This window comes from Cibotium barometz, chromosome 33 (assembly GCF_041138505.1).
Source record: "Cibotium barometz isolate CiBa-2024 chromosome 33, ASM4113850v1, whole genome shotgun sequence".
NCBI lineage: Eukaryota > Viridiplantae > Streptophyta > Polypodiopsida > Cyatheales > Cibotiaceae > Cibotium > Cibotium barometz.
The window spans coordinates 23,334,340-23,406,428 of NC_141078.1; the positions used below are offsets into that span (position 1 = coordinate 23,334,340).

The following is a 72,089-nucleotide window of genomic DNA, read 5'->3' on the forward strand; positions in this document are numbered from 1 at the left end:
CCTAGGAAATTTAACAATTAAGTAAAATACAAAAAGAGATGCCGACCCAACCATTATTATGGGTATTTTTCAAGGGGACATATTGCTAAAACTGACCCTAAAGATATCTTCTTCTACCCATTGCATCCCATTGTGCTCAACCTACGTAGTTGGTGTAGGGTGTTGCAAAATTTAGACATCTTGGACAACAGTGTTGAAAAACTTGACCTGTATCTACCAGATGATATCCCAACTACACTAGCTAACTACGAGGTTGTAGCAAGAAGTTATTAATGGATAATTAGTCATGGATGACTAGAAGTTTATAACATACACCAACATTTAAATATCAGTGAATCTATCCTCTATCATCCTTATATGGCATTCTTAATCTTTATCGTTATATACATAAACATCTAGAAGCCATGGGTGATGACTATAGAAATCTATAACTTTGATAAAGTGCATTTGGAAATTTCAAATGAAATCACCACAGCTCAAGTACAGCTTTATCCAAAACGAGAACACAATCTCATGACCCTCGAGCAATGGGATTTGTTAGGTCAACCAACACTCACGGCACATCCTGAAAGGATTACCTTTAACACAAGAATTGACCATGCCATGTCTGGGGTACTTTGAACATACAATGTATATTGACACTAACCCCCTCACTTGCAAGTTTTTTGTGGTTGAGTATGTGTTGGAAGTAGATTTGATCTTGGGGCATAAATGGACTGTTGCTGCCCAAGCACCACTGTTCTTTGCTAGAGCGATAGAGTCATCATGATAGTCAACGACAAGAAGTTGACAGTACCATACTGCGAGGAAGAGGATCCAACTTTAATGGATATCTATGATGCTGAACGTAAAAGGATACAAGCCTCTTCCACAAAAGCCCCTTTACACAATGATCTACCATCTACATCAACAACCAACTCCGATAAAGCCTCTACTCCATCAACCCCATCCTCACCTACGAAGTTCGATGCCAAAACCTCGCAATCAACAGCTATTCTTGAAGAATTTCCTAGAACCCAACCATCTAGCTCTAACAAGGAACTCAAAGAAAAGGCCCTGGCTCCTATGCATCTTCATCGCTCGACAAACCTCACCAAAGGAGACAACAACATGCTCAAAGGCCTCGTCATTGAAAACCACTCCACAAGAGACTCTAACCTCATCATCAACAATGCCAATGAGTCTCAAACCTACAGCCTCAGTACCAACCAAAGTCAAGGAGGGCCCCAAACCTTCCACATCACCCCAAAAGAAAACTCCACCACGACAACCATAATCAAGATATCTTAATAGTATCAAGATGTGGGTGGAAAAGCAGCTACTTGTAGCTCAAGGCAACTATGAAGGTGCCAATTAAATTTGGGTGCCAATCAAATTTGGAAAAGTAGCTACTTGTAGCTACTTGTAGCTCAAGGCTACTATGAAGGTGCCAATCAAATTTGGGTGCCTCGACATTCACAATGCAACACTCGAAAGCAAAGGAAGAACAAGAGTACTCCACAACACCGTCCCACAAAAGCCTATGTTACGAGTTCCTCAAAGAACTCCACCAGTGCAACAAGTGTGGGTACCAAAAACATTGCTGCAAGCACAAGGGTACTACCAAAGAAATACCAAAGCTTTGGTCCCCAAGCACATCGCAAAGTCCCCTAAGCTCGCACAAAGAAGGAAGCCTCAACACCCAGCACATCGGCAACCAAATTACAGTGTTCATCAAAGATGGGTGCCTATGCATGTACTTCAACAACACGGATACTATGATGGTAAGTCCATCATATGGTTGCCAAAATTGAACAATGTGAAGAAAAAAAACCTCACCACCGACTTCAACCCCAACAACTTCACCTATAGTTCGATAAGAATGGAGACCCAAGAAACAGCACAAGCAAATCCCTCAACCACTCTTGTGCATCCACCAACACAAGAGCTTGTCTGTTCAAGCAAACAATCAGTAGTCTTACCTACTGCCTCGACATCCTTTCAGCAACAACTTCAAGATCAAATACGGAGACTTAAGAGCACATCAAGAACAAAATAACAATGCTCTTGTCACCCCTTTGGAAATGATAAATGATCCATCCTAAGCAAGTGCAAACACAATTGTAAAGTCATAGTCCATGTTAGTCTCTACAACTTCACGTCATGACTTTCACATCTGCAGTTTCACGTCTGCTATTTCACGGCGGCAAGAAGAAGACAGGATCAAGTCCTACTCAACAACATTTGACAAGAATCCTGCCACCACACAAAGGGACATCATCACAAGCCAATTGTTTCAAATGATGAATGTCGCTTCAATGAATCAAATGAGGAACTTAGAATCATCATCTCGTTCTGATGATTAAGTCTACGTTTTTTCGAATCGTTTTGTCTCTCTTCTCTTCCATTATTAACATCTCTTAGTGTCCCTACTAACAAAAATCACATGTAACTTTTGTGATTAAGTCTACGTTTTTTCGAATCGTTTTGTCTCTCTTCTCTTCCATTATTAACATCTCTTAGTGTCCCTACTAACAAAAATCACATGTAACTTTTGTGAAGATTGCCAAAAACAAAATGAGCTATTAAAAAAAACGACTCACATAAATATAAAAATGCAATCATTTGCAATAACCCTCCACCCCGTTAGGAATTCCCAATACACCACTAACCTCTTCATTCAATAACTAGCTTTTCTTATTACTTTCAGAGGAACATAGACCATTGAACATCATTCAACATCAAAGCCATTAACAAAGCTTGTTCATTCTCCCCACACAAAGATCTTTAACGCGATCATCAGGAGGACTGTCATCATCAGGAAGGGGAGAATGTTAATCTAATTCTAGGATTAACAAGAGCTACCGCCATTATCTTACATCAAGGAGTCACGATAGATACACCAAAGGGTCATACATTCAAGATATCAAGCAATAGTGTCCAAAGCTATCACTTGGACGGCACCCGTAATGGTGTGATGGAGTATTTATGGCAATTCCCGCTTCAAGAGCGTGTGGTAGCAAGTCAGGATGATGAAGTCCTAAGTGATGTACTTCATGGATATATTATGAGAGTAGTCATTGTAATAGCATTAGGCCTCTTATGAGCCTAAAGTGCCCGGCTGGCCATAGTTTAAGTGAGTGTGAACACTTATGGCCATGTATATAAGTGAATTTCCCTCAACATGATACTCTCCCATTGTGCAATTGAGTCTTGCTCTTGCTAATCTCTCTCCCATTGTGCAATTGAGTCTTACTCTTGCTAATCTCTCTCCCTAATGCATGCTAGTGAGTGTGTGAGTGAAGTGAGCTGAGAGGAGGGACGAGGACCTGTAGTGCAACGCGACGGTGTGACAACGCTCACGGTGGAATTGCTTCTCAAGGAGTTGTAGAGATTGGAGACCTCGAGGGTTACAAGTTTGCCATTGGAAAGATCCTCTCACGACAGTCGTGGTTCACTAGGTAAGCTCTTTTTGGATGTGTTTCAAAGAGGGTTAGGGGGTGAGCCTTAAACACATGCCAGTAAAAGGAAGGACGATGCCCTTGGAATTCCATGATGCAAAGCAGCATGACTCACATCTGTGCTACAACTTTCCATTTTTTGTCCCAACAGCTTTTGCCCCGACAATAGCAACGACGACAGCAAATGCTAACATGGATACGTGCGTGGCATCGTATTCCAAATCCAACAATTGTGGCGAGTGTCCGATTCTTAAAGCTGATTGTGGTGCTTATTGACCAACCTAAATAAAGATATGATGGCTTTGAGGGAGATTAGTTACTATTTGACATGAACCGCGGCCCCAATGAGTGTGGCATGATGTTGTAATACCACCACGTCAGGTGTCTACCAGCTTACATGCGTGTTACGCATGAAGACATGGTAGACACCAGGTTTTGGACTTCACATTCTACATTTAGAAGAACCCTAAAAAAGCTTCAGTCCTGCCAGAACTTTTATCGTCATGAGTTCGATGATCAGGTCTTTCAACCTCGGTGACAAGTTTTGAGGATAGAACCTACATCAGGTAGGGGGGATGTTAATCCCATCTTGGATTAACAAGTATGCTCCTCCATTTGAGGATATTAATAAGTGTCATGCAAAGGCACTATAAAGGTTGTAACATTATGAGACACTGGCCACTCAAGGCCTTAGTTAGTAAGTTTTGGGCGCCCAAGTGTGAATAAGGGCCAGTTGTATATAAGTCATTTTCTCATAAATAAATGGGCACAATCCCCCTTTGTGCTATGAGAGCTCTTGCCTTGTCTTGAGAGAGAGTGTGAGAGTGTACTCTAATACATGTGCCTTCTCTATGCTTGTATGCTTGTGTGGAGGAGTGAGAGAGAGCGATGGCCTTGTATGGTGATGCATGTGACTCTACGGTGATAGCGAGGAGGTGGAGCTTGGAAGATTGGAGCTTCTCGAAGTGAGCTTGGAGACCTCAAGGGACATGAGCTCAAAGCATTGGTAAGTTCCCTATGACGGTCGTGATCTATTGCTTCTTCCAATGATGAATGCTTAGAGTTCCTTCTTGGGAGGTGTGGTAGCCCATAACATAAACCAATTCTTTTTGGGCTTGATTTAGACTTGATATTGATGTAAAATTGGATGAAGGAGACCTAAACAACATCCTAGAATGCCATGAAAAGACCTTGTACTAGCCTAGGAAGAGTACTTAGCATAGAAAACTATAAAATGGACTCACAAGCATCAAGGAAAAACTTGTAGATTTCTCATGAAGAACGGGGGGGGGGGGGGGTGAGGGGGGGTTATTTATACTAGAAAATGGTGGATGGGAGCTTCCACATGCTACTAGTCCTCTTGAGTTAATGGCATGTCATACCTATCATGTAACCTATGCACACCATAGAAATCATGGCTAAAATAAACGTTAGACTAACATGCATGCACTTTATCTAAAGTGAACCAATATAACGTGCACGACTCTAGTTTTGCATAAACCATTTACTATGGCATCAACAAAATACCATATATAGATAAAGTAAACCTTAGATTAACATGCATGCGCTTTATCTAAAGCGAACTAATAAAACGTGCATAACTCTAGTTTTGCATAACCATTTACCATAAACCATCAACAAAATACCATAGGTAGGTAAACCACCACCTACTAACCCAATCCACCTTGTTTTTGCCTAAACCATGATTTTTCAAAGCTTAGAAGAATTACCCTTAGCCCAACTAATTAAATTAATGTGTGCACGTACATAGTGGTGCATATTATTTTTTTATAACCAAGGGATATCCTTGCAATTAAATAATCTAATATTATAATTAATCACTAGCACTTTATTAATTTTTTTATTTCTTATTTTTAATTAATATTTATCATTTTTTCTTATTGATATAAATTAATTTATAAGGGTGCACACACATGTGCACCTAGGGACCTCTTTTTATTTCCACACATAGACCTTAAAATTTATTTGAAAAAGGCTTCAATATTTTTATTTACACATATTTTTCCAAAATAATGAACACATATTTTTCCATAGTCAATTAAAATTTACTACTTAATAAGAGGGATCTTACAATATAAACATAATTTTCCCAAAATAATGAACATATATATTTTTCAATTAAAATTTGTTGCTTACTAAGAAAGAGGGATATTACAATATAAATATTATTATATGTAGTTTTTTTATAAATGACTATTTTAAAAAGGAGTATTGTGAAATTATATGTAGTTTTCTTTTGAAATGACTATTTGTGTGTGTGTGTGTGTGTGTGTGTGTGTGTGTGTGTGTGTGTGTGTGAAATTATTTTTCTTAAGTGGTGTGTGTAAGTAAAGTGGAAATTTTTGATTATGGGTGCATGAGTTCACACTAGCTCCATAGGTCCAATCATGGGTGAAAGGCTAGACCCATGGGATTGGGCAAGGCTAAGCTAAAGCCTATGGATCTGGTCAAAGTAGAAAAAGGATTAAACACTACAAAGTGGGTGGTCATGTGGACCCGAGTTATGAATACTCTCCAAACAAAACAAACATATGTCATTAAAACAAGAAAAATTTGCAAACGAATAGTTTAGTTGGCAAGGATAACAAGGATAGAAGAATTGTCTTCATAATCAAGGAGTCAGGACATGGTGTTGAGCCTTAGGGAGTTGCTTGATGTGACCTAGCTATGAGAATTATGAGGAAAAGACACCTTGAGGAATCATTCGCCTTTGTTGGACGATTGTTCTAGTCAAATGGAGAGGAATTGATGAAATAGCCAAGCATATCATTAGTGTGATTTTGCTACCATAAATAGAGGGGTAAGAGTCTCACATTACCTTCTTATGGTTAAAGCCTAGTCCTTGGGTTTAGGATTTATGTTTGATAGTAAAGACTATGGACTTCATGGTGGGGCCTCATCCTACGGGGCGGATTGTCCAAAACATAGTGGTTTACTTGCCAAAGTTGTTGATTCTTACTTGATGCATTTTGTTTGAGTATAAAATACTATCTTTCAAATTGTTTGTGATATGATGCCATGTGTGAAACAATGATTGCCTATGAAGGTTCCTCATAATTTTTATATTTGACATGGTGGTTATCATCCACCAAGTACTTCACACAAAGGAGGTCCTCTGAGGAGGTGAACAAATGTGGGTGTGTGCGTGTGTCTTGTGGATGAGGCATGTATCAAGGTCTTCAAATGAGGCATATGTCAAGGAGCATGTATTAAACAACATGTAATACCAACTAACAAGCACAAAAATTAGCTTGGCATGAAATAAAACTAAAATATTATTATACATAACATGAAATTATCTTAATCCTAATACTAAACACAACTATAAAACCAAACTTAATAGAAAATCAAAACAAAGCATTTAAAGACACTAAGTAACCATAACAAAGCCCTAAAACATAACATACAACATACCTCCATGGCTCTCTTCTCCTTTGAATTTGTATATAAAGATCAATGAAAGAAAAGATAAATTTTTTATTCTAAATAAATGGCACCAAAAAATCAACACACCCTTCATTCTCCCTCCCACTTGGTATCTATATTAAAATCATCGTAGCATTGAGAAGATCTAGTGCCATAAATGTGGAAATGGAGGGAAAGGAAGAGTTTGAGAAAGAAAAATAGTTGGGATATAAAAGTTGAAGGCTACATGTAGAGATTCAAGTCTCTCTATACAAAGGAGGGAAAGCGATAAACTTTGGGGAAAAGCCTCCCAAACACTAGATAAGCATATAAAAGCATGGACAACTCAAAAACCTCTTTTTCTAAATAATGATATTCAAAATAAGTTTTGAAATTTTATAAACGTCATAATACTTAATATAATAGCCAAAATGCACAAAGCACTCTAAGAGCATAGATCTAGGTGTGGCTAAAAAGAAATTCAAAAATATGATTTCTATAGGGAGATATCTCTTTTTTATTTTAATTATTCAAAAACCTCAAATACGCTTAATTTAATGGAATTTGAAATTTAAAAGTCATGTAGGTAGTTAAGAGTGTCACATATTTTAAGCTACATGATTTTAGCTCAAATAAAAAAGTACTTTTTGAGATTTTAAAATTTTAAGAACATGTGGCCCAATCTTGGATAGTGACACTATAGAATAAAATACTAGGTGAATCTATTATAAAACTAGTAAAAGGAGATCTCCTTGATTCTGAAAGAGGAGAGAGAGTGATAATATTGTAACATTTTGTTTATATTTTTCCTTAATTCATGGAAGAGAGAGAAGGCCCTTAAAAGGTTCTTTTTGAGTCCAAAATTTTTCCTAATGGTTGTACTTTTCCCAAGAAACATCAGGATCCTCCTTCTTTCTTGATTTTCTAGATTTTCTTACTTATCCATAAAATCTTGCTCATCTCAAAATTATGATCGTTCGGATCTCCCTACATATCAAGATTAGCCTACTTATTTAGAAAATATGATCATCTAGATTTCCCTGTAATTCTAGAGCATCCCGCTTGTCTAGATTGTCTTGCATATTAGAGCATTCTGCTCATCTAGATTTTTCTACTCTACAACGTCAATCACATAAGTGTTGTTAGGTCATCACAGTCATCAGCATCAAGTCGCTACTACTACTAGGAGTTCCACATGGCTTGGTTGTGCCTTTCCTTATAGTTAAGATCTATTTGGACACTCCACTTGTGTTTGTGTCAAGGTTTTCTTGTTCACATGAGAGTCGAAGCTCTCATATGATTACATCATGAGTCCATAGAACTCAATGTGTAGAGAAACCCTGGAGTTCTTCCCCTCTCCTGAGCTGCTCCGAAGAGCTTGTCCAGCATCTCATAAGCTTCCTTAGAAGTCGGGAGATCTGTACATGATTTATGAAGTTATCAGACAACCCTATGGGTATCAATCCAAAGGCTTTTTGACTTTGAGCCTCCAAGCTTTTAGTGCAGCTAGCCAACATCTATGCTTAGGCTAATGGTGTTATGGTAGCTTCTCACCCTGCACAGTAGTCGGGTTTGTGGAATAGCAATCGAATACCAAAGAGATGTCATGCAGGCGGAGGAACTATTGCATGGGGCTTACAAGTAGTGAAGATGTATTAGTAGGTATGGTAATAGAGAGGTGGCGAGCTCCAGTGAGTTGGCATGCTGATAGAGAGACCGAGCTCTGATACCATTTTGGTATTTTAGGGATAGGGTTAGGATTCATCTACTGTGGGTGGCTAAAATAGTGGAGCAGCCATTATTGTGAGTGAAAGAGAGTACAAGATAATGATTGCACAAAACTCAAGTACTATATTGATGTGATTTTGATGATAGAGAGACCGAGCTCTGATACCATTTTGGTATTTTAGGGATAGGGTTAGGATTCATCTACTGTGGGTGGCTAAAATAGTGGAGCAGCCATTATTGTGAGTGAAAGAGAGTACAAGATAATGATTGCACAAAACTCAAGTACTATATTGATGTGATTTTGATGATATGAAAGTAGGAGGAGTGAGTACATTTCTATAGCCCATGGAGCTTATCTTTTGACTAAGTCACACTCACACACATGGCACTATTGTTGATATCATTGCTTACATCAAACCACAGAAAATATTTAGATATTATGTGCCCCTCTAAGAGGTGGTTTACACATAAATTGCATGAAGGAACCTAAGGGTTTGGAGTCATTAGCATGGAGTACACGGAGTACAAACATGTCCCATTCATCCTAGGAAGTACACACATGTCCCACTCATTAGCATGGAGTACACACATGTGCCAATCATCCTAGGGGGTAGCACCTAAACATGGAAAGCCTGCCATGAATCAGCCAACATGAAAGCTTGGGTAAAACCTCCAAGAAGACAAGATGTATATATCAAAATGATATCAAAAGTTAAGATGATAAAAGGTATAATAGCCTAAACCAAATATGCCCACCCCAAATCTATGCTCAAGGGACCCAAGGTCCATGTGCCTAGGCCAATACCCATACATGTGCATGTGCATACATAATCGCTTCGTTACAAATCATCCCCTCCTATAATGATTTCATCCTCAAACTCGAAGGGTCGTTGTGCACAAAAGACACATATAAAGGCTATATACAAAAGCCAAAAATCACATCCAAAAATTGAATGTCAGTGTCAACATCAAGGCATATGACCCCTCCTGGATCAAGTGGAAGGATATGTAGTACATGAATCTAATGATACATCCTCCATCGAAAGCCAAGCCAAGGAGTTGACCCCCAAGGTCAAATGGAAAGGATAACAGGCTCCCGTTGACTAAACTCCAAAATAATGGCCCTCGAACCACCTAGATCAAATGGTAAATATGGAAGACCAATGTCGATGTGATGATGCTAGCTTCAAATCCTTCTGTGTCAAAGGGGAGACCAACAACTAGCCCATCCTCACAATCGTAATACGAGTCCGGTAGAGTGAAGACTTCCACACGATAACTTAGCCATAATGTCAAAATATCCTAGCACAAACCATCGTGCAAGCCAAGACTAGGATGTGCCATAGATGCATCTAAATGTTGAGCCACATAATCAAAAACCAAATACTACAAATCACAAACAATGCACCCAAAAGTAACTGTATAGCGACTTCGCAAAACATAGGATCGCGTCGATAATCACAGGAACCAAATGCACATAGCTCATAGTCAGCATCATGCAAAGTCAAATGAAAATTGATGCTTACACAACTTAAAACATTCTAGGCAAGGCCCTCTATATCCATGTGTGTATATGCATGACCTGAACTAGGAATCACCTCCTCATGTGAAAATCCCTTTGTGTGTGCATGATCCTCCAAGATAAGAGTACGATCAATATAATCATCATAAATAACATCGTTCACTGAGGGTTGACAACGTATCCATATATGAGAGAGAAATGGATTCATCATACATAAAATCCCTAATCCTAGAATCCCCAAGGTCACTGAAGTAGTCCTCTCACAGGTAGGACCTGTTTCCATCAATAATAAATCTAAGAAAATATCTAAATCAAATGTGAAACTCTCTAAATCCATATGAATAATCATGTCTCCTATGAGATCTCACCTCAGTAAACTCAATACTACCCTTATGTGCTATACCTAACTACTCAAACACATAGACTATACCCAAACAAATACTGCCACGTGCACTATGAAGGCTAGGAGTAGTGGTATCGTGAACATCTCCACATGCAAAAGCCCTAGAAGAATAGCTTGTCCTATCTAGCATAAGGAACTTAGTCTTATGCCCATAAGTATCCTGAGAATCCACATGTGAAGTATCACTAAACTCATGTGCTATTCTAGATATATCACTAGTTGAATGCACACCATCCTCTAAAATTCTCCCACAATCAACTTATGTATTGTCATAATCCGTAGGAAGGAAAATAGGTGTAAAAGTATCAATGCTCGATGTACTCACTACCATCTGTGCCCGCGAGATCATGCGCACATGATCCAAATCATACACATCACTATCATCAACATGTACATATGTGGCAATAGCATTATGTGCACGTGTATCATCATGTGCATGTGTACCAATATCATCATAAGTGTGTGTGTGTGGTACATCATCATGTCTATGAGTATTCATGAGATACATCATCATAGGTATGTGGGTGTGATACATCATCATCATCATCTGAATTTGTGTCGGTGTAGTACATGTCCTCAAGGACATAATCATAACAGCTCAAGAGTGTAAGACATTCATGTAAGATAACAAAGAAAGAATCATCCCATACCGAACCATCTGTCTCTGACGGAAGTCAAACAATGATACAATAAAATCCCCATGTGCGAGACATGTGGAACATCTGACACAAACATCCACCTCATCAACCAAATGTCTTGAGTGACTAGGCATCAATCCCTCGAGCTCAAAAAACCATGTGGCATGAATAGACTGCCTCATCATAACATGAAATTGATGAATGAGGATGTGAAGGCCTAAACCTCGAAGTGCCAAAAAAGTATATGTGAATTCGACAAAAGAAATATGATCCGTGACACGAAATGGTAGCTCACGATAACAAGTGTAAAGCCATGAAGATAATGCATGAGCATCCCTCCTAAGATCAGAATCTGAGATGGTAACATGGTGATGTTGAGAATGAAGATGATGGGGTGTAGAATGTTGATCAAATGAGGGGTAAAAATAGTAGAAAAACCTCATAACTGTGCATGAACATTCTCCACAAGGTACCCCCAAATGTGAAAACTCCTCAAAACACCAAAAAAATGTGAAAACATGCTCACAAAGTACTAACATCGTGTGAACAATCCCTAAATAAAGCACCAATACGCATGAGCAATGCCAAATGAAATGCTCGCATATGTATGCTTAAGGTATGTAAACAAATCCAATGACCCGCACGTCTAGTGCGTGAACACCTCAAGGCATAACATGTGAAAAGCCCAAAATAACACGATTGTTAACTGCAAACTGTGCTTGCACAATGCTGCACTTCAAATTGCGTAGTGAAAGTAAGAAATCTATGGAGAATTCTCCCATCCTCCAGAAGCTCAAATTGAGCTACCCTGTAGGCCCTTATACCCTTTAGCTTTGGCATAAGCTTCTGTCTCTCCAAGAATTTGTCAATGGTAGTTTAGAGTTTGAAATGCTTTCAGTGTTTGAAAGGATTCTTATACCAAAATGATCACTGATCACATTAATTAGCATAGATCATTATTGTAAACTCTTTCTTGGTCAAGAAGTTATCATGATCACTTTAAACCACCAAGTGTCGTAGCAATCTTGCATTACTTTCAATAAGATTCAATAATCTTGTTTACTTGCATCAAATTAAGCAAGAATACCACATTTGTGTTTATCTTGTATCAAACTTTGTAATATTTATAAGAAAACCAAGGCTTATGAATAGATTTAATGAAATGAAGAATTAATCAATTAGATTTAGCAAGAAAATTCTAATAAAAGCACTCTAAAAATGGTTGAAAACTTTAATTCAAATCCATGGAGGAATTAGAGTTTTTGAAATCTATGTTTAGTATATACTCAAAAATGATTATCATTAATTTCATTGCTAATCCACTCAAAGCATAATCAAAATTTTAAAAAAATGTATAAAAGCACTACTTCAAAAATATCTTAAGCACTAATCGCTCTCTAATTAAAACATCAAGATCTAAGCCAAGAGCTGTGATACCAATGCAAAGAAGGGACCTAGGGGTTTACACTTATTAGAATGGAGTACACACATGACCCACTCATCCTAGTAGGGAGTAGCACCTAAACATGAAAATACTGCCATGAATCAACCATGAAGGCTTGCGCATAAGCTCTAAGAAGACAAGATGTCTACAGTAGCAAAATGATATCAAAAGATAAGGTGATAAAAGGTATAATAGCTTGGACCAAGGTGACTTATATAGTGCCTGGCCATTTCACACTATCTAACAATATGTGTGTGCCCCAAATCTATGCTCAAGGGACCTAAGGTCCATGTGCCTAGGCACATACCCATACATGTGCACGTGCATGTATAACCGCTTCATTACACAAACCCTTACTAAGAGGTTGTTCACATACCAACAAAATTTGTGCTGGGATTTAAGGCTTGCTTTCAACAATGTTACACATTTATGAGTGCATGGATATAGTGCACATGTATCACCATCTATGCCACATCCATTGTACATCATACATGTACACACATTGCACATGTAATTGGGTACATTGTACATCCTTTGGTATTATTTTAGTACACAAGGATTTAACTTAAGAAAGAGGGACATTAGCCACCTCTCATTGGTTGTAAATATGTGGGAATCTCTTATGCTTGATGTCTAGCAAAGGAGATAGCCTCCCTTTGCTATATAATAACATGGTGGGGAGAGGAGGTCCGGTTCCCCTCTAGCCCTAGTTATGGAATCCACTCTTGTGAGCTCCTGTGTGAGTCTTGAGTGTGTGTATAGTTTAGGTTGTTTGAAGCTTTGTTGGTTTGAGCTCCTCTTGTGTGCGGAGGCATTTGGGTTGCTTATAACATTGCTTGGTTGCTTCTTCTTCTTTTCAATGCTTTCTAGAAGGCATGCTAGATTGAGAGTTCTTATGTGTGTGAGAGGTGTGTGATTGAGCTTTTAGCTAGTGATATCTTGCTTCCTCCCTTCCTCTTCCATCTCTTCAATATCCATCAAGTCCGAAACCCTAATCTACATAGCATCTTTGCGTTTTCTTTCTCTATCTCATTCGTCCATCCTAATTTTCACTATAGCTTCACAATTGATATGGTTGCACCACGAAGAAGACCAAAAGATGAGATTAAGGAGATCTCACTGTACACAACAACAAGAGGGACGATGATGGTGCTTGGGTGAGAGAGGCATTTCGCAAGGGTGCTTGGGTTTTCCTGCAGCCTGCTGCTATTGGTCCACACCGAGTTTGACGACGAGATGTGATGGAGCTTCATTGAAAGAGTCATTTAGAGGGATTCAAAAAATCGAGCAATGGAGACTTGGTGACCATTGTACGACATGTGTACATGGCACAAGACATACATCTTTGTGAACAAACTCGATTCCCATGCAACTGTAAGTATCATAGGAAAGGAAGGAGGCATGTGATATTAATAGTCGTGTGCTATTTGTCTATGCCTAATGCAATATGGTGTTAGCTAGCACCATGCATCACACCAATCTACAACCATAGGAAGTAGTTTCATTTAGCTTCCTTGTATTTGGACTAATGTCCAGACGAGCTATGCTGCCAAGGGTGTGAGATGGTGGCACATAAGTGCCAAAGTACACATATTAACATTCCTCATTTCTTATATACACAGAAAGAGAGTCCATAAGCATTAATATTTTAGAAAGGTGTAAGATGCGTAGTACAAGAAGTAATATAATGAATTATTGATCATCTAGGCTATGGCCATACCAAACAATTCAAAGAGCTTCTAAACTCCATTTAAGCATAAAGCCAAGCAAGACCATCTACTCAAGACTAATTCATCTTCCATTCTAGGCACTTTCTCTCTCAGAAGATTACACAAGAGTGTCCATCAGACAAAGCTTCTACTCTCACACTTGTATGGTGACACCAAGATGACTTTATTTATGAGTAAGTCATCACCAAGTTTGGATTTCCCCTAGCAATCATGAGTGATTGAGGGACTCATTTCTTAAATGATGTGGTAGAGTTTCTCTTAGAAGAATTTATGGTTGTCCACATCATAAGTCTTCCTCTTATTATCCACAGACAAAGGGGCAAGCTAGGAGCATAAATAACGACTTATGCACAATGCTCTCAAAAATAGTTGAAGCTTCCAAGATAGACTAGGAACAAAAGCTTTCATCAACACTATGAGGTAAAGGTTGTCATCTCTATCATCCTGATATGAAGCAAATACTTGTGAGTACAAATGTCGTATTTGTGGAAGATATAGTTCATCCCTTTCTTTGGCATAAAAAATAGCAAAATGTATGTTCGTCGTCGCAGGACATATTCGACACTCTCCTTCCATTGTTCAATGCAGGACACATTGATGTGGAGCATTTGGGTACTCCAAGGAATGCTAAAAATCAGCCCACACAGGTTAAAAGTCAGCATGTTTTTCAACCCACAGATTAGCCTATTAATGAGGCAAATGTGGATAATACAGATGATAAGGAAAGAAGGGAAATTGAGGAGTCAAAAAGTATCTCAAAATGGCTGGTGTAAACACTATGTGCGATAGAGAAAATTGGCCACTCTTTTGCCTAGCAAAACACGTTGTGTGGCGGCTAGATGATGGCCTCTACTACACCACCAGTAGGCACACAAGAAGAAGACATAGTGGGATCAAAACTGGGGGACACCCAAATCTTAGCTCCAAGGGCACCAACCAACTCTGATGTTGTCCCCAGCCCTCCAATTGACTCAAGGTGACACATCAACACCCTCCCAGCCTCCCTATCTACCCCAATTTCCTCCTCCAGCTGTCCTCCCAGGTTATCCCTCACCTCCAAAAGCTCTAAGCTTCCACCTAAGAGCCTCTTCTGATGACCACAGCTGACATCAAGCTGACCAAAATAACTCCCCTTGACACAGACCTACTCAGATTCTACCTCCAAATGGCTTCACTTGTCCCCAATCAAAAACATGTCCTCAAGGCTCCTCTGCATTCCTCTAATGTCAGTTGTCTTCTCTGTCACAACCCCAAGACCTCCTTGGACACTCTGTTGACCCTCTTCTGACTGAAAAAGTCCAAGCTGAGAGAAATAGAGTAAACTCATTAGATACCTCAACTGAAGCACAAACTCTCACTCACATGTCCTCTGACCCTACTTGGCACTCAAGCTGCTTCAAACTTAAGGAGATATCACACTTAAGACTCACAGTTAACTATAGAAGGCTCACATCTGGGTGACCTCTCAAAACTGACCAATCTGACTCATCTAATGCAGACTCTCTCCTTTGTGTTAGTTGATGACTTTCTTAAGCTCTCAAAACATTCAAACCCAATTAGGACCCATCACAACAAACCCTTAGCTGATAGCAAGTGACATCTTGTTGCCTACAGAAAACACCTTCTTTTAGACCATAGACCAATCTGTCTAGTCACTGCTAACTGAAGACAGTCAGCTAAGGCTCACAAATACTCCTCCCAAACTCAAATAGGCTAGGGCAAGACCTCTACATCATTAGTTGATCATACTGATGTTCAGCTAACACAGAATCAACTTTGTACCTTCTCAATAGATGTGACTGAAAATTAACTCAAAAACAGCTTCCCAATCATCAGACTGACATCCTCATGGGTTCAACCTCCATAAACTCAATGAAACAACACACATATCACAACTAAAACATATCATGGGTTCAACCTCCATAAACTCAATGAAACAACACACGTATCACAACTAAAACATCAAAACAAAGATCTCCCAAACCATCCACATTTGACACCAACCAAACTCTCTCAAATTTCTTTAGATAGACAAAAAACTCATCAATGTCTCAACAACCCTGAGACATGGGGACAACCATAAGAAGAATACATCAAAAAAAAACTCAAGGATCTCCCTCAGTTAAATCTCAACGCGATAACACTTCCAAGCTTCCACTTCAGCTACAATTGGAGATGACTAGACTGAACCAAGTCTCTAACACAAGTGGCTACACAGAGAACCCAAGGACACACCTCTAGACCAATTCAGCCACCCTCTGCTCTGATCCACCCAAATCCTCCCACTTTGCACTGTCTTCTCCTCTGCTAACTTAAACAAAACTACATGTACTCCAGCCTGCAACTATTGACAAAACTACATGTACTCCAGCCTGCAACTATTGACAAAACTGCAAAAGGCCATTCAACTACACAGAGAACCCAAGGACACACCTCTAGACCAATTCAGCCACCCTCTGCTCTGATCCACCCAAATCCTCCCACTTTGCACTGTCTTCTCCTCTGCTAACTTAAACAAAACTACATGTACTCCAGCTTGCAACTATTGACAAAACTGCAGAAGGCCATTCAACCGAAATCTGGGTTTTTCTCTCTCTCCTATGGTAACACAAACCCCTGCTCCTTAGAGAGTCCTTTCAAATAAACTCAATTCTCCTTCTTGAACCCCTTCGTCACCCTCGTTTCTTCTGGATAAATGCGGCGCCCGTATCCTACACATTGGCCCATGCAGTTTTTGTTTTCATTAGCACACCTACGCCTTATTCATTTAGCCTCGTGATACTATTTTTGCCATTGTGGATTCACCACACACCATCATGTGTACATTATTTATTTCTATATATCACATTGGGATGGGGCTAGGGATTCACCTCACAATGTGGAAGTTCTAATCACACATCTCATGTTAACATAGTCATGCTCTTATTTCCAATTTATGTAATGAAGAGGAACTTGTCTCCTTTGATGAATCAAAGGAATCAAAACAATGGATGAGTGCTATGCAATTTGAATATGATGCTTTACTTAAAAAAGATACTTGGGAGTTGTTTGATTTGCCTCATGGGGCAAGAAGGCCAGTGGCACAAAATGAGTTTACAAGCTTAAACCTAAAGTAATGGTAGTGTTGAAATGCAAAACAAGGCTTGTTGCAAAGGATTATGCATAGAAAAAAAGCATTGACTATGGTGAGACCCTTGCATCCACGTGTCATATGACTACCATGCAAAGTATCATTGCATTAGCAACACATAAAGGTTGGAATGTACGTCAATTAGACATCAAAATTGCTTTTTTGAATGGATATTTTCATGAGGAGGTCTATGTATCTCAACCTCATGGTTTTGTTTAGAAAGGTTAAGAATAAAAAATATGCAAATTGAAAAAAGTTTTGTATGGTCTTAAGCAGGCTCCCAGAGCATGGTATGAGAAGATACATGCATACTTGGTTGCATAAGGTTTTTGCAACAGTACTACCTACTATATTAAGAGGAGTAAAAATGAATTTTTTGTCATTGTGTTATACATTGATGACATGTTACTCATAGGCCCTAATGATGTGATCATATTTCAGCTTTTATAGGGCTGATTTACAGAGGTCTTTTAAAATGTCATCGTGTTATACATTGATGACATGTTGCTCATAGGCCCTAATGATGTGATCATATTTCAGCTTTTATAGGGCTGATTTACAGAGGTCTTTTAAAATGTTAAATCTTGGCTTGTTGCACTAGTATTTGGGCATTGAGTTTCAGCAGCATAATAATGGCATTGTTATGTTGTAGACACAATCTCGGGGGGGTCACTTAGCAAAATTGCCTATATCACGTGCGTTCATGGCCTATTTTATAAATCCCTATGTAACCTACACTGGCCATTTTTTTTAACCCTTTCTGTAACTTTTGATAAAATATATAATTCCCTTTCTGTCAATAAAATTTTTTTTATAGAATAATTTTAAAATCCCTTGTGTAAGAGATATGTAATTCATTTTAAGTCACTCTAGAAGTATTGGGGGGTTTTGAAAGTGACAAATGCAACTGTTTTGAACTATGAAAGTTGCTACATTGTAAGCTCTTCATTTGTGATATTTTGAACAAGCTACTAAGAGTATAAGTCATAGCTCTAATGTCCACGAATGAGAGTACAACCCACAGTATCTAGCTCCATGATACCAAATTGCATAGCAAGAGAGTAGCTCTATGCATATCAATAGATCAACTAACCATGAGTTGTTTAGAACCACAAGTCAAATCCCATGACCTGTCTTGCATAAACTCTCAATGCATATTCTCAATCAACTAGCTCAATCTAGAGCTCTCCCAGTGGATCCAAAAGTATCCACCAAGTACTTTCCCAATGTCCAAAACAAAAGCTCAAGCAAGCTCTAGGCAAAACAAATGCTAAGAGTAAACAATGCATAAGCATAAACTACTATTACTCTTATGCATTGTTTATGCTTGGCAAACAATGCCAAGCATAAACAATGCATAAGCTCAAGACAAAAACTTTTGACTATAGCTCCAATTGAAGTCTCAAAACTCCAAAAGATTACTCAATCCATGGAGCATACCATAACATACATGACCAACACGATCCTCAAAGCATTTGAATCCAAAATGTTACATACAGATGACCAAAGAAGTATCACTCCTAATCAATAAGCACAGCTTGCCAAACATTTAGGAGTCATCAAGGGCCATAAGCATTTACAATACATAGCCCCAATGTCCACTACTCAATGAGACCATGCAAGTCCCATATAAGATGCAACCAAAAATACATTCACAATGCTCCAACACTCAGCATCAACACCTGCTCAAACACTAAGTATCAACACTGCTCAAACACTGGTCCAAGACAACAATGACTTGAGATTTCCAAGCTGAGATTATACCAATCTCCCACTCCAACATCAACCATTTACTACTAACAAATCACAGTGATTACAGAGCACATTGCGTCAACATGCATCAAACATAAATTGTGGACAACAAATTGGTTGAGAAACCATGATGTTCATGACCTGTAAATGTCTGAAAATTATCAAATGTACACTTTCATTCCAACTTCTCAAGACCAACACTAATGGCCACATCAAAATGACCCCAGCCCATGTCCAAATGCAGCCCAAAAGTGGCTTGAATGGCAACCACAAGCTAGAGATGAAATGACCCAGCTGTTGCCTTCGTAAAATGTGTCAGAAAGTGTGGGGCTGATTTGCTGCTCATTGCTGGCTGCAATGTCCCACATCAAGGCATGAAAATCCTTGGCCAGAGAGTGTGGGGCTGATTTGTTGCTCATTGCTGGCTGCAATGTCCCACATCAAGGCATGAAAATCCTTGGCCACTAAAAAGCCCTTGTGCAAACTCAAAGCCTCTGATCAAGTATAGGGAGAGATCTCGAGACAAACAACTCATAAGCTTTCGAGATGCAAACAAAAGTGACTCCGTTAGCCTCATGCTAAATCCATTGAAACAACCACAATACTTTCTTAAATATTATCTGAAACATCCACTTGCAGCATGGTTATAACAAAATTACCATGTCGATACATCTTGCTCAAATCCTTGCTCAAATCATACATATGGGACCTATACATCTCATACACTCTAGAATTATTTTTGCAAAAAATAAGATAGAATCTTGTGGACACATCTAGCAAAACTAATACATCTAATAGCTATACATTTTGTATAATCTGTACCGATTTTTATAGATGTACAAAAAGATAAATACACATTGTCGATGGTCACCTTCTCAAAATCTGAAGATTTCATTCTCCAATTCAAATTCCTGCATGAGACAAAGAAGATGTTGAGTCAATGAGATTTTCATATTTTGAATTATTTTTCAAACTCATACAAAGTATGTCTCATCAAACAAAGAAAAAAAAAACAGATGCATCCTTTCTGCGTACCTAGTGATCCCTCACAAAATCATTAAAGACCTTCCAATCATTCTCATCAAGTTCATACTTGTTGCTGCCACAATCATATGTAAGGTTTGCGAGAGCGATGACGCTATCAATGCTTATCATATCAAGATCGGTTAGGTCATACGTAAAGCACCTAGTTCCTTTTGCTTTTTGATACCAACCAAGTTGAACCTCCACCCCTGATGGCCTATCTGAAAGGCTAAATCCTCGCTTATATTCCACACATGCACCACTAACCATTCTTCTCATCTTTTGAACTCGTCCCAGATACCATACACTTTTGGCTTTCTTCTTGCCTCCTGAAGAGCTTGGCTTACATGACCTTGTGATCTTCCCTTGTACTATTTGTTCATGAAAGAACACAGCACAATCTGAACCAATGCCAAATAAATTCTCGTTTGTCTCCATATACTTTTTTTCTTCTTTGGCATAGTACACACCTTGTCGGACCCTGGTAAGTCTATCCTTTGACAAAGTTGGATTGCCATTGAGCTGGCTGACCAATGTAGACTTGAAGAGAAACTTATTGTCTTCAACTTCAACAACCGGGTTCACCTCTTCTTTCTCATCCAAAATGGAATCTACTACATGCCTTATTTCACTTGTAGAAGCATCCTCATCTGAATCTAATGCATGGCCCAGCTCAGTAGGATATTCCTCATCTGTATCAGAGTCTTGTAGATTTGAATTTGCATATGTGTCAAACACTCTAATGGACCAAGGCTGCACCCACCATTTCTTGTCCTCTTTACCTTTTGGTCTCATGTGTAAGCGTTCACATAATTCTTGGGCACTTTGCAATCCTTTTTGCAAGGTAGCAATGACCTTCTCATCAGTTGAAACACAATCATAGTCACCTAAATTGGCTTCTTGCAAGTCCTCGTTAAGATTTAACTCTCTCCATATATGTTCCTGCTTCTTGTGAGCTCTTATGAATGCCACACCATCCTCCTTGCATTCAAAATGGGCAAGCCTATTCAAAATGCCTATGCTGTGAAGCATGTCCATCAAGTCATAAGTACGCTCTTGCCCAACCATACTTCCGACTTTGCTGAAGAAGATTTCAGCCGCATCTGTGCCGGTGAGATATAGAGGGCACTTCAAGCTTGGGTGAAAGTCTCTGAAATACTTTATTAGCAACACCACAAAATGGCAAGAGATTTGCACATCCAAGAATGTCTCCTTGCTAATGAAGTTTGCTTATAGTGTATATGTTGGATGTTGTAATATCCAAGATCTCCAAATCTGAAAGAAAAAAGTCACTTTGGCTGCTAAATGAACTCTCCCTGCCAAGCTCAAGTGTGGAGACAAGAAAATGTCAATATAGTCTCCACAAATTTCAAGGTAGGCTTGTGTCCCTACCATACTCCGCTCTTTTCTGTGCTGCCCATTGTTTGCCAACTCTCCCAAACACCATTGCACTTGTCTGCTACATATCCTTTGAGCTGCTGCCCAATTTTGACGATCATCTCGCCTCATATCGCCTTCCCTGAGCATATGCTTGTCAACAACAAAGGAATCATATACAATGGTAACATGGTTCAAGGTAACCCATACATCACCAAGAGCCAACTGACGCTTTGGTTTATCAAGAACATTGACGAGCTTCTTTCCATTGTGTACAAAGTCCTGATCATGCATACCTAAAACATCTCCGTTTGACAATTTGGCGGAAAGAGGCCATCCATCCCATCCAATCTTGAATCTAGTAGCATGTTTATCAACATAATCAGCCAGCATCAACATTCTTCGGCGACTATCTCCATCTGAGGCGTGTCCAATAATCGGACCTACTTTAGACTTGAGCTTCTCATCCCATAAGCTCAAAATCTCAGCCCATTGTCTTCGAACAAAACATGCATCAAATCGATTACAAGTGCAATGAGCAACCAAAACTAAGCGTGGAAGTGCTTCATGAAGTGGGTTTGCCACAAAAACTCTTGCATAACCACCAATCACATGATTCTCAAATGCTTTAACAATTATGTCATAGCCTGTTTTTCCCGCTCCAACTTTGATTAAGCTTGACGTTCCACACTCATGGCTCTCCACCTTGTATCCATCAAATCCAACAAGCGTGTCATCTTTTGGGTTCCACCTACAATATTAAGATTGAAAACATAAAATATGTAAGAGCCACTACGATTCAACATGTCTCATCAGAACTACTTTTGCATTATACTATGTTTACCTTATCCGTTTCTTTATGGCGGTCTCATCCTCCACCAAGATGAAAGGAATTTGTGATTTGATTCCATGTTTTTCTTTCTCGTTTTGATATATTTCAGCAATGGCATCAAAGATATAGCCATGTATGCCCGGTAAAAATTGTGTGGCAAGTCTTTGGCCTCTTTTTGTCGTTGAGAGTGAAGGGCCATTGAGGTTGGCAGCAAGAAAATCATGCAACCTTGGTCCACCCCACATCCTTGCAACCTCAAACAAAGCCTTAGTATTTGCACTATATCTCTTGCCTGCCTTTGGCCTCGACATGTTTGTAGCCACATCCTGTAAGAAGTCCCATAGAGCAGGTTTTCCACCAAACTTACCTAGTCTATGGGCTTCTACTATATTGTTACAAAACCTCTTTACATCCTTGCGGTTTAGGGACTCCATGCTTGCTTCCCTTAAAGTTCGTAGTCGCACCGAAAGGACAGCAATATGAGCCTTTGCTGACCATAGTTTGAGGGTGAGATCTCTTGCATGCTTCTTAGCAATGAAAGTTGTTTGCCGAAGCTCTTGTTTAGTGAGAAAGTCTAATCTTCTTCCGCAATCCGTTGCTCTAGTGCCTCTCTTCTTCTCCGCCGTCTTCTCCCTATATAATCTCATCCTAAAATCATGAAGCTTAGGTATACCCTTGCAATTGTTGCATGAGAAAGCTTCAAATGGCTGCCCATTATTGGAAACACGTGGACAACTAATATGACGAAAGCAACCATCTATGTGAAAGGTTGAAGTTCCATCATTTAGGATAGCCTTTGTGAAAGGCTCTGCAAACCAAAGCTTCCCACCACACTGATCATCTAGCAAAGGTTTCACACTAATATTCTTGTTGTTCACTTTGATTTCGTGAATCCATAAACCCCAACATAAAAAATTCAAACCTATTGAAAATTTCCCACTTTCTTCATTGTTATAGAGTGAAGGAGAATCACCATGAGCTGATCTTTCGAACTTTGTAGAAACCACAAACTTGCTGAGAGATGTTTGCATTGGATCATGCTCCTTCCCCTTTCGAGGACGTCCACGTAAGCCACTTAGAACTGGCTTGGATGTTTGCAACTCCTCCTTCATGACTGCCTTTGTGTGCAAGATTGACTTTGAGTGCTCTGTGAGAATGGTACACAGATCTGACCTTGGAGGACACAAACGCAGCCATGTGTCATCATACTTACACCTCACGCGAACAAAGCTTTTGTCTTTAAAATCATGTAGTGTGGCTGCAACGACTTCAAAGTCCCAACCTACATGCAAATACAACACATAACAAAGTCAAACAAGTTACAAAATCGACTTTCCAAAACCATTCTATCTTTCAAACATTTAAGTAACTTTATGAAGGTTGAACAATACCTTCATTGGTCTCCATCAAAAAGCGTAGAGTCTCTATTGAAGCCTCTATTTCTTTCCTATCATCTTGTTCTTCATCAGCCTGCACACGTTGCATCGACTCCTTTCCAAGCCCCCGAAATGCCATATAATTTTTTTCATGTCTTTTGCTCTCCAAGATGTGGGTTCTCATAAAGTTAGCAAGACAATTATATGCAGCATACTTCCCTTCTATTGAACCTACGCCATACAAAGAGTTGCACTCATGACACCATATTCGAACTAGAGCTTTCCCATTGACATCTTCACTATGTAATTCAAACCTATCATCCCTTTCAACCTTCATCTGTTTCAGCTTTAGTTTTGTTCTAATACATTCTTGTTCCCATTGCTCAAGAACACTTGCACTTAACAATTTGCTTGTAAGCTTGGAAGTGGAGCCACTCAAAGTGTCACCTTTCTTGTTATCAATCTGATTTGAGCATTGTCGCTTACTTGGAGAAGGAAGTTCATGCATGCTATTGGCACTCCTCTTAATGCGTACTTGAACCTTATTGTTGAGTGTCCATCGCTCTTCTTGTCGTTTCTTTATAATATAATTTTCCTCTATGAAGACGAAGGATCCAATCACAAGCTCATCGCCCTCTATCTGCTCACGAACCAAAGCAAAGGTGGGCTCGTCTTTATCATTCTTTAGCCTCACAAGGCCTAAATCATCCTCATTATCATCATTGATCACTTGAATCTTATAAAAAGATCCCATCTAGCCTGCGACACAAAGTATGTTTTTAAGCTATGATTGTGGCATGCAACATCAACCTCACATAAAAAATAGATTGTGGCATGCAATATCAACAAAGTATATCCACAATACATTTTCAAAAAATAGAAAACATGAGCAGGGTTTTGATCTAAAGGTTGATGGCCCTGGAGCACATCTGTTAGAGAAGAATGACTGTAAGATGCTGAGCGTGGAGGAACCGTTAGAAGCAGCCAGCAGCTCTGATGTGCGTCTATGTGCGTGCTTCGCCCCGGTCCCCTTCAACTGGTATCAGAGCTGCGGTTGTTCCGTGTGTGCGCTTGCAGGTGTGCGGAACCATCATCCTCATCGCGAGAGAGATTAGCTTCCGGCCATGGAAGCTTGAGAAGCTCTGTGTTGAGCTTGTGGAGAGCCTTGAGAGAGTGTAAATCTGTAGTAGATCTTGGAGTTTATCTTTCTGCCTTCCCTGTGGAGTAGAAGCAGGCGCTCTGTGTATAGAGCTGCTGCTTACAGATCTGTGAGTAGATCAGTTGATTCAGGAGAAAATCAAGAGTTTTCTCTCTCTCCTGTGTGTGGATCTTCGTGCTGTGCAATTCACAAGTGTACAGGTTTTACAGATCTGGTGGTGTGCTTCCTGGCATCGTAGGGCTGGTACAGGTGTGCGTCTTACTGTTGTGCTCTGTGGAGCGTAGGTTTGGGTTGTGCAGGACTCCATGTGTGTATGCGAGTACAGGACAGCAGTGTCCTGTTGAGAGGCTCTTTACTTGGCTGTGTGGCCAAGGTGTTGTCCACAAATCAGGTACTGTGTGGGCAAATCGCGAGCAGCATCTATGCCAGGCAGCAACAAATTGACCAGCCACAATAAGGTCAGTGTTGGCAGATGCGGTGAGTAGTGTGTCCCTATTGTGCTGCCACGAAGTCCAAGCATCAGTTGCCGTCAACACAGGAAAGCTGCCAAGTGTTGGAAGATTGATGCGCAGGGTCTCAATAGGCGATCAGCAGGGCAGAAGCATAGGGACTTGTGTTGCCGTGTGTGGGTCTGATTCGCCACCCTGCATAAGCGTAAAAAATTCATCTGTCCTGTGTGTGTACAGGGTAGAGTCGCGAGGTGTGTTGAAAGCAGGCAAAAGATGTTGCAGGGCCTGAGGCGATTGGACCGGTTTGATATCTTCAGCCTTGGCAAGACACGTAGGGAGGTCAGTGCAGTATTGGGCAAGAGCCATGTGGGCATTGTTGTTGGCAGGCAGGCAGAGCACTGTTAGGTGCAGTTTTTTGGCTGTGACAAAGTATGGGCAGGTCAACAGTTGCTGAATAGGCTGGGCAGAGCCAGCAACCTAGGACCTTTGTGTGTGTATGGCGAGATTCGGGCAATAGCTTCTTTGCAACGTGTGCAGGTGTGACCGGGATCTGTAACTAGTGAAAGGTGCTTGCACTTTGTATGCTGTGAGCTTCGACATCTTGTACAAAAGGTGTGAATCAAGCCAGTGACCATAAGGTCTTGTGTATAAGGTAGGTCATTTGCAAAATATGATGCTGGTTTTGCATCATTGAATGCCCTCTTGATAGAGGTGTTTGATCCTCATCTGATGCCCTTGTTTGGATACTTGCTTGGATGCCCGGTTTATGCTCATTGTAGAGGTACTTGATCCTCTTGTACGCCCTTGTCAGATAATCGTATGCCCAGTGTATGCCAGTTGTTGAAGCCTCATATAGCTCTTGTTTCGTGAGCTACGTTTACGAGTTGCTCGAAAAGGTCTCTGGGTACCGAGTGTGCCTCGGTGTGGACATCCACATGTGCTTGTGAGATGTCATCGATGCCCGTGCTTGGATGCCAGTTTTGAGACCTTGTACCGATTCATTTATGCTCCTCGTGTACGTCGAGTGTGAGCGGCAGTTGATGCCTCATGTATGCACTTTGGAGCTGATTTGAGTCCATAAGTTTACGCCCGTTTGAAGCATTGTGTGTGCTTGTGTGAGCACTTGTATGCTTCTTGGAGATGCCATATTGATTAGCTGGATGCTCAGTTAATCTTTGGTTAGTGGTTGAGAGATTCCGGTCGAGAGTTCTCCCGGATTCTACCACTTGTATGCATGTTGGTGTGGATGATGGTTTGAGAGGTGTGCGATCCTCTTGTTGATATCCACACTTGGATGCCCGTTTTGGATGCGTGTTGTACGCCCAGTGGATGACATGATAGGTTTGTTGATGCACTTTTGTATCCTCATTTGAGGCAGGTTTGTGACGTGGTTAGCTCGTGCTTGAGCTTGGTCACTGTGTGAGCATTGGTCGGATGCCGTGTACGCCTCTTGCATATGTAAACAAAGTGTGACATCCTGTACATGTAAACAAAGTGATATCTTTGTTTGGTAGCCATTTGAGGCTTGTTAGATGCGTGTTTGCATCTTGTTCGTCGTGTAGACGATTTGGGGTTTCTTCTACATACAGGGGAGACTCTGCCGAATTTTTGGCAAAATCTGTGCTTGTGTGTTTGATGCTTAGTTGCTAGCGTGTAACTGAGCATCTTGCAGTGTTGGATTGCGTATTATGCATCCAGTTTCTCTCAAACTTGGACGATCTTGTTCGAGTGGGAGAATTTTTGACAGCCACACTCCTCTCAGATAGGAGAGTGTTTTGTACTGTACCTTCGAGCAGTGTTGCAGTTTGCCATTGCTACAGTGCCTTGAGGATTTGGCACTTGGTTTTCAACTTGTCGGATCATCTTGTGGACAGTCATGGCTTCGGAGAGTGCCCACCATGATGCAGTCAGTGTAGATGGTATAGCTGAGAGTAGAGGTACATGTATGGCTGTTGTTGAGACACATCGTGTGAGAGGTAGTCGGACTCGATCTCGTAGAGACATGGTCTGTTGGCATTGTGGCAGACGTGGCCACATCAGACAGGGATGCTTCCGTCGTATGAGACAGCAGAAGAAGCGACAGCTTCTTGATTCATGGATGGCAGATGTTTCTAGCAGAGAGGTTGTACGGGATACCTCTTGTGCAGTCACTACAAGTCCTTGCATATTGTCTCAGAGATTTTTGTTGGATATGGATGCCTTGTGCCATGTTGTCCCACATAGGGATTGGTTTAGCACATATTCAGCTGGGAGACATGGGTGTGCTGAGATGGACATGCTGGATAGTGATGTTGCAGGTGTTGGAGATATACACCTCGTATTTGCCACTGCTGGTGGTTGTTTGCTACTGCGCAACGTGAGACATGTGCCGAGTATGACACAGTGCTTAGTGTCTGTGGCACAGTTACGAGACGAGGGGTATGCTTTTACGCATACAGAGCATGCCTGGAAGCTACATAGGGCTTCGCTTGTGATAGCGAGAGGTGCCATGTCAGGCACAAAGTTCCCTTTGTACTTCATGTACTCTCGTGATGGTAGAGTCTGTGTGACTCCCTTGCCTTGTGGACAGGTTGAGACGAGGAGAGTACACTTCCAGGATGCTGGAGCATGTGAGATGCATGCGAGAGGTCTGCGATTGTCAGATGCGCAGACAGAGCCTGAGGTGCATGGTTTGTCCAGCGTGGGACATGTTGAGAGCAGTGCTTGCTCTAGAGATGCACTACAGGGGCAGCAGTCACGAGATGTGACACAGGAGCCAGTGCATGAGATGTCTATTGATGGACATGTGGAGCATCTGTCCTCTATGGATGCACAGGGCGAGTCATCATGTGTGATGGCGGAGATGACTGGTTTAGATGCCGATGATGCTTCGGTGGTGCAGTCATTTCTTGACATGCTGATGTCAGACGAGATGCTACAGTCAGAGCATGACGATGCTTCTGACATGGTTCCAGGACACTTGGATTATACGGGGACACTGGCCAGTACCCCGGAGCTAGCACATTCATATGTGGTAGAGTCCACTCCTGATTCGTTAGCTATGGCTGACATGGTGAGGCTATGCGAGATAGCCAGAGTAGCATCAGCGTTCGGGAGTCTCATGTATGAGATACTCATGTCGAAACCAAAGCTTGCATTTGCCGTGGGCGCATTTGCAGTGGGAGTTGTGAGCCGTGCGGTGGCTGACTCCACGGACATTCAGCATGGGGGAGAGATGCAGGTCATTACTACATACCTGCATGAGTGCATGAGTGCATGAGCTCTCGCAGACAGGATGCAGAGATGGCTGACTCCACGGACATTCAGCATGGGGGAGAGATGCAGGTCATTACTACATACCTGCATGAGTGCATGAGCTCTCGCAGACAGGATGCAGAGATGGGTGATATCTCTGCATGGCTTCCACCGTGCATTGGTCTGCTCGGAGAGCCGGATGCACTACGACACAGTGAGCCCGTAGGTGTGGGATGAGATCCGTCGTATCTCATCCATCTTGTACATACTAGTTGTAGGCCAGTAGGTAGTGGGTTCTCACTTGAAGGCACATTGGCCTTTAAGTGGGAGGTTGTTGGGGTTAAAGGTCCCTGTGCCTGCTTATCCAACCTCCTTGCTTCATTCAAAATGCAGTGCAAGATATCTTCCCCAGCTTCATAAGGTTGGAATGCCAAGTTGGATTTGGCAAGCATCAATGCGTGGTTCTGCAAAGGCACCTTGGAAAGGTCAAAACACCTCGGAAGATTGGCAGAAATAGCAATGCCAGTCCGTACTGCTAGTCCAGGGTTAGTTATGCAAGTCCCGCACATGAAGCAGTGCCAATCTGTATTGTGAGTCACCCTCTGGAATGATGACAGGTGTTATGGGCATTGATATGTAGTTGCATGTAGAATTGCATAGAGCGTGGGGGCAAGGGTTACCCATGCTGCCCCACACTTGGGCTACCTAGGCCATGACATTGGCCCACAAGAAGCTCTAAGCATTGTGGCCATCCCTTAGAGGGCATAGGCCTTGATGGCCAGCCTCAGGCAAGGGCCCAGTCGGCCAGCCCCTAGTAGGCATGGACTGGCGGTCGGACTGGGCGGCCAGTTGGCCAGCCGATGAGGCCCTCACAGCCAGTTAGCCAGGCCATGGAGGGCCAGCACATAGGCGGCCAGCATATTGGAAAAGGCGCCTATTAAAGCGCCGAGAAAAACAGGTCGTGGAGGATAAATAAACAAGCTGACAGGGTTATATGAGCAAACCAACCAGCCCTTTTGTGCCTATAAAAGCATAGATTGGCAAAAGGCCTGACTCATCTCATATTTCACATAGTGCTGAGATCCAAGGGCCAGGACAGCCAGAGGGAAAACTCTGGTCAAGGGAACTTGAAGGTCAGAACCAGATCATCTTCAGGCTAGGCTGCATGTTTATAGCCAAGAAAGATCATCAAGAAGTCGGTCTTTTTCTCATCATTCAATAAAGCAAATACACCAATCCTTGGTGGGGGCCATTTAGGGGGTATTTGGGACCCCATCGGGTGTATCTTGTCTTTATTGTTCTTCTCTCTCTCTCTCTCTCTCTCTCTCTCTCTCTCTCTCTCTCTCTCTCTCTCTCTCTCTCTCTCTCTCTCTCTCGCACTCTTATCTCCGCTACATTGTGCAATCGTCAGGAACTAAGGCACTTAATATTCATTATCAAAGTATAATCCTATTTGTAATCTTCCGCCTGTTACATTTAACGTCTACTTGAGGCCAAAATGACTCATGAGACCAAGAAACTACAATGTTGCACAATTTATAGTAGGAGATGCATTGAGTTCTTCCCAAGAGGTATAACACGAAGGTGAACTGGGAAGTTGCAATAAGGCATATGTCTGATTAATACATAGCTAGGCTATGTGCCAAGAGAGAGAGAGAGAGAGAGAGAGAGAGAGAGAGAGAGAGCATAAGCCGTACAGACCTGCTGCTGCTCCTCGCTAGCGTTCTGCGATGCCTGCCAACGGCCGCCTTCTTTGGCCTGTTGTGACCCCGTCGGTAGCTCCTAACGCAACAGCCTCAAGCACCTCACCCGACCATCAAACTGCGCGGTGCTCATGGTGGGCCGCATCACCTACGTGCCTGGCCATTTTTTTTACGAAAAAGAGAAGGTTTGATCGTTAAAATCAAACCTGAGTTACTTGTGCTTGAGAGAGAGAGAGAGAGAGAGAGAGCGCTACGTACCTGAGTTTTCTTGTGCTTGAGAGAGAGAGAAGAGAGAGAGAGAGAGCTGCGTACCCGTCTGCCAACACTACCCGCCTGTTTTGAATGCGCACCTATAAATCGTGTGTGTAGTAAAAGCAAATTCAAATATTATCAAATGTCTTTATTTTTCAGAATCATCACGTTGCAACCCAAATAAAAATCAAATTTTATATCCAGGAAAAAATCTTTCCAAGATTTGAACCTGGATCCATTGTGTGGAAAATTATGCTCTTGCAGCTTAAACCACTACACCTATACCTTTCTTATCTTTACAACCTTTGGTCAAATTTATCAATAAAAAGGTACCTTCTGTAAATACATACATATGCTCTGAAATAAATCCTTCTGTGAATAAATATCTGTAAGTCAATTTTTTTTTTAAATTCCTTCTATTGAACGCACGTGATATTCATTTTTTATACTAAGTGACCCCCCCGAGGACACAATACATAGAGACATTGTTGAAGAGGTTCAATCTTGGAGACTACAAACATGTTGCTATACCTATGGGACCTGGTTTGCGACTTAGTCTTGGAGACTGCAAACATGTTGCTATACCTATGGGACCTAGTTTGCGACTTAGTCTTGGAGACTGCAAACATGTTGCTACACCTATGGGACCTAGTTTGTGACTTAATCTTGAAGATGTACGTGGTTCTTTTGATGTTGGCCCTGTATCAAGAATTTGTTGGGATACCTTATCTTCTTATGTAACACCAGGCTTGACATTCAGTATATGGAGTCTCAATATTAAGCAGATTTATGCATAGCCCAGGCACAAAGCATTGGCAGTCTATCAAATGGGTGTTCCATTACCTAAAGGGCTCCAAGCACTTTAGGTTGCTTTATCCCAAGGGGGGTAAATCATAGCTGCATCATTTATAGACTTAGACTGGGTTAGATGTTACAACATACGAGTATCCACAAGTGGTTTTTTCTTTCACCTTGGTGATCATCACAAAGCATTCGCAGTCTATCAAATGGGTGTTCCATTATCTAAAGGGCAACAAGCATTTAGGTTGCTTTATCCCAAGGGGGGTAAATCATAACTGCATCATTTATAGACTCAGGCTGGGCTAGATGTTATAGCATATGAGTATCCACAAGTGGTTTTTTCTTTCACCTTGGTGATTCATTCGGGAAAAAGAATGGGATGATAATAGTCATCCAAGAACAAGTTGGTATCCTGTCATCAAGTTTAGAAGAGGGGGGTGGCTCAATAAAAAGCAACCCACTGTGGCCACCTCTAGCTGTGAAGCTGAGTACAAGGCAACATTTACAGCTACAATTGAGTGTTTTGGCTCAAACACCTTATTTGCTGATTTGGGTATTGGCAAGTTTTTACCATCTTTAATGACAGTCCTTTGCTGATTTGGGTATTAGCAAGTCCTTAGCCACTATCATCTTTAATGACAGTCAGAACACTATGGCAGTTAATACAAGGAATCTAATTTTTCATGCTCACACAAAGCTCATTGAGGTGCATTATCATTATGTCAGGGAGAGATTCTCCACCGCAAGGGAAGTAAACATGGCTTACATGCCAACATAGGACAACATGGTAGATTTATTCATAAGGCTCTCTCATGAGAGAAGTTTGAAGCTTTTCACAAAGCTTTGAACTTACTTTCCTTTAGAGATTAGTCTAGTCTCCCTCTTACAGTTCAAAGAGCCTATCATATCTCTATACTTTTATAGCTCATCCCTTGTTCACATTAGAACTCCTAGGGGAGATTTGTAGCCATATTTGGTAGTGATGTGTGTGAACACAATAAGACCAGTTAGGGCACTTTTTTCATCTTTAAGAGATTTTTTCCCCGATGCTAATATACATCCATCATGGGGTATACTTGTCATCTTTGTATAGCACATATGCATTACCTATCTATCATCTCATTGTGTGCTCCCTTGAGCTTCTCCATTGTGTGTGTGTGTGTGTGTGTGTGTGTGTGTGTGTATGTGTGTGCGTGTGTGTGTGTGTAGGTGTGGCATTCTTACAACCATGTTTCCAACAAATGTAGAGTAAACCATTGCAAGCTCAATGAGACATCACAGCTCTCCATAGTAGAAACTCTAAACAAGTCAAATTTCTCTAACCAAACATATCCCAGGGTATACTTATCACATATTTATACAACACACATTCATTATCTATCTATCATCTTGTGTGCTCCCTTGAGCTTCTCCATTATGTGCTCCCTTGAGCTTCTCCATTGTGTGTACATACGTGCGTGTGTGCGTGTGTATGTGTGTGTACATGCATTCATGCAACCCTATTTTCAACAAATGTAGAGTAAACCATTGCAAGCTCAACAAGATATCATAGCTCTCCACTCGAAATTCTAAACAAGTCAAACTTCTTTAGCCAAACATATCCTAGTGAGATCTTCTCAAGAATCTTTCCTTAAAGGAATCTTTGCAAATTTAATTCAACCGACCTTATTTAAGGCTCTTCACATACAAGGATGGTAATTTCTAACTTTATAAATCAAGCTTCCAAAATCAATAGTCTAACTCTAGAATTTACACTTTATCTCATCAAGAATCCTTAGGCAATTCTTAAGAATCTTAAGGCTACCCCCTCTTTGAGAGTTCCTGTTACATAATGTCCACCCATGGGCTAAACGAGAATGCCCGTGAAACTAGTGTGCCATGCTAGTGAATTGGTATCTTGGGAGACCCCACATTAAATACTAGTTACCTAGTGTTATTGGTATAACTTGAGACCATGCGTGATGGGTGTATGTTATCAAAGTGTAACAAGTAATGCCATGCATGACGACTATGTATTGTCAAAGTGAAACAAGTGGACTATGTTAGACAACTTGGTCTAAGTGTAACAAGTGGTTTATACAAATGGCATGCCATGCTAGATGATGTGTATAATGATACTCTCATCGCTTTTATAAATTTCAAGGAAGTTTTTATGCATCAAAGTACAAATTCTTGGAGAAACTACCCTTTTCATTTTGAACTCTACTTTATGAATTTTCACTACATATTAGCCTTGGTGGTATGGGACACAAAGATTAATCCTGTGTGGAAGATCTTGATACATACTTATCTCTAGACTTATGTGGGATATTTTCTAGTGATATGGGACACTAGAATTTATTACACATATTTTTTTTGTCATATTTAGAGAAGATGCTAGAATTTCCTAATGGAATGTCTATTTGTCGTATTTAGAGAAGATGCTAGAATTTGTATTTTGTAAGACCTTGATCTCCTTTACTTGAAATAAGCAAACATGAAACTGAGGTTAGTTACTTATCCAAGTGAGAGAGATGTTACATAATGTCCACCCTTTGGCTAAACAAGGACGCCCCATGATGCTAGTGTGCCACCATGCTAGTGAATTGGCATCGTTCGGTGACCCCACATTACATACTAGTTACCTAGTATTATTGGTATAGCTTGAGACCATGCTTGACGGGTGTATATCATCGAAGTGTAATAAGTAGTGCCATGCTTGACGCGACTATGTGTCGTCGAAGTAAAACAAGTGGACTATGCCAGACAACTGCATAGTCGAAGTGTAACAAGTGGTTTATGCAAATGACACGCCATGCTAGATGATGTGTATAATGATACTCTCATCGCAGTGTAACAAGTGGTGAGTGTGTTGTGTTTGTGCTTATCAATGTTTCATATTGGGATTAATTATTGTGATAGAAATTAATTGGAACAACTAATGTGTTTATGTTTCTGAGATAAGTGATAACCAATGCGTGTGTCGCACATGGAGGATCTTGTTTATGACATCTCAGATTTTTTTTTATATGGGTTATTTTTTGGCCATGTGCCAAATGATTGTACATATTATTTATATGCCCTTTTGTGTGTGTGGCATTGCTATTTTACTAGCATGTGCATTAGAGAAATTTTTGTTATTTTACCCTTAGTGTATGAAAAAGCTTTAGTGCTTGAGTCATTTCTGTAAAAATGGAAAACCAAAGCCCTATTTTGTATGCACAACTATTATTGGCTCCTTGGGCAGATTTTAAATATAATTATCAAAATAAATCATGTCGTGAAAGTGGGAGCCATGCATGAGGGGGAAATTTAACCTAATAGTGTGTGGATAGTGTTGTTTTCTCTATTTCATGCTTTTATGTTATGCTTTAATCTTGTCAATTTGATTCAAGTCTATGCTTTGTTCTTTAACTTGTATGTGAGCTTGATTAATTCTGTAAGGCATCTTTTATAGTCAAATAATATTTTTTTCGTAAGGGCATGAGCAGAGTATATTCATTTCTCAAAAGATTAAATTAATCATTTATTCTTGGTTAATTCTAAGCCTTATAATTTACATGGTGCTCAATTTATGCACATAGTTATATAAATACCTTTAACCTTTATATGTTCTAAGGTTCTGGCATATTTATTTATGTAAAAATATATTATTTAAATTAATTCAATTTAGACTATTAATCCCATCTTGGATTAACAAGTATGCTCCTCCATTTGAGGACATTAATAAGTGTCATGCAAAGGTACTATAAAGGTTGTGACACTGGCCACCCAAGGCCTTAGTTAGTAAGTTTTGGGCATCCAAGTGTAAATAAGGGCCAGTTGTATATAAATCATTTTCTTATAATGAATGGACACAATCCCCCTTTGTGCTATAAGAGATCTTGCCTTGTCTTGAGAGAGTGTGAGAGTGTACTAATCTAGTACATGTGCCTTCTCTATGCTTGTGTGTAAAGGAGTGAGAGAGAGATTGCCTTGTATGGTGGTGCAAGTGACTCTACAGTGACAGTGTGGAGGTGGAGCTTGGAACAATGGAGCTTCTCAAAGTGAGCTTGGAGACCTCAAGGGACACATGAGCTCAAAGCATTGGTAAGTTTCCTACGACGGTTGTGATCTATTGCTTCTTATAATGATGAATGCTTAGAGTTCCTTCTTGGGAGGTGTGGTAACCCATAACATTTTTGGCACCGCTACCAGGGAAACACCATTGTTTCTTCCATCCTCTTTGAGTTTCAACTCCCACTATACATGTTTCATCATTGCCTTTGCATTCATGTAGTGCATTGTGTAAAGAATAAATGGATAAGGTTTGAGTGGAAGTAAAGATTTGTGAGAAATTGTTTGTTTTTGTTGTGTGGGTGAGTACTTGGGTGACCTTAGAGGAAAACTACATTGTTTTTTCTTTTAAATTTAAATGTTTGTATCACCAAATTTGTTGGCATGAACGAGCAGGGTGATACTCTATTTTTTGTTTTTTCAAAAAAATCACAAAAATAAGGAGTCATTGGTTGTGCTTTAAACTTGAATTACACTTCTCATTACTAGCACAACCATTTTGGACCATCTGGATAGGTTATTTTACAACCAATCTTCACTCTTTCAATGTAGGAGTGAACACGTGAAAGTGTAGGAGGAAAGCAATTCACGACGTGAACCATTTCCTGATATCTCATGGCATGAACCACTTCTACAATCAGCACCATAATTTATAGGATTACCTTGCTAAAAATAGGGTACCTTATCCTGACACCTTTGACACAACGGATCCTATGGAATCTTATCCCGTGAACTAGCAGCAGAGAATACTTCAAGATGTCAATTGTATATCTTTTCAAGGTGTGAACCATTAGATACTTCACGACGTGAAACACCCCGTGTTTCACGGCATAAACCATTACTTACTGCTTCACGATGTGAACTGTTTTCTGCGGTTTCACGGCATGAACTATCAGTAAAACGGATCTAGTTCACGAACCAAGGATAGTCACGTTCAAGTTAGGAAAGTGCTTTAAAATTTGCAAGTTGAGCCCAACCAACTTAGATCAAGGCACGCAAACGTAAAATTCGAAGTAACCTTGAGCACATGAAAGTGCAGAAAATAGTTCATGACATGAACCATTTCTTGATATCTCATAGCGTGAACTGCTAACCCTAACAGAGCTGCTGGAGCACATACTAGGTGGGAGGTGCGAGACCCTGGACGTCAGTAGGATAGCGAACCGATTCGAGCTGACCCTATTAGAGGGTAAGAATCTGCTGCTCTTCCCTGATGTAACCCGACAGCCTAGTAATGCAGCTGCCAGCATCTTAAAGAGGTTGCTCTCTAATGAGAGGGTAACTGTAGAAGCTAAAGGCAGGCCAGCCATGTCAGTTAAGCCCGGCACCCACTCCTTGTTTACAGCCAACTGGAAGTGGCCTGACGTGGACCGATCCAACGGGGGAAGGAGGCGCTTTCTCTTTATACACACCCCCAGGACAGTCACGCGTCGCAACCCGTTCCTGATTGAAAGGCTCAAGGTGGATGCCAGCGGGATAGTCAACTGGGCCTTGGGAATGCCGCCCGAGAAGACCCGGATAGGTCACTGTGTCGAGGCCCTGAACGAGTTAACCGGTGGCGGCTACCTTTACAGTCTCATGGCCAAAGAAATACAGATCAATAGAACCCTACAAAAATTCAATTAGGTTAGTGATTTAGCCTATCAAAACCTATTCACATGTACTTGATGTCTTACAAACTCATCGGAGACAACCTTACTCCCGTGAACGATAGTGCATTAAACCACCTAGGATCTTCTTATCAAAAGAGTGTTGGTTTGGGCCATTCTTTAAGTACTTAATTGAGTATTTGAAGAGTCCATGGAAGAAGGGCTACAATTCCCTGGGATTGGAGAGGAAGAAAAACCATCTTCCCCTCACGATCCAGTGGTATCTTTGACATAACCAAGGGATTTTTTTGTCTCCAAACTAGCACAGAAGACGAAGTGCAATCTACACGTGCAAGCCCATCAACCAGTGCTGGACAAGGTATAAGACTAGAAGTACCAACCTAGCCTTCAAGTTCTAGGTTGTCTAAACACTGGGACTCCCATGACAAGGAGGGACATGGAAAGTGCGGCTAGGACCGATCAAGTATTTTTTTCCAACCTCAGAGGAATTAGAGTTAGACTTTAAGAGGGCTGAAGTAGCACAACAACTACGAGCATTAAGCTTAAGGAAACAAGAGCTTGATACTCAACGAAGGGCCAAACAAAAGGAAATGGAAAGGGTAGATCCATTTCAGTCACATTGCAAGGAACCAGAAATGTTCAGGAATGCCACTAATAATATGGAAATGGGCAAGGATGAGGGAACCAACCCAAGTTTAGAACCCATTAATGAAGAGCCAAGAGCAGAGGAGGGATTTGATACCCAAAATGAAGGGGACAACCTACCTAGGCAAACTGTTGAAGTTGAGGACCGCCTGTACACAAAGAAAGACATAGAGCAAATCATCAATCATCCCATGTTCTTTTAGGACATGGAGCTCTTGTTTCTACAAAGATGGACGAAGGCTGCTAATAATGAGCCAGGCCAAAATGAGGTGGCCGGCCCTACCAATAGACCTGAAATGCCTAGAAGAGCTAATGTAGGAAGAGGATGAGGTCTAGGTACGGAGGAGTAGCTCCTCAAAGACCAATGGTGGATCCAAATGTAGATGTTAATGCCCACAAGGGCAAATTTTCTGAATATATAACTGAAAAAATGGGCCGAGGAATGGTTAGGGAACTAGGCACTGTTCTAGAATAATCTAGACCATCCCAAATGAAGCCACACATTATTTCAAAGCTCATACAAAAGTTCTCAGGAGGGGATGGGGACCCGATCCAACATGTTGAGATCTTTGAGTCCACATGCGAAACCTGTGGCTCAGTGAGTGTAACCATGATTCATGCCTTCTCACTGACCCTAGAAGGAAAGGCTCATCAATGGTTTTGAACCCTAAAGCCATAAGATAAGATCAATTTCACTCAGCTCAAGAATGTGTTCGTGCCAAAGTTTGCCCGAAGTGGTGAGATGGAGCCCTATGGCACAGCTGCATAATATCAACAAAAAAAATGAGTCTATGCAAGACTATGTATCCTGGCTCAAGCACTTGAATTCAAGATGTAAACTACAGGAGAGGCTAACTGAGATCAATTCTGGCCCTACTTCTTCCGGAAAGGAGTCCGAGATCACAAAATGCATGATTATTTAGTATTAGCCCCACCAGCTACTCTATATACATGCTGTAAGTTGGAAATCGAATATGTAGACAATATGCTTGCATTTCCACAACTTGAAGATGTAAGTAGCTTCAACAGTAACAACTTCACGAGTCTTGAGTCACCAAGACACAAGAACTCGGAACAGGCAAGTTGGGAACATGACTGTTGGACGAACTCAGTAATGCCATACTAGAAAGTTGAAGGTTAAGGATGGAAGAGAAGCATCAGGTCATGGGCATGCTCATCTCTACTCTCGAAGAGATCTAGTATGGTGTTCTATGTGTAGAATGAATCACACCACTACTAAATGCCCTCAATTGAGAGTAAGGTCATTACTCTATTGTGCTCATACGCAAAATTGGGGAACCATGACACTTCCATATGTAGGTACCAAGATTCCAAATTGTAGCACAATTGCCGAGGCACCCAGAGCACCACTAGCCTTGCCAGCACCACCAATGCAATCATTGTGGCTGTAGGTCGGATGAACCCATCCTATTTACCAAGAGGGATGTTTCGAGTATAGGACGCATCGCCCCTTCCGCCACCTGTTCTACCACCACAAGCTAAAATCAACCAAGTGCCTGACTAGTCTGTTACCACATACTGTTGTCTTGCCTTTCCGATGTGAGGGAAATCAATGAGAAACACTTGGCGATCCTGTTGGGAAACAATCGCTTAGAACAAATCTGAAGAGAAATCATAGCATGGAAGGAATTCTCCAGAGAAGTCAATATACGAAAAGCTTCCCACTACACAATTCAAATAGCTTTAGGCATGCTTCATGCATGTTTAGGGATCTAAGGATGATGGAAAGTAATGCCTCCCAAGAGACCCTCTAGGAAGCTTTCAGCCTACTGGGAGTGCCTCACACTATCACAATCAAGAAGGCAGTGCTGAAACTTCTGCAACCCTGCACGAGCAGCAAGAAGAAGTGTCAGAATTTAGGCACGACTTGGACCAAGAAAAGGAGTTCCAAGAGCGAGAAGCCAAGCACTGTTCAGGTCCAGAAAGCCCAAGAAGGGCAGAACAACAAAACAAGGAAGAACAACCACAATAAAATCCCCGAAAAAGGTTCAAGGGAAACAATATTTTCTCGGTGTATTCAAGAGAGAAAGCGAAAGATGTAGACCTACATGTGAGGAGGTTTAAGCAATACTGGAAAGTAGCCAGACCTTGGGATGTGGAAGAGCCAGAGTTGAGTGAAATTCACAAAGATGCTTTCATGAATACCATCAAAGATAGAGCCAGGGAGTGGGTATCAAGATATCAAGACAACCATTTCCAAGCCTATGTGGAAGAGCCAGAGTTGAGTGAAATTCACAAAGATGCTTTCATGAATACCATCAAAGACAGAGCCACGGAGTGGGTATCAAGATATTAAGACAACCATTTCCAAGCCTATGAAGAAGTCATGACTACTTTTCTAGGAAGATTCTGCAAAATAAAGTCTGTAACTCAACTCTGTAATTAAATGAGAGAGCTCCGTCATCAAGACATAATGGATGTGGAAGCTTATGCAACAAAGCTACTAAGCTTAAGGCAGAGAGTGGCAGACCAAACCCAACCCTCCATGCAAATTGTTGCTAACTGATTTGTCCAAGGGCTTAAGTCGGATATCCATGCAACAGTCAATACAAAACAAGCAGAAAAACTAAAGAAGAGTTTGAGGAACAGGTGGAGCTAACCAAAATGGTAGAAAAAAGAAGTCGAGAAAGGAAAAAAAATAAGAAGCCCAAGAAGAGGGTCACCACTAAAGAGGATGATTCAAGCAACTCTTTGTAGGAGGCACCAGTGGTGGCAGTGAAAAAGAAGAAAGACAAAAAGAAGAAAATCAGGAAGGCAAAGGAAGCCCTGGTGAATTGATGCTGCAGGTAAATAGCTGATGCAAGAAATGAAAAAGAGCAAGGGCTTAAAATTCCACAAGAATGTGTTCTGTTTCCAATGCAAGTAGAAAGGTCACCTCAAGGAGGAATGCACTGTGCTACCAACTTGCACCATCTATAATATTTACAATCATAGTACATGGAACTATAGGTACAATATGAAAAATAGAGCTACCATGGTGGTGAATAGCATGGAAGGAGCAGAAAGAAGACCCTCAAGAATGGGAAGGTATGGAAATAGAGGCCGCAAAAATTATTCAAGAAGGAGAAACCAAGGAGCTGATGGTTCTACAACCTTCACGTGTTATTATTATCAACAGCCTGGACACACCAAAGCAGAATGTGCCATGAAGAAAAAGCATGATGAAGAAAGACAAGCATAATTGATGCAGCTCAAAGAAAATCTGCCAAGCGCCAACATGAGTAGGGTAGATGAGATACAAAAGGAGGTGCATGACATCTTGGCATTCACAAGGGCTAAGGCTAATGAATCTGGGGAAGTGATAACTCCGCTACATAATCAAAAATCACCCCAAGCTCGCAAAGAAGGTAGTTGTGGACTGGGATCAACATGAAAAGGTGAGAATGCAAAGTACTAAGGAAATAGAGAAAAGGAAAAGTAAGCAAAAAGAGGATGGCTCACACAAAATCATCATGGGATTGCTAGAAACAAGCGGAAGCAAGCGGCATTCAGAGCACCTCAATCGAGAATACGTAGAAGAAGACCAAAAGAATGCTAACTAGTTACAAAAAATCAATGTAATGTTATTACTACTGGATAGATACGTTTAGCTGAGACAAGTGCTGGACTTATGCCCAAGGTTCAAGGCCAAAATCCCGATGGTGGCAGGCATTAAAGGTATGAGCAAGGAATTGAAGAACTCAATAGAAGAAGGAACCCTGGAATGCAATTATATGCAAGCCGAAGAACCCCTAGTATCCACCAGAGATGATGAAGTGGCCAAAGTCACAATTCAAATGAGCAATGTACTCATCAATGATGCAGTGCTAGATGGAGGATCCAGAGTGAATGTCATCACCGAGAAAACTACATTGGGATTGAGTCTCAAGTGGGATCCCATTCCGCTCAACATAAAAATGGCAGATAATAGGATAGTAGTACCTAAAGGAATCATAAAAAAATATCCCATTCCGCTCAACATAAAAATGGCAGATAATAGGATAGTAGTACCTAAAGGAATCATAAAAAAATATCCCAAATAAAAATCAAACAAGTTGACTTTAAGGTCAGCTTACCACAAAAAAACCACACCAAGTTTTACTAGGTGTTATTGGGAAGGCCCTAGCTGAGACTTAGCAAGGTGTGGGATCATGCGCTTCAAGCCCTGATGGAGATTCATGAATAGATATCGTGCAAGCTGTAAAACATGTCATTCATGACCTGGATAAAGATTATGATGTAGACAAGGAGTTAGCAATAACAACAACAGCACGACCAGTAGGCCAAGAATCCCCAAGAACAAGTACCTCAGGAAAAGGAAAGCAAGTGGAAAATGAAGACCATAATCTAGCACAAACACTAAAGGCCATCACTTGGAAAGTAGAACACTAGGAAAAGGAGGCAAAGAAGTTGGTGGAAAGAAATAAGGTGTTACAGCAAGAATTGCAGGACACCACACCCTCCAGAGAATATGCAGATATATTGAGAGAAGCCCTCCAAGATAGAGATAAGGCCAAGGATCAGGCAGAGGATTACAAGCAAAGGCTGGAAAGAAGTACTAAATTTGAAATGGACACCATCAATGAGTTGAACGCATTAGCGCTTTATTAGAGCTACAACGTTGTATGGAAAATGAGAATCAGCTCAGAGAAGAAGGGCTCGGAGATTGGGAAAATTACAAAACCACCCTCCAGATGCAAATAGAGGAGACAAAGCATATGGCAGAAAAGGTGCAACAGACACAGAAGATAAGGCGTCAATGGAAGACAGAGCTAAGGGAGGCAAAGGAGGAAGTGTCTAGACTTCAAGAGAAACTTACAAAAATAAAGGCCGATACTGAACTAGCCATTGAAAACACGACAATGCTATCACCCAGAGTACCCATGAAAGAAAGGGGGAGCTATTGGTTGAGGTCCGAAAATTGAATGATGCCAACCAAACCCTGCACAAAGAGAATGAGCACCTCAAAGATCGGCTGGTTTCAACAGCACAACAGCTTCGTGGGCTAGCCCCCTAGACAACCCTTTCTTTGAAGCTTCTCATGTGATGTTCTCTAAGTTGTGAGCTAACAAAAGAACTACCACTATACTTCCAGAATGTAGACAGGATCAGGTCAATACTCACTAGGGAAACCTCTTCCCTTGGAACTTCCATGCTCATAATTCTTGTTCTCACAGACTCCGGAGGGAAGGAGGATGCTTCCACCTAGAATGCGACAACCCATAAGTGTCAACGTCTGGAGGTGGAGTATCGGAGACCCGGAAGTAGAAAAGGAGAAAAGCTCACCTGCAAACGATTCAGCACAGTATGAAGAAGCTATACAGATCGAGTGGAGGCCCATACCGATGGCAAAAAAGAAGATTCTAGGGCAAAACCCACTCAGACCGGTGATAAAAGTTTTTGATCAGAAGACACCACAGACCAACAACAGGGGTGTGGGATACTCAGAAGAGCAAGCAAAAAGACTAAAAAGGATGCAACCTACTCAAATGGCATATACATCCCAGACCATACTCCCCCAAAAATGTTCATAAGGTTCAAATAGAAATTTGTCAGGGAAATTGGTTCAAGAGCAGGAGCTCAAGCACCGGGCATGCTAGGTGTTGCGCCCTGCAACCCAGTGGTGGAAGAAAGCACCGACAACCAACTCCCCATGTCGTGAGCACCATCTCGTTATCACACATGTGGAGGTGGAGAATTGTAACCACCAGAGATCCGTTACCAAGAACAAGAAGACTCGGCGTAAAAGGGCACCCAGACACTACAAATGGTGATGAGAGGATAGCTCAGTATTAGGCAAGAATAGAGCTAGATGCTCATGGAATAGAGCTAGATGGAATCTATGAAGAGTGCTATTGTTGTATGATCTCAACTATTAGTTTGACAGTTGTGTCATGAAGTTGGAGAGTGTGCTTGTACTCATGGAATGTTAGCACTATTGGGCAACTGTTATGTATTGATCTGTCATGTTTCTGGAATATAACCAAGAGCGAGCTTGTCATTTCATCGTTGTTCCGAGTTGTCCTCTATGTCTAAATCTGCAGTGTCACTGTTCTACTGAATATGCTGTCTGCTCGTGAGAAAGTGAGTGAGATATTAGTGGAGTGTTGCACAGAGAGAGAGAGAGAGAGAGAGAGAGAGAGAGAGAGAGAGAGAGAGAGAGATGAGAGATGAGAGAGTGAGAGTGAAGGGTTGCTCAATAGAGTCATGTTTAGCATGACCCCTTAACCATATGGGAGTTGGTGTTTGTACCCGGAAACTCTTATGGGTGACTACATGTCTCCCACGACATTGCTTAAGTGGTTTGTTACCATAGACTATTGTCTTACCTTTCCGCTTTGGAAATCAGCGAGAGACAACCACTCACTATATTTGTATATATTATAAAAAGTTTTCTTTTCAAGAGACGACTTCCAAAAATAAAGCACAAGTGCTTTTGAGTATACAAAGGTATGAGGCCTTAGCCTTACGAGAATATTAATACCTAAATATGAAACCATAAAAGGTGTTCACATGTCTTCTAAAATATCTCATAGTGGTCTAACACATGTTCCACCCAGCGATTGACACAATCCATTACTCAATCATCTATATCCAAAATCAGTGACACAACTGATTAAACACATTAATCCTGACCATATTATACTAGCGCACATAGCTAATTAAACACATTAATCTTAGTAAATGATATACATAAAAGTTGCATCCAAAAATAATGGACATCCCCATAGAGGTTATAACTAACATTCCCTCTCTTACTCAGATTATAATTAAGCTCAATTGCGGATAATGGTAAGAGTGGATGAGATTTTGGTAAGAATGGAAAAACTTTTCTAGCATCCATTTGGCATCTTCAAGGTCGATTCTTGAAAATCACAAGATACTTAACATAAGTGTTGCCTATGCTTGTAGTAATGGTCTCATGGTCAATAATAGACTCGTGCACAAGATATTCTTCGTCATCTACCAATTCATGAGGTTGTTCTAATGTAGGATGAGAGGGTAGCTGTCCTCTAAAAGATCTCAAAAAAGACTAATATGAAAAGATATATGAATATGCCAATTAGAAGGTAGCTCCAATTTATATGCGTTATCATTTATCTTTTCAATTATCTTGAAAGGTCCATAAACTCTAGGTGCTAACTTTACTACATGAATAGTATCTACAGGTTTCAGTCTCTTTTTATTAATACAAAGAAGTACATCATCGCCATCATTGAAGATGGCATGTTTGTGTTTATGATTTGCATACTTCATGTATCTCTCTTAAGCTTTTTAAATATTCAATTTCACTAACTGTTGAATTTGGTCAAAGTCTCTAACAAAAGAATATGCAGCCTTTATAAAATGTGAAACTCTAGTCATCATAGGAGTTGCAAAGCCTTACTAGACTAGCTCAAATGGTGCTTTCTTGTAGCAGTACGAGGACATATATTATATGCAAATTGCAAAATATGTGAATACATATCCCACTACTTAGACTGAGATGAGTCATATGATATAAGTAAATCTAGAATTGTACTATTTTGTTACTTAGGTTCGTCCATTAGATTCAAAATGAAAAGCAATAGAGAAATCAAGTTTTGTTCCAAGATTTTCAAACAAATTAGTCCAAAAGTCACTACAAAACTTTCTCTATCGAAAACAATAATCTTTGGTAAACCATGATGCACAAACACTTGTTTAATGAGAATATGTGCATCTTGATAAGCGGTCAATGTCTTTTTGTAAGCAATAAAGTAAGCATGCTTGCTAAATCTATCTACTATAGTCCAAATCATATCATTCTTGTTTAGGAGTCAAAGGAAATTTAGTAATAAAATCCATACTCTTGTTTGTTTCCATGGCTAATTAGGAATAGGTAAAGGTATAAGCAAAGCAAATTTGTTTCTTTTATGACTCTAAATCTTTTAATAAACAACACATTCAAATACAAACTTAGCAACATCTTTACACATAGTAGGCCAAAAGAAATCTCTGGCAACAATTTACAAAGTAGACGATGCTCCTCTATAAACAACAAACGATGGTTGATGAGCAATAATAGCTTGCCTAAATGGTTTAGCAATGCATAGTCTCTTTTGGAATAAAATAAAACCATCATCATATAAATAATCCGAATGAGGTAATCCATCATTGTTGTTCATGTTGTTGTATGCATCAGAAAAATTAGAATCATTTTCATATGTTCCTCTCATGTTATAAAAAGAAATACCTTCCATACTAGATATATTATTAATGGTAGGTCATCTACTCAAAGCATCAGCAACATTTTCACGTCCAAGTGTATATTGGATAGTTGGTTGAAAACTTTGAATAAAAGATGCCCACTTAATATATCTATCTGATAGTAAAGGTTGTGAAAGTAAATGTTTAATACTCTATTGATCAATTTTAATGATAAAATCAAAACCCATAAGAGAATGTTTTTACAATTTTTAAGCATGAACAATAACAATCAATTCTTTATCATAAGTACTATACTTAAGTTCATATGGTTTTCATTTTCTACTTTTAAAGGCAATCGGATGATTATTTTGCATAAGTAAAGCACCAAAATACTATGTCCACAAGCATAAGTTACTACCACAAGGAATGGTCTAAGGAAATCAAGTAATGTTAACATAGGTGCATAGGTAAGTGTGTATGTAAGTGCATTAAATGATTTCTCATGCATGTAAGTCCAAAGAAAAACTTTATTCTTTTTCAATAATTCAGTCAAATATTGTGCTTTGTAAGCAAATTTTTGACAAATCTTCTATAATAAGAACATAAACCAAGAAAAGATCTCAACTTATGAATGTCCTTTGGTCTAGGCCATAATAAAATGGTCTCTATCTTTTTAGGATCGACACGAATTCCTTCTATAGACACAATATCTCTAAGGTATCCAATTTCTCTTTGAAAGAATTCACTCTTATTTGGGTTGGCATAGAGTTGAATTTCTTTCAAAAGATTGAATATTATCCCTAGATGTTTCTTATGCTCATCTTTGTTCTTGCTAAAAACCAAGATGTCATCAAAGAAAGCAACTATGAAATTATGATTCTTCAGGAATATACAATTCATTATACAATTAAATGTAGCTAGAGCATTAGTAAGTCCAAAAGGCATTACTAAAAACTCATAATGACCCGTTTGCGTTGAAAGTAGTCTTATGAGACATCTTATTAGCAATTCTAACGTGATGTGATAACCTGATTTAAGGTCAATTTTGGAAAACACTTTCTCTCCTCTCAATTTATCTAAGAGATCATCCACACATGGGATAGGATATATATTCTTAACAATGTTCTTATTTAAAGCTTGGTAGTAGTCAATGCACATGCGAAACGTTCCATTCTTCTTTTTGAAGCGAAAAACATGTGTTTCATATGGTGAACTACTAGGCCTAATAAGTTTCCTATCAAGTAGATCCTCAGTCTAAGACTGGATTTCTTTTTTCTCTATAAAATTTACTTTATAAGGAGCTCTACAAGGTAGAATACTACCAGGGATAATATCTATCCTATGGTATTTTGGTTTAGAAGTAGGTAATCCCAGAGGTAACTAATTCATAAAACAATCCAAAAATTATGAAATGAATGGCTCGTGCAAGCTATCTTTGGAAATTGGTTTAGAGACAAAAACCTTATTAAACATGACTAGATAAGTCTTTTCCTTTTTCCTCATGGCTCTCTTAGCTTGGGTATGGTTAAGAAGTGCACATTCACTAGATTCTCATAATCCTTTTAAACATATATTCTCACCATTAAATGTAAAAGATATGTTATGAGAATCATAATCAATGTGAGGATTATATTCATGTCTCCATGGTATTCCAAGAATGACATCATATGAATGCGAAGATGTAACTAGAAAAGTGTGAGGTTTTCTATATGGTGCAATAGATAAAACTACCACTTCCTTAGTGCAATTATACTTTGTTTCTTTGAAAGTAGTTTTTATTTTATACTATGAAGGAATAGAATTCAATTTAAGAGTATGCACAAGCTTTTGGAAAAAAAAATCATGCGTACTACCATCATCATGCAATATATTTACTTCCTTGCCCTTTTGTCTTTTCACTTTTAAAAACATATGAGGTGAAACTTGCTTTCCAATAGGTTTAGGCATACTTAGATCATCTGAAAGATCTTCGTGTTCGAAATTACCTCGGGAATTACCCTCTTGCTTGAGAGAGAAGTCATCCTTTGCATCTTCTTGACATGGGATCTTAAAATACTTATTGAAGAATAATACCAAAACTCACAAATACATCGAAGTTTAAAGCATAGACTTGAATCAAATTGACAAGATGAGCATAAATTGAAAAAAAAACACAAGAAAACAGAGTAGACATCACCTTGTACACAACGTTGGATCCAATCTCCCCCCTACGTGTGTAGCTTCACTCCCACATGCGGTACTTAAATCATATTTCATAAATTTAGCCCTTGGAGCTATAAATAGCATAGCTTTTCCAAAATTGGCTTTTACAAAATTGAACCATAGTCCAATGCCCAACATATGTATAATGAGCCAAACAATATAAAATTAATTCTTTTGTACACATGTGCATGACCAGGTAATTTCATCCAATGTTCACCTTTGGTGTCCCAAACTTATGATCTTTAAAAATAGTCCACAATGTTAGATCACAATTACTTTAGAATCACTCACAAAAACAATACTAATATATGGAGATCATTCACTTTCATGTTGTGCACATAAACCATCTATCATGCATAATTAATTGGATTCACTCCCATGATAGTCCTCCCAATTAAGAATACAACCGTCCTCAGTTGTAATTATCACTGCACATGTGTGATTAAACACATTAATCGTTCCCACATTGTATTCACTCACAATGTCTTACGTGTTGCACGTGTCTTAGAGTTGATCAGATTCACTCACAATCAAACTCGCACAACCTTTACACGCATCACACGTGTGTTAGAGTTAATCAGATTCACTTTCAATCAAACATCTACATTGGATTCACTCATAATGTCTTCATATGCATCACACGTATTCACATAATTGATTGAAATCATGCCATATGTCTCACACATGTCACGGTTGGTTGGATTCACTCACAACCAACTTGGGTTACCCTCTAAAGAATTAATAAGATTCGCTCTTAATTCTTATACCACACTTGGGTCACCCTCTCAAGAATTAATTAGAAGAGTTGATCGGATTCACTCACAATCAAACTCACACAATCCTTACACACCTCACATATATCACAGCTGGTTGGATTCACTCATAACCAGCTTGGGTCACCCTCTCAACACTTAATCACTAAGTATTTGTCACAGACATGAAAAAGAGAAATTGTATTAAGGAATAAATTCTAGTGTCCCATACCATTAGAAATTATCCCACACAAATCTAGAGATAAGTATGCATTGAAATACTTCACACAAGATTAATCTCGTGGTACCATACCACAAGACTAATACATAGTGAAAAAATCATAAAGTATAGTTCAAGATGGAAGGGCCAGTTCCTCCAAGAAGCTCTACATTTGATGCATAATAACTTTCCTCTAAATTTACAAAAGTCTTAAATAAAATTTATTGTCAAGATAATAAAATGAAATGAATATGCTAGCTCACAAACTTTAAATTCAAACAAGACTAATAGGTTTTGAAACAGTTTAAATAAACAAGTCTAAATCTATATAATTAGGTTAATTTCAAACGAGGAGATGATAAAAAGAATAATTTGCACTTAAAGTTTAAGATAAACTTGAATATGAAACTTGACAATCATAAGATTGAGTCAAGAGTAAGAAGGTCCCACCTTACATAGATTCGATTACAGTGCACTATGTTCTACATTGATAATACCTCATTAGAAATAGAGAGAAAAATGCAAAAGCAACGTGAATTGATTGAAATATGATTTTTTTAATTATAAATATTCAAAAGAATGTTACAAAAATAATTGAAGAAAAGTTTTAATAAAACGAAATACTACTAATTTCTCTTAGGGTCAAGGGTGCTAAGAGCCTCGTTCATATAATCTAAAGAGATGACAGGGAAAAGTATTCATAAGATAGGTAATGGTTATTATCGAAAATTCTTGTATGAAGTTAGGGATGTGGATGCGTATTTTTGACACCATATTAAAGAAGAATAAAATGTGTAATTTGGATAAGGCATTTGGGTAAGCGTTATGGGTCATGGATGTGATGTCAAAATCCATCACTTTTGTTGCCGAATCCTAAGCAATTCCACGTGTCCATAAAATGAGAGGTTCCCATCCATCAAGGAAAGACCAAGGAGGAGGTTCGTGGTGGTCGATGAGCTTTTCCACCAAGAGATAAATGTGTGGTCTGGATGTGTCTCTAAGAGCCAAAAGGAGTGGCTGGATCAAAGACTGATTAGCCATCACCACTGATATAGAATTCAAGCCAAGGTAATAGAAGTTTCGTCTCAAAGTCCTGGCAAATTAGCTTATAAAAAAAGTGTTTTTTGAAAAATTGAGGCAATATTCTCAAGCCTTTTTAAAATACTGCATATGAAACTTGACTAAATAAAAAACATAAATTTAACTTAAAATCTTTCTTTATGCTATGCTTTAGGCTTTAACCAATTTGTCTTGATTTGGTCAAAATTAAACGCAGTTGAAAAACACCCAAAGAGAATTTTAAAAATAAAGAAAAGATGAAACTTGCAGGTCAAGGTTTTATTCTCTCTTTTTTAAAAAAATAACTTAATAACTTGGTCAAACATTAAACTTGTAGAATCACCAGTGTGAAAATCTTCCCCAATTGTAAAGTTTTATTTTTGCTTTGGCAAAAGTTTTTTCTCTCTCTTTTTTTTTTGTAGGCAAAGAGGTATGCTAAGCTTGTAATAATATACACTTTTAGAGCTCGTAGATTGCAAAGCTTATGAGCTTTACTATTAATAATATTTTTAGGCTTTTTAAAACTAAAATTTAAATATATATGATGTAAAAAGTTTGTTTCATAAGCTTAATAATATAAGCTTTGAGTTAAGGCTTTAGAAGTTTTAAATATAACTTTTTTTTTGGTATAAATCCACCACCTTGATGAGAGATAACGAGAGGTTTGCAATTACCCTCAATTGCAGGTCCGTTGGGTTTGAAAAGAATGAAGGATCTCAGGATAAACTCGGAAACATTTCTGGGGCATCCATTTTGCATCTTCTTAAGGATGGTTTTTGAATGTCAAAAGATATTTGATGTATTGGTTCCCAGTTCTTGTTGTTGTCCTCTCTTGATCAATAATAGCATCAGGAACTAAGACTTCTTCCTCTCCTTCAACAAGAGGTGGTTCCTCATAAATTGGGTGAGAAGGAAGTGTTCCTCGAAAGGGTTTCAAGAGATGAATATGGAAAGAGTTGTGGATATTCCAATTAGATGGCAACTCTAGTCTATAGGCCACATCGTTAATCTTTTCAATAATTTAATAAGCTCCATAGTATCTAGGTGCAAGTTTAACTGCAGGGAATTTTTCCACACTCTTCAATCGTCTCTTCTCAATTCTCAAAAGTACATAATCACCTTCTTGGAATGAAAAATCTTTACGCTTCCTATTTGCTTGAAATGTATACTTCTCTTGAGCTCTTGCAATACAATCACGCACTTCAGATAAAATGCGATCAAAGTCTCGAGTATATTGGTCAGCAGCTTCAATCTTATGGGAGAGTCTAGTAGCCGGAATAGGCAAAGCTTCAAACGGTGCTCGACCAGTAGCAAAATGAGGAGTATTATTATAAACAAATTGGAGTAGATGTATGTACTTATCCCATAAACTAGGTTGCTGGGAAACATAAGCTCTAAGCATATCCAAGATAGTGCTATTCGTGACTTCGGTCTGTCCATTTGATTCAGGATGAAAAGCTGTAGAAAAATCTAACTTAGTGCTGCCTAAGTTTGAGAAAAGAGTAATCCAAAAGTGACTACAAAATTTGGAATCTCTATCACAAACTATCACTTTGGGTAGACCATGATGAACAAAGATTTGCTTGACAAATATGGTCGCAGCTTGTTGCTGCTGTGAGAAGTCAATGTCTTTTTACATGGAATGAAATAGGCTTGCTTACTAAACCTATCCACTTTTGTCCAAATCATATCATGATGACTGGAAGTAGTAGGAAAGCCTGTAATGAAGTCCACAGACACTTGTTCCCATGGTCGGTCTGGAATGGGTAAAGGCATAAGCAATCCCAAAAGCTACAAAGGCATAAGCAATCCCAAAGCTTTGCCTTTCTAGCTTTTAATTGCTTGACAAATGTTACACTTAGCTACAAATTTTGCTACATCATTTTTCAAATGAGGCCAAAAGAATTCTCGAGAATTCACTTGAAGTGTTGCGGAAACTCCTCTATGTCCCATGAATGGTGGTTGGTGCATCTCTTCCAAGACAAGTTGTCTATAGGGTTGAGTAACACATAATCTTTTCTCAAAGAAAAGATAGCCATCATTATGAGAATAATTTCCTTGAGGTGTCCAATTGTTTTCACGCAATTTGGTCCATATCTCAGAAAAATCTGGATCTACTTCATAAGTTTCTTTCATAAGTACAAATGGTTCACTTTCAAAAGCGAAAATGTTGTTGATATGAGGTCTTCTATTTAAAGCATCGGCAACAACATTTTCCTTTCCAGGTTGGTATTGAATCATGGGTTGGAAACTTTGTATGAAAGATGCCCATTTGGTGTGCCTATCTGAAATAAGGGTTTGCAAAAGCAAATGCCTAATGCTTTGTTGATCAGTCTTGATAAGAAATTATAAACCCATTAGGTAATGCTTCCAAATCTTCAAGGCATGCACAACTGCTGCTAATTCCTTGTCATATGTACTATAATTTGTTTCAACGGGCTTTAGCTTTCGACTTTCATAAGCAATAGGATGGTTATCTTACATAAGCACAGCACCAAAACCTTTGCCACTAGCATCAGTTACTACCACAAAGAATGGTTATCTTACATAAGCACAGCACCAAAACCTTTGCCACTAGCATCAGTTACTACCACAAAGAATGGTCTTTGAAAGTCAGGTAGTGTAAGAACTGGTGCATGAGTTAATGCATCCTTGAGTACTAGAAAAGATTTATCTTGACTTTCGATCCAATGGAAAAATGTAGTTTTCTTGAGAATTTCCGTCAAAGGATGTGTAATATAAGCGAAATTCTTGACAAACTTCCTATAGTAACTACATAGACCTAGAAAAGATCTAAGGTCATGAATGTCTCGAGGTATAGGCCAAGAGTCTATACACTCAATCTTCTTAGGATCCACACGGATTCCTTGAGCTGACACTATATGGCCTAAGTATTCAATCTCTTTTTGAAAGAAAGAACTCTTTTCAGGATTGACATAGAATTCATTTTCTCTCAAAAGGATAAACACTTGCTCCAAGTGTTGCTCATGCTCTTGACGATTCTTGCTGAAAACAAGAATATCATCAAAGAACACCACAACAAAGCTTTGAAACTTTAGGAAAATGCGATTCATCATACGACTCAATGTAGCTGGAGCATTGGTCAAACCAAATGGCATAACCAAAAACTCATAATGGCCAGTCTGGGTTCTAAATGCAGTCTTGAATATGTCTGCTGACTCAGTCATGCGTACCTGATGATAACCAGACTTTAAGTCAATCTTACTAAAGACCTTTGAACCTCTAAGCTTATCAAGTAAGTCATCTACCCTAGGGATAGGGTATCTATTCTTGACAGTGATTTTGTTCAGTGCTCGATAGTCAACACACATTCGGAAAGTTCCATTCTTCTTCTTAACAAGAAGGACTCGAGCTCCAAAGAGTGAACTACTAGGTCTAATAAGGCCTCTTTCTAACAAATCCTCGATTTGTTTTTGGATTTCTTTTTGCTCTAAAATGTTGACTCTATAAGGAGCTTTACAAGGTGGAGAGTTGCCTGGCAATAAGTCAATACTATGGTCTTCAGGCCTAGACTTAGGTAATCCTGGAGGTAAATCTTCCATAAAACAATCCCTGAATTTGGAGATATAAGGATCAAGTTTTGGACTTTTGGATGTGTTAAACTCAGCACTAAGCTGGTTAACCCAAACCATATGTCTTCTTCCTTTTCCTAAGAGCTCGCTTTGCTTGAGTATGACTCAATAAAGGGCTTGTCTCTCCTTTGACAAGACATTGGAGGAAAATATTTTCATTGTCCTTCCTTACACAAATGCTATGTGTATCATAGTCTATAATAGGGTTGTACATATGTCTCCAAGGTATACCCAATATTACATCTATGCCTTGTAAAGGTGCAACTAAGAAATCCCTTTTTTCTGTTAAGAAATCGATGCTTAAAGTTAAACCTTTCACCTCTTGCATGCAATTATACTTGGTTCCAGTAAATGCAGCTTTAACTCTATAATGTGTAGGTGAAGGTTGAATGTTTAAATCTCTAATTGCCTTTTCAAAAATAAAGTCATGAGTGCTACCATCGTCATGCAAAATAATAACTTCATGCTCATTAATTTTTCCTTTTATTTTGAGTAGCGAATGAGCTTGAGGCTTACCTTTTGCTTCTGAATAGTCGGGGCCCGAAATGAATTTCCTCTTTTGGTCCTTCTCATTGACTTTCTCCACAACCTGTACCTGTAGTAATGTATTCCAAAACTTCTCCACATACCGAGACATGCTTTCTTTTTCAAGTTGATGCAATGTATCCCATTGATGCCTAGCTTTAGATTTAAATTGTGAAGGTAAGAAATGCTTTTTCACTAGCCTTTGAAACCTTTTCCATGAATCCGATTTGTCACGTCATTGCTTGATGATGCTCCACCATAAAGCTGCGCTATCCACCATGTGATTAGCCACACATTTGATCTTGTCCTTCTCGAAAAATTTCTCCCCCGAAAAGTAGTCATCCAATTGACTAAGCCATGCCAAAAGGACTCGAGCATCTTTCTTGCCATCATAATTCTGAAATGAAAAAGCTTTACGATTGATTTTAGAATCTTTCCATGAATTTTGTGCTTGCAATGTAGCATTGACAGCTCTTTGGATGATGTCGTCTTCGTCATCATAAGATGGCAAAGAGTCACGCTTACACCTTCGACTCGTGAGCTGTCACTCCAATTCAATTCACATCTCTCTCTTCTACAATTTGTTGTTGTTGAGATTGGAGTTGCTCTTGAATTGAAGGTGAAATAGGAAAATCTGCCATAATGCTCAGAATGTAAATAAGTAAAATTGATATTATTTGATGTATGTAAATAAAGCAAATGATTGTACTTATCTCAATTCTTTTGCAATTCAATTTGTGTTAAAACTGAACAAAGACATTGGTTCAATGGTTGGGTCGAATTCCCTTCGTTTCGCACAAGTCCCGAGCAATTCCGAGTGATTTAGGAGACTTGGGCTAGTCGAAATGCTGAAGAAATAATTTTTTGCACATTGAACACTGCTCAAACAATCTGAAAACTTGGTCAAACCTCTATAATAATTTCTAAAAAAATTTAGATTTTTTTAAAATTATTTTGGAAATTTTTGGCATTTATTTGGCCTTTTTAAGCCTCTTTAAGCCCTGAAAAATCAATTTTCTGCACCCAAAAATCTGAAAATTGCAATTCTTTGGAATTTCCCTTGAAATAGGAAAATAGGTAGTGTAAAAGCTCCAAAAGTTGATGTGACATGCATTGGGCTTGGGAAAAGTAGAATTGGGTTAAGTTGAGGATTTGGCTTAATTGAGATTAAATAATTAGTAGCTTAATTGATTTTTGTGTTCTTCTTCTCACGTTTTTTCACCCGTGAGGCTGCAAATCGGTGCCTCAAATTTGCTTGATTTTATTTATTTTTCATGGCTTAAAACTCATAAAGCATGCAGTCCGTCCATTATAGGTTGCTTCTACCTTGAACCTTTGCAAAAACTGAGCAAATCACATGAGGTTTTTGGCTATGGGGAATCCATCTATATGGTTGGATTTGAAATTCATGAAGCTTTGGGAAAAACCACTTTTTGATGAAGAAGAATGGTTTTGGGAAGAGGTAAGTGGGTTTGAGAAGTAGAGCTAGTTTGAGAATTTGAATTTTTGGTTAAAGACCACAAACCCTTCTTTTGCCCACCGGTTAGGGTAAAGCCTTTAGGCTTTAATAAATTCAACATTATAAATGTATTTTTCCCAATGTATCAAAATGGAAAAATCAACTACTAAGGTTACAAGCTACGCTTGTAAAAATAAATATGATACGCATAAGAAACATTCTCCTCGACATTATTCATCAATCCTCGTATTCTTCATCACCTGAAAATATAAGCCCAATTAATAATTAAATTAATCCCACAAATATTAAACAGGCACAAACCATCACCAACTCATGAGACTACCAGGCATAAGTACCCCAGGAATCACCCTGCCATACAAACCTAACTGAAATAATCATAGACGGCCCCAAGCATACGTCATATACCGTACATATTAATATTTATAGTGGTGTCACCCACGATATTAACCTAGATGGCATGACGAAGAGTATCCTAGGCGTCCCCAAATTACTCAAGAGGGAAAAATAATATTCTTAAAGAGGACTTAAAATATATTCTCATGACATCCCTCTTGCTTGAGTTTGTAATTGCCCTCAATTGCAAGTTTGTTGGGTTTGAAAAGGACGAAGGATCTCAAGATAAGCTCGGAAAAATTTCTGGGGCATCCATTTTGCATCTTCTTGAGGATGGTTTTTAAATGTCAAAAGATATTTGATGTATTGGTTCCCAGTTCTTGTTGTTGTCATCTCTTGATCAATAATAGCACAAAGAACTAAGACTTCTTCCTCTCCTTCAACAAGAGGTGGTTCCTCATAAATTGGGTGAGAAGGAAGTGTTTCTCGAAAGGGTTTCAAGAGATGAATATGGAAAGAGTTGTGGATCTTCCAATTAGATGGCAACTCTAGTCTATAGGCCACATCGTTAATCTTTTCAATAATTTTAAATGGTCCATAGTATCTAGGTGCAAGTTTAACTGCAGGGAATTTTTCCACACTCTTCAATCGTCTCTTCTCAATTCTCAAAAGTACATAATCACCTTCTTGGAATGAAAACTCTTTACGCTTCCTATTTTCTTGAAATGTATACTTCTCTTGAGCTCTTGCAATACAATCACGCACTTCAGATAAAATACGATCAAAGTCTCGAGTATATTGGTCAGCAGCTTCAATCTTATGGAAGAGTCTAGTAGCCGGAATAGGCAAAGCTTCAAATGGTGCTCGACCAGTAGCAGAATGAGGAGTATTATTATAAGTAAATTGGAATAGATGTATGTACTTATCCCATGAACTAGGTTGCTGGGAAACATAGGCTCTAAGCATATCCAAGATAGTGCTATTCGTGACTTCGGTCTGTCCATTTGATTCAGGATGAAAAGCCGTAGAAAAATCTAACTTAGTGCCTAAGTTTGAGAAAAGAGCAATCCAAAAGTGACTACAAAATTTGGAATCTCTATCACAAACTATCACTTTGGGTAGACCATGATGAACAAAGATTTGCTTGACAAATATGGTCACAGCTTGCTGTGAGAAGTCAATGTCTTTTTACATGGAATGAAATAGGCTTGCTTACCAAACCTATCCACTATTGTCCAAATCATATCATGATGACTGGAAGTAGTAGGAAAGCCTGTAATGAAGTCCATAGACACTTGTTCCTATGGTCGGTCTGGAATGGGTAAAGGCATAAGCAATCCCAAAAGCTACAAAGGCATAAGCAATCCCAAAGCTTTGCCTTTGTAGCTTTTAATTGCTTGACAAATGTTACACTTAGCTACAAATTTTGCTACATCATTTTTCAAATGAGGCCAAAAGAATTCTCGAGAATTTACTTGGAGTGTTGCGGAAACTCCTTTATGTCCCATGAATGGTGGTTGGTGCATCTCTTCCAAGACAAGTTGTCTATAGGGTTGAGTAAACATAATCTTTTCTCAAAGAAAAGATAGCCCTCATTATGAGAATAATTTCCTTAAGGTGTCCAATTGTTTTCACGCAATTTGATCCATATCTCAGAAAAATCTGGATCTACTTCATAAGTTTCTTTCATAAGTACAAATGGTTCACTTTCAAAAGCGAAAATGTTGTTGATATGAGGTCTTCTACTTAAAGCATCGGCAACAACATTTTCCTTTCCAGGTTGGTATTGAATCATGGGTTGGAAACTTTGTATGAAAGATGCCCATTTGATGTGCCTATCTGAAATAAGGAGTTGCGAAAGCAAATGCCTAATGCTTTTGTTGATCAGTCTTGATAAGAAATTCTGAACCCATTAGGTAATGCTTCCAAATCTTCAAGGCATGCGCAACTGCGGCCTGTAATTCCTTGTCATATATACTATAATTTGTTTCAGCAGGTTTTAGCTTTCAACTTTCATAGGCAATAGGATGGTTGTCCTACATAAGCACAACACCAAAACCTTTGCCAATAGCATCAGTTACTACCACAAAGAATGGTCTTTGAAAGTCAGGTAGTGTAAGAACTGGTGCATGAGTTAATGCATCCTTGAGTACTAGAAAAGATTTATCTTAACTTTCGGTCCAATGGAAAAATGTAGTTTTCTTGAGAAGTTCCGTCAAAGGATGTGCAATATAAGCGAAATTCTTGACAAACTTTCTATAGTAACTACATAGACCTAGAAAAGATCTAAGCTCATGAATGTCTCGAGGTGTAGACCAAGAGGCTATACACTCAATAATCTTAGGATCCACACGGATTCCTTGAGCTGACACTATATGGCCTAAGTATTCAATCTCTTTTTGAAAGAAAGAACTCTTTTCAGGATTGACATACAATTCATTTTCTCTCAAAAGGTTAAACACTTGCTCCAAGTGTCGCTCATGGTCTTGATGATTCTCACTGAAAACAAGAATATCATCAAAGAACACCACAACAAAGCTTTGAAACTTTAGGAAAATGTGATTCATCATACGATTGAATGTAGCTGGAGCATTGGTCAAACCAAATGGCATAACAAAAAACTCATAATGGCCAGTCTAGGTTCTAAATGCAGTCTTGATGAATATGTCTGACTCAGTCATGCATACTTGATGATAACCAGACTTTAAGTCAATCTTGATAAAGACCTTTGAACCTCTAAGCTTATCAAGTAAGTCATCTACCCTAGGGATAGGGTATCTATTCTTGACAGTGATTTTGTTCAATGCTCGGTAGTCAACACACATTCGAAAAGTTCCATTCTTCTTCTTAACAAGAAGGACTAGAGCTCCAAAGAGTGAACTACTAGGTCTAATAAGGCCTCTTTCTAACAAATCCTCGATTTGTTTTTGGATTTTCTTTTGCTCTAAATTGTTGACTCTACAAGGAGCTTTACAAGGTGGAGAGTTGCCTGGCAATAAGTCAATACTATGGTCTTCAGGCCTAGACTTAGGTAATCCTGGAGGTAAATCTTCCATCAATCCCTGAATTTGGAGATATAAGGATCAAGTTTTGAACTTTTGGATGTGTTAAACTCAGCGCTAAGCTGGTTAACCCAAACCAAATAAGTCTTCTCCCTTTTCCTAAGAGCTCGCTTTGCTTGAGTATGACTCAATAAAGGGCTCATCTCTCCTTTGACTAGACATTGGAGGAAAATATTTTCATTGTCCTTCCTTACACAAATGCTATATGTATCATAGTCTATAATAGGGTTGTACATATGTCTCCAAGGCATACCCAATATTACATCTACGCCTTGTAAAGGTGCAACTAAGAAATTGATACTTAAGGTTAAACCTTTCACCTCTTGCATGCAATTATACTTGGTTCCAGTAAATGCAGCTTTAACTCTATAATGTGTAGGTGAAGGTTGAATGTTTAAAGCTCTAATTACGTTTTCAAAAATAAAGTCATGAGTGCTACATCGTCATGCAAAACAATAACTTCATGCTCATTAATTTTTCCTTTTATTTTGAGTAGCGAATGAGCTTGAGGCTTACCTTCTGCTTCTGAATAGTCGGGGTCAGAGTTACCCTCTTGCTTGAGCGATTCATCTTCATTGTCATCCCCTTCAAGCATATTGACGCATGCCGCACATGTCAGATTCTTTGCACGTTCTGGGCAATTTGGTGCTATATGTCCTTCTTTATGACATCGAAAACATTCGATTGGAGGACCTTTGGGCTTGCCACCGTTGACTTTCTTTGAATTTGATTCGCCTTTGACCATCTCCTTGCCTTTGTCAAGCCCTGGCTTATGAAAATTTCTTGAAGCATGAAAAGGTTTAGAAAAAGGTTTAGAGTGGTTACTCTCAAATGACTTGGCCTCTCTAGGAAAACCATTTTTGCGTTCGGAATTTGTTGCCAAAGATATAGCTGTAGAAAGTGAATGAGGTCTAAACATATTCACATCGGCCCTAATTGTAGACTTAAGGCCCGAAATGAATTTCCTCTTTTGGTCCTTCTCATTGACTTTCTCCACAACCTGTACCTGTAGTAATGTATTCCAAAACGTCTCCACATCCTGAGACATGCTTTCTTTTTCAAGTTCATGCAATGTATCCCATTGATGCCTAGCTTTAGATTTAAATTGTGAAGGTAAGAAATGCTTTTTCACTAGCCTTTGAAACCTTTTCCATGAATCTGGTTTGTCACGTCCTTGCTTGATGAGACGCTCCACCATAAAGCTGTGCTATCCACCATGTGATTAGCCGCACACTTGATCTTGTCCTTCTCAGAAAATTTCTCCCCCGAAAAGTAGTCATCCAATTGACTAAGCCATGCCAAAAGGACTCGAGCATCTTTCTTGCCATCATAATTCTGAAATGAAAAAGCTTTACGATTGATTTTAGAATCTTTCCGTGAATTTTGATATAGTTTTCTTGAGAAGTTCCGTCAAAGGATGTGCAATATAAGCGAAATTCTTGACAAACTTCCTATAGTAACTACATAGACCTAGAAAAGATCTAAGATCATGAATGTCTCGAGGTGTAGGCCAAGAGGCTATACACTCAATATTCTTAGGATCCACATGGATTCCTTAAGCTGACACTATATGGCCTAAGTATTCAATCTCTTTTTGAAAGAAAGAACTCTTTTTAGGATTGACATACAATTCATTTTCTCTCACAAGGTTAAACACTTGCTCCAAGTGTTGCTCATGCTCTTGACGATTCTCACTGAAAACAAGAATATCATTAAAGAACACCACAACAAAGCTCTGAAACTTTAGGAAAATGCGATTCATCATATGACTGAATGTAGCTGGAGCATTGGTCAAACCAAATGGCATAACCAAAAACTCATAATGGCCAGTCTGGGTTCTAAATGCAGTCTTGATGAATATGTCTGACTCAGTCATGCGTACTTGATGATAACCAGACTTTAAGTTAGTCTTGCTAAAGACCTTTGAACCTCTAAGCTTATCAAGTAAGTCATCTACCCTAGTGATAGGGTATCTGTTCTTGACAGTGATTTTATTCAATGCTCGTAGTCAACACACATTCGGAAAGTTCCATTCTTCTTCTTAACAAGAAGGTCTGGAGCTCCAAAGAATGAACTACTAGGTCTAATAAGGCCTCTTTCTAACAAATCCTCGATTTGTTTTTGGATTTCTTTTTGCTCTAAATTGTTGATTCTATAAGGAGCTTTACAAGGTGGAGAGTTGCTTGGCAATAAGTCAATACTATGGTCTTCACGCCTAGACTTAGGTAATCCTGGAGGTAAATCTTCCATAAAACAATCCCTGAATTTCGAGATATAAGGATCAAGTTTTGGACTTTTGGATGTGTTAAACTCAGCGCTGCTAAGCTGGTTAACCCAAACCATATAAGTCTTCTCCCTTTTCCTAAGAGCTCGCTTTGCTTGAGTATAACTCAATAAAGGGCTTGTCTTTCCTTTGACTAGACATTGGAGAAAAATATTTTCATTGTCCTTCCTTACACAAATGCTATGTGTATCATAGTCTATAATAGGATTGTACATATGTCTCCAAGGCATACCCAATATTATATCTACGCCTTGTAAAGGTGCAACTAAGAAATCCCTTTTTTCTGTTAAGGAACTGATGCTTAAAGTTAAACCTTTAACCTCTTGCATGCAATTATACTTGGTTCCAGTAAATGCAGCTTTAACTCTATAATGTGTAGGTGAAGGTTGAATGTTTAAAGCTCTAATTGCCTTTTCAAAAATAAAGTCATGAGTGCTACCATCGTCATGAGTAGCGAATGAGCTTGAGGCTTACCTTCTGCTTCTGAATAGTTGGGCTAAAGTTACCCTCTTGCTTGAGCGATTCATCTTCATTGTCGTCCCCTTCAAGCATATTGACTCGTGCCGTAGGTGTCAGATTCTTTGCACATTCTAGGCAATTTGGTGCTATATGTCCTTCTTTATGACATCAAAAACATTTGATTGGAGGACCTTTGGGCTTGCCACCGTTGACTTTCTTTGAATTTGATTCGCCTTTGACCATCTCCTTGCCTTTGTCAAACCCTGGCTTATGAAAATTTCTTGAAGCATGAAAAGGTTTAGAAAAAGGTTTAGAGTGGTTACTCTCAAATGACTTGGCCTCTCTAGGAAAACCATTTTTGCATTCGAAATTTATTGCCAAAGATATAGCTGTAGAAAGTGAATGAGGTCTAAACATATTTACATCGGCCCTAATTGTAGACTTAAGGCCCGAAATGAATTTCCTCTTTTGGTTCTTCTCATTGACTTTCTCCACAACCTGTACCTGCAGTAATGTATTCCAAAACGTCTCCACATACTGAGACATGCTTTCTTTTTCAAGTTGATGCAATGTATCCCATTGATGCCTAGCTTTAGATTTAAATTGTGAAGGTAAGAAATGCTTTTTCACTAGCCTTTGAAACCTTTTCCATGAATCCGGTTTGTCACGTCCTTGCTTGATGATGCTCCACCATAAAGCAGCGCTATCCACCATGTGATTAGCTGCACATTTGATCTTGTCCTTCTCGGAAAATTTCTCCCCCGAAAAGTAGTCATCCAATTGACTAAGCCATGCCAAAAGGACTCGAGCATCTTTCTTGCCATCATAATTCTGAAATGAAAAAGCTTTACGATTGATTTTAGAATCTTTCCGTGAATTTTGTACTTGAAGTGTAGCATTGACAGCTTTTTGGATGATGTCGTCTTCGTCATCATAAGATGGCAAAGAGTCACGCTTACGCCTTCGACTCGTGAGCTGTCGCTCCAATTCAATTTGCATCTCTCTCTTCTACAATTTGTTGTTGTAGTAGAGATTGGAGTTGCTCTTGAATTGAAGGTGAAATAGGAAAATTTGCCATAGTGCTCAGAATGTAAATAAGTAAAATTGATATTATTTGATGTATGTAAATAAAGCAAATGATTGTACTTATCTTAATATTTTGCAATTCGATTTGTGTTGAAACTGAACAAAGACTTTGGTTCAATGGTTGGGTCGAATTCCCTTCCTTTCGCACAAGTCCCGAGCAATTCCGAGTAATTTAGGAGACTTGGGCTAGTCGAAATGCTGAAGAAATAATTTTTTGCACATTAAACAGTGCTCAAACAATCTGAAAACTTGGTCAAACCTCTATAATAATTTCTAAAAAAATTTAGATTTTTTTAAAATTATTTTGGAATTTTTTGGCATTTATTTGGCCTGTTTAAGCCTCTTTAAGCCCTGAAAAATCAATTTTCTGCACCCAAAAATCTGAAAATTGCAATTCTTTGGAATTTTCCTTTAAATAGGAAAATAGGTAGTGTGAAAGCTCCAAAAGTTGATGTGACATGCATTGGGCTTGGGAAAAGTAGAATTGGGTTAAGTTGAGGATTTGGTTTAATTGAGATTAAATAATTAGTAGCTTAATTGATTTTTGTGGTCTTCTTCTCACGTTTTTTCACCCGTGAGGCTGCAAAACGGTGCCTCAAATTTGCTTGATTTTATTTATTTTTCATGGCTTAAAACTCACAAAGCATGCAGTCCGTCCATTATAGGTTGCTTCTACCTTGAACCTTTGCAAAAACATAGCAAATCACATGAGGTTTTTGGCTATGGGGAATCCATCTATATGGTTGGATTTGAAATTCATGAAGCTTTGAGCAAAACCACTTTTTGATGAAGAAGAATGGTTTTGGGAAGAGGTAAGTGGGTTTGAGAAGTAGAGCTAGTTTGAGAATTTAAATTTTTGGTTAAAGACCACAAACCCTTCTTTTGCAGTTAAAAGCCTGCAACTTTCTTGAGAGTTGTGTTGATGAAGACCTTTCCCACCTTTCTGCAAATCTCCTAGCCCAAGCTCTGATACCACTGTAAACGGAATCGTTCTCTAGGATTACTTGTGGAACACTTGAGAAATTCAACACATAAATTCAACCATGAAAACACATGCTTTGCAGGTTTCAACAAAATCAAATAAATTGAAAAAAAGCATAGGAAACATAATACTTAGCTCCAAGATAAACATGCTGGGTGCAATCTTCCCCCCCCTTGTGCGTGGCCTTCCCCCACACAAGAGTATTTTTATTAGCTTTCAACCAAAAATAGGCCATAGTCCCCAAAAATATACAAAGTGTGCTTTTAGAGAGCACGACACTCTTCCACAAAAATAGAGTGTTCCAAAAATTGGGGCTAGGGTAAAGCCTTTAGGCTTTAATAAATTCAACATTATAAATGTATTTTTTCCAATGTATCAAAATAGAAAAATCAACTACTAAGGTTACAAGCTACGCTTGTAAAAATAAATATGATACGCATAAGAAACATTCTCCTCGACATTATTCATCAATCCTCGTAATCTTCATCACTTGAAAATATAAGCCCAATTAATAATTAAATTAATCCCACAAATATTAAACAGGCACAAACCATCACCAACTCACCAAGCGTAAGTACCCCAGGAATCACCCTGCCATACAAACCTAACTGAAATAATCATAGACGGCCCCAAGCATACGTCATATACTGCACGTATTAATATTTATAGTGGTGTCACCCATGATATTAACCTAGCTGGCATGACGCAAGAGTAACCTAGGCGTCCCCAAATTACTCAAGAGGGGAAAATAATATTCTTAAAGAGGACCTAAAATATATTCTCATGACATCCCTCTTCCTTGAGTTTGCAATTGCCCTCAATTGCAGGTTTGTTGGGTTTGAAAAGAACGAAGGATCTCAGGATAAGCTCGGAAAAATTTCTGGGGCATCCATTTTGCATCTTCTTGAGGATGGTTTTTGAATGTCAAAAGATATTTGATGTATTGGTTCCCAGTTCTTGTTGTTGTCCTCTCTTGATCAATAATAGCATTAGGAACTAAGACTTCTTCCTCTCCTTCAACAAGAGGTGGTTCCTCATAGATTGGGTGATTTCAACAGATGAATAAGAGTTGTGGATATTCCAATTAGATGGCAACTCTAGTCTATAGGCCACATCGTTAATCTTTTCAATAATTTTAAATGGTCCATAGTATCTAGGTGCAAGTTTAACTGCAGGGAATTTTTCCACACTCTTCAATCGCCTCTTCTCAATTCTCAAAAGTACATAATCACCTTCTTGGAATGAAAAATCTTTACGCTTCCTATTTGCTTGAAATGTATACTTCTCTTAAGCTCTTGCAATACAATCATGCACTTCAGATAAAATGCGATCAAAGTCTCGAGTATATTGGTCAGCAGCTTCAATCTTATGGGAGAGTCTAGTAGCCGGAATAGGCAAAGCTTCAAATGGTGCTTGACCAATAGCAGAATGAGGAGTATTATTATAAGCAAATTGGAGTAGATGTATGTACTTATCCTATGAACTAGGTTGCTGGGAAACATAGGCTCTAAGCATATCCAAGATAGTGCTATTCATGACTTCGGTCTGTCCATTTGATTCATGATGAAAAGCCGTATAAAAATCTAACTTAGTGCCTAAGTTTGAGAAAAGAGCAATCCAAAAGTGACTACAAAATTTGGAATCTCTATCAGAAACTATCACTTTGGGTAGACCATGATGAACAAAGATTTGCTTCACAAATATGGTCGCAGCTTGCTGTGAGAAGTCAATGTCTTTTTACATGGAATGAAATAGGCTTGCTTACTAAACCTGTCCACTATTGTCCAAATCATATCATGATGATTGGAAGTAGTAGGAAAGCCTGTAATAAAGTCCATAGACACTTGTTCCCATGGTCCGTCAGGAATGGGTAAAGGCATAAGCAATCCCAAAAGCTACAAAGGCATAAGCAATCCCAAAGCTTTGCCTTTGTAGCTTTTAATTGCTTCACAAATATTACACTTAGCTACAAATTTTGCTATATCATTTTTCAAATGAGGCCAAAAGAATTCTCGAGAAACTACTTGAAGTGTTGCGGAAACTCCTCTATGTCCCATGAATGGTGGTTGGTGCATCTCTTCCAAGACAAGTTGTCTATAGGGTTGAGTAACACATAATCTTTTCTCAAAGAAAAGATAGCCATCATTATGAGAATAATTTCCTTGAGGTGTCCGATTGTTTTCACGCAATTTGATCCATATCTCAGAAAAACGTGGATCTACTTCATAAGCATAAGTACAAATGGTTCACTCTCAAAAGCGAAAATGTTGTTGATATGAGGTCTTCTACTTAAAGCATCGGCAACAACATTTTCCTTTCCAAGTTGGTATTGAATCATGGGTTCGAAACTGTGCATGAAAGATGCCCATTTCATGTGCCTATCTGAAATAAGGGGTTGCGAAAGCAAATGCCTAATGCTTTGTTGTGATCAGTCTTGATAAGAAATTCTGAACCCATTAGATAATGCTTCCAAATCTTCAAGGCATGCACAACTGCTGCTAATTCCTTGTCATATGTACTATAATTTATTTTAGCAGGTTTTAGCTTTCGACTTTCATAGGCAATAGGATGGTTATCTTGCATAAGCACAGTACGAAAACCTTTGCCCCACTAGCATTAGTTACTACCACAAAGAATGGTCTTTGAAAGTCAGGTAGTGTAAGAACTGGTGCATGAGTTAATGCATCCTTGAGTACTAGAAAAGATTTATCTTGACTTTCGGTCCAATGGAAAAATGTAGTTTTCTTGAGAAGTTCCGTCAAAGGATATGCAATATAAGCGAATTTCTTGACAAACTTCCTATAGTAACTACATAGACCTAGAAAAGATCTAAGGTCACGAATGTCTCGAGATGTAGGCCAAGAGGCTATACACTCAATCTTCTTAGGATCCACACGGATTCCTTGAGCTAACACTATATGGCCTAAGTATTCAATCTCTTTTTGAAAGAAAGAACTCTTTTCAGGATTGACATACAATTCATTTTCTCTCAAAAGGTTAAACACTTGCTCCAAGTGTTGCTCATGCTCTTGACGATTCTCGCTGAAAACAAGAATATCATCAAAGAACACCACAACAAAGCTTTGAAACTTTAGGAAAATGCGATTCATCATACGACTGAATGTAGCTGGAGCATTGGTCAAACCAAATGGCATAACCAAAAACTCATAATGGCCAGTGTGGGTTCTAAATGCAGTCTTGATGAATATGTCTGACTCAATCATGCGTACTTGCTGATAACCAGACTTTAAGTCAATCTTGCTAAAGACCTTTGAACCTCTAAGCTTATCAAGTAAGTCATCTACCCTAGGGATAGGGTATCTATTCTTGAGAGTGATTTTGTTCAATGCTTGGTAGTCAACACACATTCGAAAAGTTCCATTCTTCTTCTTAACAAGAAGGATTGGAGCTCCAAAGGGTGAACTACTAGGTCTAATAAGGCCTCTTTCTAACAAATCCTCGATTTGTTTTTGGATTTCTTTTTGCTCTAAATTGTTGACTCTATAAGGAGCTTTACAAGGTGGAGAGTTGCCTGGCAATAAGTCAATACTATGGTCTTCAGGCCTAGACTTAGGTAATCCTGGAGGTAAATCTTCCATAAAACAATCCCTGAATTTGGAGATATAAGGATCAAGTTTTAAACTTTTGGATGTGTTAAACTCAGTGCTAAGGTGGTTAACCCAAACCACATAAGTCTTCTCCCTTTTCCTTAAGAGCTCGCTTTGCTTGAGTATGACTTAATAAAGGGCTTGTCTCTCCTTTGACTAGACATTGAAGGAAAATATTTTCATTGTCCTTCCTTACACAAATGCTATGTGTATCATAGTCTATAATAGGGTTGTATATATGTCTCCAAGGCATACCCAATATTACATCTACGCCTTGTAAAGGTGCAACTAAGAAATCCCTTTTTTCTGTTAAGGAATTGATGCTTAAAGTTAAACCTTTCACCTCTTGCATGCAATTATACTTTGTTCCAGTAAATGCAGCTTTAACTCTATAATGTGTAGGTAAAGGTTGAATGTTTAAAGCTCTAATTACCTTTTCAAAAATAAAGTCATGAGTGCTACCATCGTCATGCAAAACAATAACTTCATGCTCATTAATTTTTCCTTTTAATTTGAGTAGCGAATGAGCTTAAGGCTTACCTTCTGCTTCTGAATAGTCGGGTTCAGAGTTACCCTCTTGCTTGAGCGATTCATCTTCATTGTCGTCCCCTTTAAGCATATTGACTCGTGCCGCAGGTGTCAGATTCTTTGCACGTTTTGGGCAATTTACTGCTATATGTCCTTCTTTATGACATCGAAAACATTTGATTGGAGGACCTTTGGGCTTGCCACCATTGACTTTCTTTGAATTTGATTCGCCTTTGACCATCTCCTTGCCTTTGTCAAACCCTGGCTTATGAAAATTTCTTGAAGCATGAAAAGGTTTAGAAAAAGGTTTAGAGTGGTTACTCTCAAATGACTTGACCTCTCTAGGGAAACCATTTTTTGCGTTTGGAATTTCTTGCCAAAGATATAGCTGTAGAAAGTGAATGAGGTCTAAACATATTCACATCGGCCCTAATTGTAGACTTAAGGCCTGAAATGAATTTCCTCTTTTGGTCCTTCTTATTGACTTTCTCCACAACCTGTACCTGTAGTAATGTATTCTAAAACTTCTCCACATACTGAGACATGCTTTCTTTTTCAAGTTGATGCAATATATCCCATTGATGCCTAGTTTTAGATTTAAATTGTGAAGGTAAGAAATGCTTTTTCACTAGCCTTTGAAACCTTTTCCATGAATCCGGTTTATCACGTCCTTGCCTGATGATGCTCCACCATAAAGCTGCGCTATCCACCATGTGATTAGCCGCACATTCGATCTTGTCCTTCTCGAAAAATTTCTCCCCCGAAAAGTAGTCATCCAATTGACTAAGCCATGCCAAAAGGACTCGAGCATCTTTCTTGCCATCATAATTCTGAAATGAAAAAGCTTTACGATTGATTTTAGAATCTTTTCGTGAATTTTGTGCTTGAAGTGTAGCATTGACAGCTCTTTGGATGATGTCCTCTTTGTCATCATAAGATGGCAAAGAGTCACGCTTACGCCTTCGACTCGTGAGCTGTCGCTCCAATTCAATTCGCATCTCTCTCTTCTACAATTTGTTGTTGTAGAGATTGGAGTTGCTCTTGAATTGAAGGTAAAAATAGGAAAATTTGCCATAGTGCTCATGCAAACAATGTAAATAAGTAAAATTGATATTATTTGATGTATGTAAATAAAGCAAATGATTGTACTTATCTCAATTCTCCTGCAATTCGATTTGTGTTTAAACTAAACAAAGACTTTGGTTCAATGATCGGGTCGAATTCCCTTCGTTTCGCACAAGTCGCGAGCAATTCCGAGTGATTTAGGAGACTTGGGCTAGTCGAAATGCTGAAGAAATAATTTTTTGCACCTTGAACACTGCTCAAACAATTCTGAAAACTTGGCCAAACCTTTATAAAAATTTCTGAGAATTTTTAGAATTTTTTTAAAAAAAATTGGTGTTTTCTGGCATTTATTTGGCGTTTTTAAGCTGCAAATCGACGCCTCAAATTTGCATGATTTTATTTATTTTTCATGGCTTAAAACTCACACAGCATGTAGTCCATCCATTATAGGTTGCTTCTACCTTGAACCTTTGCAAAAACTGAGCAAATCACATGAGGTTTCTGGCTATGGGGAATCCATCTATATGGTTGGATTTGAAATTCATGAAGCTTTGAGCAAAACCACTTTTTGATGAAGAAGAATGGTTTTGGGAAGATGTAAGTGGGTTTGAGAAGTAGAGTTAGTTTGAGAATTTGAATTTTTGGTTAAAGACCACAAACCCTTCTTTTGCCCACCAGTTTAAAAGCCTGCAACTTTCTTGAGAGTTGTGTTGATGAAGACCTTTCCCACCTTTCCACAAATCTCTTAGCTCAAGCTCTGATACCACTGTAAACGGAATCGTTCTCTAGGATAGCTTATGGAACACTTCAGAAATTCAACACATAAATTCAACCATGAAAACACATGCTTTTCAGGTTTCAACAAAATCAAATAAATTGAACAAAAGCATAGCAAACATAATACTTAGCTCCAAGACAAACATGCTGGGTGCAATCTTCCCCCCCCTTGTGTGTGGCCTTCCCCCACACAAGAGTATTTTTATTAGCTTTCAACCAAAAATAGGCCATAGCCCCCAAAAATATACAAAGTGTGCTTTTAGAGAGCACGACACTCTTCCACAAAAATAGAGTGTCCCAAAAATTGGGGCCAGGGTAAAGCCTTTAGGCTTTAATAAACTCAACATTATAAATGTATTTTTTCCAATGTATCAAAATGGAAAAATCAACTACTAAGGTTACAAGCTACGCTTGTAAAAATAAATATGATACGCATAAGAAACATTCTCCTCGACATTATTCATCAATCCTCGTAATCTTCATCACCTGTAAATATAAGCTCAATTAATAATTAAATTAATCTCACAAATATTAAACAGGCACAAACCATCACCAACTCATGACTACCAGGCGTAAGTATCCCAGGAATCACCCTGCCATACAAACCTAACTGAAATAATCATAGACGGCCCCAAGCATACGTTATATACCACACGTATTAATATTTATAGTGGTGTCACCCACGATATTAACCTAGCCGGTATGACGTAAGAGTAACCTAGGCGTCCCCAAATTACTCTCAAGAGGGGAAAATAATATCCTTAAAGTGGACTTAAATTATATTCTCATGACATCCCTCTTGCTTGAGTTTGCAATTGCCCTCAATTGTTGCAGGTTTGCTGGGTTTGAAAAGAACGAGGGATCTCAGGATAAGCTCGAAAAAATTTTTGGGGCATCCATTTTGCATCTTCTTGAGGATGGTTTTTGAATGTCAAAAGATATTTGATGTATTGGTTCCTAGTTCTTGTTGTTGTCGTCTCTTGATCAATAATAGCATCAGGAACTAAGACTTCTTCCTCTCCTTCAACAAGAGGTGGTTACTCATAAATTGGGTGAGAAGGAAGTGTTCCTCGAAAGGGTTTCAAGAGATGAATATGGAAAGAGTTGTGGATATTCTAATTAGATGGCAACTCTAGTCTATAGGCCACATCATTAATCTTTTCAATAATTTTAAATGGTCCATAGTATCTAGGTGCAAGTTTAACTGCAGGGAATTTTTCCACACTCTTCAATCGTCTCTTCTCAATTCTCAAAAGTACATAATCACCTTCTTGGAATGAAAAATCTTTACGCTTCCTATTTGCTCGAAATGTATACTTCTCTTGAGCTCTTGCAATACAATCACGCACTTCAGATAAAATGCGATCAAAGTCTCGAATATATTGGTCAGCAGCTTCAATCTTATGGGAGAGTCTAGTAGCTGGAATAGGCAAAGCTTCAAATGGTGCTCGACCAGTAGGCAGAATGAGGAGTATTATTATAAGCAAATTGGAGTAGATGTATGTACTTATCCCATGAACTAGGTTGCTTGGAAACATACGCTCTAAGCATATTCAAGATAGTGCTATTCGTGACTTCGGTTTGTCCATTTGATTCAGGATGAAAAGTCGTAGAAAAATCTAACTTAGTGCCTAAGTTTGCGAAAAGAGCAATCCAAAAGTGACTACAAAATTTGGAATCTCTATCAAAAACTACAATTTGGGTAGAACATGATGAACAAAGATTTGCTTCACAAATATGGTTGCAGCTTGCTGTGAGAAGTCAATGTCTTTTTACATGAAATGAAATAGGCTTGCTTACTAAACTTGTCCACTATTGTCCAAATCATATCATGATGACTGGAAGTAGTAGGAAAGCCTGTAATGAAGTCCATAGACACTTGTTCCCATGGTCGGTCTGGAATGGGTAAAGGCATAAGCAATCCCAAAAGCTACAAAGGCATAAGCAATCCCAAAGCTTTGCCTTTGTAGCTTTTAATTGCTTGTTGACAAATGTTACACTTAGCTACAAATTTTGCTACATCATTTTTCAAATGAGGCCAAAAGAATTCTCGAGAAACTACTTGAAGTGTTGCAGAAACTCCTCTATGTCCCATGAATGGTGGTTGGTGCATCTCTTCCAAGACAAGTTGTCTATAGGGTTGAGTAACACATAATCTTTTCTCAAAGAAAAGATAGCCATCATTATGAGAATAAT

The 72,089-nt window shown here is 39.1% G+C and overlaps 1 protein-coding gene across 1 annotated transcript; it reads right to left on the reverse strand.

Moving 5' to 3' along the window:
• Positions 1–19,796: 19,796 nt before the first annotated feature.
• Positions 19,797–24,357, reverse strand: LOC147619404 (uncharacterized). Its single transcript, XM_086773525.1, has 3 exons — positions 23,837–24,357; positions 23,419–23,727; positions 19,797–20,124 (listed from the first exon to the last, which is right to left on the reverse strand). Exons 1-3 carry the CDS (start codon positions 24,327–24,329, stop codon positions 20,117–20,119), a joined length of 810 nt encoding a protein of 269 aa, XP_086629651.1. The 5' UTR covers positions 24,330–24,357; the 3' UTR covers positions 19,797–20,116.
• Positions 24,358–72,089: the final 47,732 nt, after the last annotated feature.

Excerpts from the sequence above, each read along its gene's own strand:
- LOC147619404 (XM_086773525.1), bottom strand. The coding sequence starts at position 24,329 with ATGCATGAACTTCCTTCTCCAAGTAAGCGACAATGCTCAAATCAGATT. Across the intron at positions 23,728-23,836 it reads TTTGATGGAGACCAATGAAG|GTTGGGACTTTGAAGTCGTT; the intron begins GTATTGTTCAAC and ends ATTTGCATGTAG.